We start from the raw sequence: 56,966 nt of genomic DNA, 5'->3' as shown, positions 1-56,966 counted from the left end.
TTCAGAGTTTATTAGGAAGATCCAGTGAGATCCTGTTTGCCACAGTACTTTGAAAAAGGAAATAGTGACAGAGGTATAAATAGCCGATATAGACACAGAGAAGCATTCAAGTTTACTGATAATAGTTTACAATTATTCTCACGATCACAATTTTGTAGTTATTTATAATAATTTTACAAATTAAAATAGATGGCTGGCAGTCCACAATCCTCCCCCTGCCACCCCCCCAAAAACCTGGCTGTCATTTTTCATTCATTAGGTAGGTTATCAAGGATCGAAGAAAATGGTAGACAAACACTTTGACAACCGAAATCCTGTTCAGTCTAACAAAAATAATAATAGCCACATCTCTTCTGGGCTTTTTTATGTTCCAGGCAGGTCTTAGAAGAGCTTCACATTTCTTAATTCATGTATTTCTCATGATGAGTATGTATTGGAATGCACACATATAACAATATACTATTATTATCCCCATGTTGTGGATAGAGGAACAGAGACACTGAGAAGTTAAGTGATTTGTCAAAGGTCACACAGCTAGTCAGAGCCCCAGTAAGTATTTCTTTTTTTTTTTTAAAGATTTTATTTATTTATTTATTTTAGAGGGGAAGGAGAGAGGGAGAGAAACATCATTGTATGGTTGCCTTTCGTGCATCCCCTGCTGGGAACTGGCCTGCAGGGAATCGGCCTGCAACCCAGATATGTGCCCTGACTGGGAATCGAACCGTGATCCTCTGGTTCGCAGGCCTGTGCTCAATCCACTGAGCTACACCAGCCAGGGCCCCAGAAAGTATTTCTGCCAGGATTCTAGATAGGACAATGGCCCATCCAAAGGAAACATGTTTAGTCCCACTGCTTTCATTCTTATGGGAACAAACCATGGATGCTAAGCAGACAGGGTGTAGCCCAGATGGACACACACACTATCAAAGTGTAAATTGTCACAACTTTTGGGAAATCAATTCTACATATCAAAAGCCTTAAAAAAGAGCACAACCCCACAAAAAGACAAATACTGCATGATCCCATTTATATGAGATGTCTAAAGTACTCAAACTCTTAGAAAGTAGAATGGTGATTGCCAGGAGCTAGTGGAGGGGGGAAAGGGGTTGTTCATTGGGCAGAGAGTTCTGGTTTTGCAAGATGAAAAAGTCCTGCAGATCTGTTGCACAACAGTGTGACTATAAAAATGAATAAGACAGTAAATCTGAAGTGCCCTTTTTACCAAATTAAAAAAAAAAGAGTATAGCCCTGCTGGATTGCTCAGCTGGTTGAAACATTGTCCTGTGTACCAAAGGGCTGCAGGTTCTGTCCCTGGTCAGAGCACATACCTAGGCTGTGTTTCCATCCCAGGTCAGGTTATGTTCAAGAGGCAACCAATAGATGTTTCTCTCTGATGTTGATGTTTCTCTCTCTCTCTCAAGTCACTAAATGTATCCTTGGATAAGGATTTAGAAAAAAAGAAAAAGGAAAAAAAGAGCATAACCTTTAATCAGCAATTCCATTTCCAAGTTAACCGAATTAAATAGTCAGATAGCACCATTCCTAAGAATAAAAACTGGAAACCATTGAAGTATTTACAATAGGGGTTGATTAAATAAATTATAGAATATCTATTCATGGGACCCTATGTGGCCATTAAAATGACATAGAAGAGGCCCTGGCTTTTGTGGTTCAGTGGACTGAGTGCCTGCCTGCAAACCAAAGGGTTGCTGGTTTGATTCCTAGTCAGGGCACATGCTTGAGTTGCAAGCCAGGTTTCTCAATAGGGTGTGCATGAGAGGTAATCACACATTGATGTTTCCCTCTCTCCCCCCCTTCCCCTCTTTCTAAAAATAAATGAGTGAAATCTTTTTAAAAATTACATGGAAAAATATTTATTGACATAATAAAATGCTTTTAGTATATTAAATGAAAACATTACAGAGGCATATATAATATAATCACAATATTTGTTTTGTTGTTTAAAAAAAGATCATATACGTGTGGAAAAGAGGCTGGATGAAAACAGAGCAAAATGTAAATCCAGATTATTATTTTTTTAAAGATTTTTATTTATTTATTTTTAGAGGGGAAGGGAAGGAGAAAGAAAGGGGGAGAAACATCATTGTGTGGTTGCCTCTGATGTGGCCCTCACTGGGGACCTGGCCTGCAACCCAGGCATGTGCCCTGACTGGGAATTGAACTGACGACACTTTGGTTTGCAGACCCGTGCTCAATCACTGAGCTACACCAGCCAGGGCCCAGGTTATTTTAAGAGTAAGATTATTTTTATTTCTTTGGTAACAGCAGAAAATTGTAATGGGAAATTATAACCCCATCATGCTTCTGACATTGTTTCCATAAGAGATGACTGTGACTAATATGTGGCTTAAAGATGAACAGCATGTTTTTATAAGAATGCTAGGAACTAATTTCAGAAGATACAGACCCCGACCTTCAGGCATCTCGGCTCTGGGAGATTTGCTGACCTTCAACCGTGGAGCCAGGATGACATGAAGCTGGGATGATGCGAACCCATGATAACTAAACCATGATAATGCACACCAGACCATCACTTGCCTTATCGGAATGGACTGTGCTAGTGTGCATGGAGAGAACTTTGCAACCCCCTCCCTTGATCTCTTTGTTCTGTCCCCCTCTCTCTCCTCTGCCTCCACTGAGGGGTGAAGATGGGTTTTGAGACGTAGGTCCCCCATCTTCCAGATGGCCAGCATCTGAATAAACCTCTTTCCTTAACATCAGCACCTGCCTCTTGAGTATCAGGTTTCCTAGTGGCAGGCAGCCAAACCTGTGTTCGGTTACAATACTTATCTACTTTCTTCTTTTAATCAGAAGCAAGTAGAATGTTATTTTTAAAATTGTACCAAAATGCTGATTGGATTACTATTATTAATAAAAGTAACTAAGCCACATCTATTTCAGAAATCTTGGTGTAGTAGGGGTATTTTATATTTATGTCAGATTGCGCAGTTTATAAAGTTCACATAAACTCTGGAGTAGATTACAGCTTGAGACAGGGCAGGGCTCTTTGGAAGGCTTCAAAAAGCAGACTAGACAGACTGGATATAGGGTAAGTAGGAGTGAAAAAGTCCATCTGGAAGACTGGAAAAATAGTGGAGCCACGGATAAAAGTGAAGGTTGATGAGGTTGATGAGTTGGCTTGGAGGAGGATGAGGAAAAGAATAAATTAGAGGTGGGTATGTGTGTGTGTGTGTGTGTGAGAGAGAGAGAGACTTATTGTACTTTACACTTATAGATGGTAGTAGGCAAGAGTTGTCCAGGGTGTGGGACTCCTGAAAGGCACAGATGTGGAGATAACGGTTTGGTATTCTTTATCCGGAAGGTGAAGGCTGGAGCCAGAAGACGGTGAAAGTCCCCTCCCTATTTCTCCTCCAGGAGTTTATGATCTCTGTCTCTCTCTCTTTTGTGACCATCGACATACCCTTGGTCAATCTGCAAAATCCCCTGGTTGGTTAGGTCATAGTTTACATTCATACAAGTACAGGATATTTTTGCTGTTCAGGTGTATATCATACTAAGATCACATTTACTTTAGTAAACAGCTTTTTTTTTTTCTGGAGTAAAATTTGCCTATTTTTAAACATTAGCCTAATTATTTATGCATCTCTTGTTATTTCCACAAACTCTCCATTAGAACTGTAAAACATCTCTTGATCTGGTCACATGAATTCAGTGATCTTTCTTTAAAAAAATTAATTTTAGAGAAAGGAAGGGAGGGAGAGAGAAAGAAAAACATCGATTTGTTGTTTTACTTATTTATGCGTTCATCGGTTGCTTCCTGTATGTGCCCTGACTGGAGACCGGAGATCTTACCCAGAAACCTTGGTGTATCAGGACAACACTCTGACCAATGGAGCTACCCAGTCAGGGCCGGTAATCATTCAATGTCTTTTTTGTTTCCTGAAGATTCCCTTCCTTAAGTCTATTCTCCTCTTCCTCTAAACTGTAGTCTTGGACTCATTGTCCATCTGTCTTTCTAGGACTCCCCCTAATTACATTCTGGGGATTCCCATCTCTTCTCTCCTGTGGCAAATCCCCTGTCTCCTGAAACTTTCTACTTGTGGTTTATTCCCTCATTTTGAAGAAGCACATTCCCTAGTAACTTCCCCAGAAGGAGTCCACAGCAGGTAAAATTTTGAAACCTTCCTTGTCTAAAAATGGCTTTGTTTTACCTTCACACTTGATTGACAGTTAGATGGGGTACAGACTTTAGATTGGAAACCATTTCCCTTCAGAATTTTAATGGCATCGGTCCATTGTTATCTAGTTTCTCGTGTGGCTGGACTCTTCAAAAGTTCAATGTGTTCTGGTTTCTGTTACTTCCTATTTGATTTTTTGTTTGTTCATGTGTTTCTGGAAACTTTAAAGACATATATTTTCCCTCCATCCTTGGTGTTCTGAACCTTCATAATAAGACTTTTTCATTCATTGTGCTAGGCACTCAGTGGCCTCTTTCAGTCAGGAAACATATACTCTTCAATTCTGGGAAACTTCTTCAATGACAGATTCCTTTGTTTTTTTTTAAAGATTTACTATTATCATTTATTTATCTTTAGAAAAGAAGGGAAGAAGAAAGGGAGAGAAATATCAATGTATGGTTTCCTCTCCTACGTCCCCTGCTAGGAACTGGCCTGCAACCCAGGCGTGTGCCCTGACTGGGAATCGAACTGCGATCCTTTGGTTCGCAGGCCCTGCTCAATGTTTTTTTTGTGTGTTTTTTTTAAATATTTCATTTATTTATTTTTAGAGAGAGGGAAAGGGAAGGAGAAAAAGTGGAAGAGAAACATTAGTGTGTGGTTACCTCTCACATGTTCCCCATTGGGGACCTGGCCTGCAACCCAGGCATGTGCCCTGACTGGGAATCGAACCAGTGACCCTTTGCTTCACAGGCCCGTGTTCAATCCACTGAGCCACACTGGCCAGGGCTGGGTTTTTTGTGTGTGTTTTTTTTTTTTAAGATTTTATTTATTTATCCTTACAGGGGAAGGGAAGGAGAGAAGGAGAGAAATATCAATGTATGGTTGCCTCTCGTGAGTACCCTGCTGGGAACTGGCCTGCAACTCAGGCATGTGCCCTGACTGGGAATCGAACCATGATCATGTGGTTTGCAGGCCCCCACTCAATCCACTGAGCTACACCAGCCAGGGCTGTTTTTGTTTGTAAGAATCTTTTCTCTCTCATTTTCATTTCTTGGTTTTATGTGTTCTACTTTCTAAAAGATTTTCCTGAACTTTATTTTCTAGTTCTTCTATTTTCGTTTTCATTTCTGCTATGGAAATTTAATTTCCAAGAGTTTTTCCTGGGTTCTTGACTTTCCTTTGGGTAGCATCTTGCTCTTTGTTGCAGATTTGGTTTATTCCCTAATTTCATATTTTTAAATATGTCAACTGTCATTTTCTGCCATTTTCTCCCATATCCTATATTGTTTTTGCTGTTAATTTTGGTCTCTGACTTTCGAGTTGGGGGCTTTTCCCAGATAATGATAACAACTACCATTTATCGTGTGTGAAGCACTGTTCTTAGTATTTTACAGGTTTTAGCTACTTTATTCTTATACTAACCCAGTGAGGTACCTACCGTACTTATCTTCAATTTACCAATAAGGAAAACAAGACACAGAAGGTTAAGGTTCTTGTCCAGCTCACACAGAATAGAAGTGAACCTGAATCTAATTAAACCTCTAGCTTTCCAGTTTATAGGAAATATGAGGGATAGAGAAATAAATGATACCACAAGAAAGCCCTCAGCTAAATCTGGAATGTGGGATATCGCACAAATTACCCAGTTTTACCAACACTCAAGGGTATAAGAAAAAAAATTTAAAGAAAGGCAGAAGGATTAGTATGAAATAAAAGGATTTTAAAAACTTAACTGAAAAATGCAATGTGTGCACTTTGCTTGGATTCGGATGTAAACAAACCATGTGCAAAAAGACCTTTGACCCTGTTGAAAACATGTAAACATAGACTGGTTATTAAATAATATCAAGGAGTTATTGTTAATTTTGATAGGGAAGGTAATGGTGTGATGTATATAGGTGTGTGTGTGCAGGGACCCTAACAATTATTGCTTTTGCAGCATCAATGAAAATGTCACATGACGAAAAGGGCAAATAATGGCTTAGTATTCTAATGAATGGAATGATCCTGGGGAACCTCCTAAAACGGTGTCAGGGACTCCCAGAATCCACAGACCACACATTGCGAACTGCTGCCCCAGGGAAATTCTTGCTCATGTGGACCAGGAAACACATATCGAGAATGTTCACAGCAGCACCGTTTGTGAAAGCAAAAGCTCAGAAACAACCCACATGTTTATCATTAAGGGAATGGACAACCTGTTGGTATATTCACGCAATGGTCTACCACACAGCAGTGAATGAGTGTCCTGCAGCTCTGTGGATCCGCCTGGATGAACTTTAGTGTCCTAACTTGTACTCCACCTGAAGCAGAGTGTGAGACAATCTTTCCAGGTTTAGGAGGGATCAGAAATGGGGGGGAGTGATAAGAAGGAAAGGAAGAAAAACCAATGAAATGTGCATCACTGAGCTACTGATGACTGTGGGCTACTGTGCTCAGTCCCACTGGGAACCCTCTGAGGGTCGTGACGAGTGCAGTGCAGAACTGCCTCTCTGAAGCTGCGAGGCCAGAGCATTTTCCACCAGCTCTGGTCGCTGCAGATCGATCCCCTGAGGCATTCACTTTCCTGAACTCCTGGGCTGCACACAGGCCAGTCAGCCATGCCAAGCGCTGTAGCTGTCGTGGCCTTTGGGGTGGCACGGGGGCAGCTTGCATGCAAGTGTCAACTACTTTGAAATTGAGTGGGTTGAGGGGACATAGTTTGGGCCACCACAGGAGACAGCTAGATTCAGGAAATAATGTTAAGTAGAAAAAGAAAATTAGAGAGAATTATGTACAATGTGCTCCATTTTTATGATGTTCAAAAATACATGAAACAAGATGGCAGCGTAGGCAGACATGGCTGTCCTCTTCGCACAAGCACATCAAGATTACAACTAAAATATAGAACAACCACCATTCAGAACTGTCAGAAATTGAACTTAATGGAAGTCTGACAACTACGGAATTAAAGAAACCACATCCGTCTAGACTGGTAGGAGGGGTGCAGGCACAGAACAGACTGATCTCACATCCATGTGTGGTGGATAAAATTTTTGGAGGGATACCCTGGTAGCAAGGAGTCCCAGCGCCACACCAGGACACCCAACCCAGGGTTCCAGTGCCAGGAAGATAAGTCCCCACAATTTCTGGCTACAAAAACAGCAGGGATTGAGTAGGTGGAAGAAACTGCTGGAACCCCAAGCAGTCCCTCTTAAAGAACCCACATATGGGCTCACCTACTCACTCCCTCTGAGCTCCCTCTGAGCTCCAGCACCAGGGTAGCAGCTTGAAAGGCACCAGTGGTGTGCAGGGAGGAAATAAAGTGTCTGGCATCAAGGTGAACAGAGGCCATTGTCCCTTTTCTAAACCCTTCTGCTACAGAGCCAGCAAGCTGATGCTGTAACTGACACTCCATCAACCTGGCTAACACTGTTTGATCTGCTTTGGAGATCCCCAGACATTCTGCCCCACCCAAATTATGGGCCCACCCAAGCTGCTTTCCCATATGAATGGCTGATATTGGCTCATGCTTCACAACTTCCTAAATCCCATCAAACAAGCAACTGCTGGCCTCAGTGAGTCCCAGGCCTGGCACTAGTAGCAGCCAGCCTAGATTCACCGTTTACTTTTGCCGGGGAAACTACAAGCCTAGCACAAGTAGCAGCCATCTGATACTGCTTTATAGCTCAGGCAGGGTGGCCCCAGGCAAAACACAAGTGGGGGCTGACGTTGGCCCGCAGGACCTTGAGAACAGCACCTAAGGGCCAGCACACCTAAGTGGATAGCTACAGACCATGTCAGAGCACCACCACCCTGGCCCTGCACAGCTGGGGGGCCATGGAGGGCCCCCCATGGAGGGCAGAGGCTGGTGTTAGTGGTCAGAGCCAATCCTTGCAGGAGACTGGCCTGGGTAAATCCCTCCCATTGATCTTCCAACAGCAACCAAGGCTGAACTACAAGAGGAGGGTGTACTCAGGCCACAAAAAGGGCTTACCTTGAGTACCCAGCACGAGTGATAGGGGAGGCTGTGCCACTGGACCCTACATGATATCTACATTAGGTCACTCTACAAAGACACGGATTCAAAGCAGCTCCACCTAATACATAGAAACAAATACAGGGAAGCTGCAAAAATGAGGAGACAAAGAAACACGGCCTAAATGAAAGAACAAATAAAACTTCAGAAAAAGAGCTAAACGAAATGGAGATAAGCAATCTCTCAGATGCAGAGTTCAAAACACTGGTTATAAGGATGTTCAAGAAACTTAGTGAAGACCTTAACAGCGTAAAAAAGATCTAGCCAGAAACAAAGACTACACTAATTGAAATAAAGAACAATTTCAGAGAAACAACAGTAGAGTGGATGAAGCTGAGAATTAAATCAATGATATGGAACATAAGGAAGCAAAAATGACCAATCAGAACAACAAGAAGAAATCAGAATATATGAGGATAGTGTAAGCAGCCTCTGGGACAACTTCAAGTGGTCCAACATTTGCATCATAGAAGTGCCAGAAGGAGAAGAGAAAGAGCAAGAAATTGGAAATCTATTGAACATATAACGAAAGAAAATTTCCCTTATTTGGAGAAGGAAATAGACACACAAGTCCAGGAAGCACAAAGAGTCCCAAAAAAGATGAATGCACAGAAGCCCACTCCAAGACACATCACAGTTAAAATGCCAAAGGTTAAAGAGAAAGAGAGAATCTTAAGAGCAGCAAGAGACAAGAAGTTAGTTACCTACAGGGGAGTTCCCATAAGACTGTCAGCCTATTTCTTAAGAAACTTTGCAGGCTAGAGGGGATTGGCAAGAAATATTGAAAGTCATGAAAAGCAGGGACCTACAGCCAAGATTGCTCTACCCAGCAAAGATATTACTTAGAATCAAAGGGCAGAAAAAGAGCTTCCCAGACAAGAAAAAACTAAAGGAGTTCATCATCAGCAAACCATTATTATATGAAATAGTAAAGGGACTTATTTAAGAAAAAGAAGAAGATCAAAACTATGTACAATAAAATGGCAAAAAATACATATCTATAAACAATTGAAGCTAAAATCAAACTAAGCAAACAAGAAGAACAGAGACAGAATCATGGATACAGAGAGTGTTTTGATGGTTGCCAGATGGGAGGGTGGGGGATTGGGTGTAGAGGTGAGAGGAATAAGAAATACGAATAGGTAGTTATAGAATAGCCATAGGGATATAAAGCACATTGCAGGAAATGGAGTAGGCAAAGAAGTTGTATGCGTGGACATGAACAACGGTGTGGAGATTGCCTGAGGGAGTTGGGGGTGCTGGCTGGAGGAGGGGCAAAGGGGGAAAATCAGGACAACTGTAGTAGCATAACCAATAAAACATAATTTAAAAAAATACATAACAGTGTATGCATTGGGGTTTCCCCTATACATATTTTACTATTTAAAAATAAGTAGTATGTACCCCTTGTAAAAACCATGAAGAGCAAAAATAAAATTTCTCTTCTGTCTCTCTCCTCTTATCAACTTCAATGCCTTTTCCAGAAATAACTGTTGTTTAAATTTATATTTTATTTCAGTAGAGCTGGTATACAACCTTACATTGGTTGCATTAGTCTCAGGTGAACAATATAGTGACTTGACATTTTTATACCTGACAATGTGATCACGCCCCACCCAACCCCCCGTTCTAGTTAGTGATCAACTGTCCCACGTCGGCTTCCCACCATATCACTGCCTATACTCCCCTTCGCCTTTCCACCTATCCTTTCTCTCACAGACCCCCTTCTGGCAACCATCCCTTTGGTCTCTGTTTCTACAAGTCTGTTTTTGTTTTGCTTGTTTTGTTTTCATAGTACATTGTCAAGGACACAATTATGGATGTTATGAATAAACGGTTGTGGATATATGGAGGCTGTCAAGGTCGGCAGGAAAGGGTTCATCACAGGTTGGTGGAAAGTGAGCGAGCGCTTGTCAGAAAGCACACATCAGGGTGTAGCTGGTGACAAAGAGAGCGAGTCAAAGAAGGTGGCTCATTGGCCACTGGCTTTGAAACCAGTCTACAATTTTGCTCAGATTTGGAGAGTAAATGGGAGCAAGCTTTGCAGAAAGGGTGATGTCTGGCCAAAGCGTCTGAGAGGGGATCGCTCTGCAGTTAGCTTGGGAGGGAAAGGGCGCTGAGGGTCAAGAGGCCTTCACGCCCAGTGGCACTTGGAGTTTCCCTCGTTTTTTTTTTTTTTTTAGGGAGGCTCCTCTCTGCTCTGTTCCTTTATCAGGGGCAGACAGGCAGGGTGTGGCTTGTTGGTGTACAGGGACAGCTAGAAGGGAGTGTGGGGGACAGACAGAGGGAGCCCCTGGCTGAGGGCTGTGGGCATTAGAATAAAAGATGAACTTTTCCCGGGCTCATTGCCAGAGCCCTTCCTGATCCTTCTGCCTAATGCCTGACCTCCCCACATGGACCGAGGGAGTGTCCACAGCTTGGAGACTCCAGCTCTGATGGACAAAGGGCCCCTGGTTCTTACAGTGGTAAGTCCCCCTTCCTCTCCTCTCTTCACTGTTTTCAGCCTTTTAACTTTCTCAGGGGGCTCAGGCTCATTGGAGAAACTATCCCCTTTCTCCTTACTCACGAGAACATTTTAAAGAACAAAATGAGGCGATGGGAAATGAGCCCAGAAGGGGGTGAGTGACAAGGGGACTGGATGCGTTTTTTCTAAAGACTCGTTTCGGTGTTATCGTCATCATTATTGATTATTACAGCTATCATTTATCCAGCCCTTACTGTTTTCCGGGACCTGGGCTTCGTGCTTTCAGACTCATCGCTTGCAGGTTCGCAGGGTTTTCTTAAGTTGCTTGGAGCTGTCAAGTGAACTTTTGTCGCAGTGTCTTGCTTCACTCCTAGAAGTAACCACTGTTTAAGAGCTACGTTCTTGCCTTTTTCTAAGCATCTGCTCCCTAAATTGTATCATACTGTCCAGAGCTTTTTAAAGGTATTGTTTGGATTACAGTGCACATTTCCCATTGCTCTTAAAGATGGTTCTATCGTGTGACTATGAAATGCTACATAGTATTTCATTACAAGAATGTGTAATTAGTTAATCATTCCCATTTTAATAAACTTTTAGGTTGTTTCCAATTTTCCCTTTTTGTAAATTATTTTGTGATGAGCATCCTCACCATCAAATCCTTGTGCACATCCTTATTTGTTTCATAAGATTCTTTTCTGGAAGTAAAATTGCTGGACTAAAACTTTTGCATATTTGTAAATCGTTTGATGCTTATTCCTCAATTACCCTTGTGAAGGTTGTTCAGCGATGGGCAGGAGAGCCATTTTGCCCACATGTATGATAACTCTGGGTATTATTTTTTCTAATATTTGATAATATGAAGGAAGACAGAATCATATCTGACTGCATTTCTCTGATGACTAGTGAGCAAAAGTCCTCTTTCTGATGTCATCGTCTCCCGGGTTGGTGTGCTCCTACGGCTGCTTACCATCAGTCGGTGACTTGATAACGAGCTCCAGGGAGACTCCTCTGCTAAAGCCACCTCACTTGCCCTCAATGGAAGCACCTCATTTACCTTATTATTCTTAGAACCTGGCACAAACCACTTCACATGTATTTTCTATGCATCCTGGCTGTAGCCCGACTCACGATGGAGGTGCTGTTACTGAGTTCATTTCATGTGTGAAGGAGAGGAGGCTGGAAGGAGTAAACTAGACCGTCTAAGGTTGCACAGACAGGCAATGGCAGAGCCGGGGCTTGGCCCCAGGCTGACTTTAGATCCCGTCCTCTTGAAGAGTTAATCAACAAGTTGAATTTAGGAAGACAGGGCCATGGTCGGGGGGAGGGCTCCTCTCATTCGATTTCAGGCAGCCCCAGTTCAGTTTGGAGCTGTGTGTCATTCTGGCCATGCCTACCCAGGGCGTGTTACAGGATCACCTTTTAACTGAGGGTCTGGAGGACTGGGGTAACTCCAGGGGATCCTGAGCCCTGCCTACTCTCACCTACAAAGAAAAGACAGATTTCTCATTTACCTAGTTTCTCCTCTTCAGTTTCTGAGTAGCTGGCAATCTGCAGAAAAATGGATAGAATCAAGGCAAAAAAAAAAAGTCCTAACAGTAACCCTAACCACACTGTGTCCTAGTGTTATGGTGCCATTGCAACATCAGGGGATTAGAGGAGTGAACCAAATGCATCAGGATTAAAAACCAAAAACCACCCCAAACCAGCGTGCTGTTGGCCACAGGAAAAACAGCCCTGGAAACGTGTCAAAGCCTAAGTCCATCTTCAGTTTCTCAACCTCTTGTGGACAGACACACCTCCTCCAACTCCCACCTTTGCCCTGTTCCAAGACCTTTAAGGACCCGGCCTGATAACTTTTACAAAGACCCCCTTCTTTGGAAAAGATTTGCCGTCTTGGAGAGAATTTAGGAGACGATCTCTCCCTTGTGTGTTTTTACATTTAAACTTCTTCCTAATGGTGGCATGAAAGGTTGGTTTCTTGCTGTGGGAATTTCAGGCAGTCGGGTGGGTGGGGAATCATTCAGGGCCTCAGGGCCCCATGCCTCTCAGGGGCCGCAGCTCATTTACTGAGCACGTGTTCGGCCAGACATTGGTGGCAAGTGCTTCACATGCCTTTGAATCCTCTTTTTAAAACAAATATGTTATTTATTCATTTTTAGAGAGAAGGGGAGAGAAGGGGATTCAAAGAGAGGGGATTCCTCTCTTTAGAGGGAGAGAAACATCAATGTGTGGTTGCCTCTCACATGCCCCTTACTGGGGACCTGGCCTGCAACTCAGGCATGTGCCTTGACTGGGAATCGAACTGGTGATCCTTTGGTTCGCAGCCCTCGCTCAATCCACTGAGCCACACCAGCCAGGGCTGAACCGTCTTTGAACCCTCACAGCCCCTGTGAAGACAGTTCCCCATTTATAGACCTGGAGGCCCCCTCCAGGGATTTATACAACTTTCCAGGGACACAGGTGCTAGTGTAGCACCTGGGTGAGCTGACACTTGAACCCAGGTCTTTCTAACTCTAGACCCTGAGTTTGTAGGATCAGTACCTTCAGGATGAAATGAAGGGACCTTGCTGCCTTGGTTTGCTCTTTCTCCAGGGTCAAACTGAAAAGGCAGTCAGGGAAGAGCTCCAGCCCCCACTGTGGGTGGATGATTGGCTCCTAGCATTTCCCAAACCTGGCCTGGGGCATTAAATGCAAAAAGAGGCCAGTACTCCCGAGTTAACCAGGTTAGTTCCAGGTATAAGTTCTCAGCCTTCCAGACCCTTGTCTGAGCCTTCTAGGGCACACTCAGTGTCTCCCCCTCAGTCCGCACCCACCTCCTCCGCATGAGTTCACAGGCCCAACCATGAAGCCAGCCTCTGTGTTCAGCACGTCCCTCCTTCAATGCTCACAAAAACCCTGCAGGGAGGCACACTGCTGACCATTTTAAAGATGAAAAGATAGAGTCTCTGGGAAACTGAGTCACAATGTTACACTGAGTAAGTAGCAGAGTTGGGATTTGGACACCGGGCTGTGTGATTCCTGAGCGCCCGCTCCGCAGCCTCCGCCACACCTCCCAGGCTGTATACCTCCCCACGTCCAGCTCACCGGCCCTCTCTGGCGTCTCCCTGTCTGTCCTCCTAGTTCAAATGGAGACGGCAAGTTCCTCTGGCTCTCGGCTCTCCGGCTGCCTCCTCGCACTCGTCTTCCTCCAGTTGCCCGTACACCTGTCAGGTAGGAGTCCCTGGCTCTCTTTCCCTGCCAGGGGCGTCGGAGCAAGGAGTCCCAAGGGTCAGAAGGCCTGGCGACAGGCTTGCTTTCTTCTGGGGTTCGGCTCTAACCCCAGCGCTTTCCAACGACCTTCTCAGGCTCTCTCCTTCCCCAAGATACCCCCTACATCCTCGGCCGAGCTCTCGCTCTCCCATCCCTCCCAGACTGCGTTGTCCCTTTTCTGTCTTCACTGCACAGGGGACTCCGACCAGCTCCACCTGGCCCCGCGAGGGGGCACAGCCAGGCTGCCCTGTCCCCTCACCCTGTGGTCGTTCAAGGACATCACCGAGGTGCGCTGGCTGCGGCCCCCGACTCCCGGGCCCGCTCAGGTCGTTCACGTGTTCCGGGACGCGGAGGACCGCCAGGAAGATGTGGTGGCGGAGTACAAGGGGAGGACGGCGCTCTTGAGAGACGGCGACGAGGGAAACGTTGCCTTGGAGATCCGCGACGTCCGGCTGGAGGACCGAGGGCCGTACCGATGTCGGGTCCAGATTGGAAACTTGAGTCGAGAAGGCACCGTGAATCTGCAGGTTGCAGGTTAGTCATTTTTCGGAGGGGAGTGGATTTGGGGGTGCCGTTGCTGGTAGAGGTGGATTTAGAAAGGTCCTAGGTTGCCGTCAGAGCCTGCCTCGTGCTTTGGGAGGCGCAGGGCGGGGTGGGGAGAGGGCAAGCATTCAAGTGCATTGAACAGCCGCTCCCCCCTTCCCCCCTCCCCCCCCCGCTCCCCCCGGGCGTCTGTGGCACCGAGGAGAGGGCGCTGGCCAGGACCAGGCTCTTGCCTAGGCGCTGCCAGGCAGCTTTCCTTTCCAGTTCTAGGCTCCGACCCTTACATCCATGTGAAGGGCTACGACGCTGGATGGATCCAGCTGGTGTGCAGGTCGGCGGGATGGTTTCCCAGGCCTTGGGCCGAGTGGAGAGACCCTCAAGGCAAGGTGCTTCCACTCGAGACCCAGACTTCTTCCCTGGACAAAGCCGGGCTCTTCGAAACAGCGATATCCAGCAAAGTCAAAGACAGCACCGTAGGCAGTGTGTCCTGTGCCATCCGCAACGTGGCCCTTGGCCAAGAGAAGACCGCAGCCATGGTCATGGCAGGTAAAGGCTGGGGCAGAAAACAGGTTTGAAGGCCCTGGTGGTTCCAGAGAAAACTCTGACCATAGTGGAAACTTTATAAAGAACTATTGAGTTTTTTAAGTACTAAGAATAACACGTTTACTGCAGAAAACTTTAAAAATACAGGCTATTTTAAAGAAACAACAAAAAGGCCTCTTATAAACTGGAGAGACCTACTGCTAACAGGTGAGGCATGTCTTTTAGGAATTTCTTTCATGCGAGTTTTTCTGAGTGCATTGTTCCGTATACGTATTCTTTTGCTTAGGGTGGTTTCCCCCTCCACTTACAAGGCTGTGAGCATTTTTGCCCATGTCCTTCAGTAGTTCTCTGCAACACGATCTTTAAGGGCTGCATAGTAGTTCATTGTGTGGGTCTAGCCTAATAAAATTAATTAAAGCCCTGTGTTTTTTAAAAGATTTTATTTATTTTTAGAGAGAGGGGAAGGGAGGGACAAAGAGAGGGGGAGAAACATCGACGTGACAGAGAAAAACCAATCAGTTGCTTCTCGAGTGCCCCGCCCCCCCCCCACCAGGGACCGAACCCACTACCCAGGCACAAACCCGCGACCTTTCACTTCCCCAGCCGACGCCCCACCAATGGAGCCGCACCAGCCAAGGCTCAAAGCCCCGTTTCCTGACATCGGGACAGTTTCAGTTTTTCCTCTAACAGTGCAGTGAGCATCACTGCACGTAATTTGGGAAATGGTTCGGATTTTCTCAGAATATGTTTCCAGAAGTATAATTAATGGGTCAAAGGGTTATAAGCCCTTGAAAGGCCCTTGAAATGGAGCCACGTGGCAGAGAAGGCTGGTTTCAGAGCCGAGAAGAACCGCGTGGCTTGGGGTCCCCGGTGAGGGGCCTGGGGTCCCCCGGAGGAGTGATCGTGGACCTCTGCGAGTCCCTTTCTTCCTTTCGCTCTCTGTCCCCTCCCCGCTCTTCCTACCGCCACTGCCTTTCACTAGTGCTAATCACTTCACATCCTCCTCTCTTTGCGTCTCCCAGCAACCCAGCGGGACTGGGGCCATTATCGTCCCGTTTCACAGATGATGTGGAGAGACTTGCTCTCCTGCCTGCGGTCCCGTGGTGGGTGAGTGGGGACTCACACCCAGCATAGGCTCTGTGTCGCCTGTCATAGTTCCTCCTCTGATCTTTTTTTCTTCTCTAGTTCTTTGCTTTCTCCTGCCTAGGGCTTTTTTAAAATTTTATTTTATTTAAAAAAATTTTTTTATGGAGCACCGTAAGTTTTAATTTTTTCAAATTTATTTATTTAGCTGTTGTTCAAGTGCAGTTTTCTGACTTTTACTCCCATCCCAGCACACACCCCCTGCAGTGCTCCCCACCTCCCTGCCATTTCCACCCCCCGACTTAGTTATTGTCCATGTGTCTTTTATACTAGTTCCTGTCAATCCTTCCCCTTCCCCCCCTGAAATTCCCTCCCTTCTCCCCTCTGGTCACTGTCCGTCTGTTCTCTATTTCAGTGTCTTTGGTCATATTTTGCTTGCTTGTTTGTTTTGTTGATTAGGTTCCTGTTAAAGGTGAGATCATATGGTAAAAAATATGGAGCGCTTCACGAATTTGCGTGTCATCCTTACGCAGGGGCCATGCTAATCTTCTCCGTATCGTTCCAATTTTAGTATATGTGCTGCCGAAGTGAGCCCTCCTGCCTAGGCTCTAGGCCTGTAGCTGTGGGCCCACGAAATTGCGTTGCCCCGCCCATGTGGCTCAGGGCAAAGGGGTCACAGATTGCAGAGCCACAGCAGAGTGAGGGTTCGAAACACCAGCAGGAGGCGCTCATGAGGAGACTGCGGCTGATGGCTGTGGAAGCACCTCCAGTTCTTCAAAGGACTTGGATAACTCTTCCACTGAGTTGCAGAGCGGGCTGAGGTTGTGATTGGGGAGCTGAGTTTAACCCACTGTCTTTAGGCAGGACCGTGGAAACCACTCCTGAGAGATGAACGCGTCACTTGAAAGTCATCCCTGAGTTATCCAGGGTTTGAGTTACGGAGAGAAGCCAAGAGCCTCACCAGCCTTGGCTGGAAGTCTCTCCCTGGAGGCGACAGAGACAGTTGGGACATGCCTAAGCCATCTTCCATATGAGGAGCCCTGAGGCATCTGGTGAGGGTGGTCATTGGTGGTCTCATTCCAGCCCCGTCTCCAGGGAGAATCTCCTCCTCAGAAGTGGCTCTCGCTGTGATTCTGCCTGTCCTGGGACTTCTCATTGCGGTGGGCATTTGCTTCATCTGGAAGCAAAGAAGATCCAAAGGTAACTGAGTGGTCAGGGAGTGCGGGCAGCAGGAAGTGGGATTGTGGCTTCTCTGGGAAAAGGCTGGGAGGGGGAGACACAGACGGGATGATGCAGGTTGGAGAGCGACTGGGAGGAAACCGGTGGAACAACGCTCTGGGGCTCACACTGCGGAGAAGGGCGCAGAATCTGCAGGAAGCTCCTGGGAAGGGCTGTGAGTTCTCACCTTCTGAGAAATTAAAAATAGCCGATCATGCCAGCTTTCTAGTTAATTAAAAAATCCAATTCTATCCATTGGGTGAAACCCTCATAAATATGATTGCATTTCACAGGATCTCAGGGTTGTATGGCACCTTAAAAGACACATAATCCAACACCCCTTTTCCTACCTAATGGTTGAAAGACCCTTTCCAATGGTCACACATCAGCAGTGGCAAGGAGCAAAGTCCTCCTCAGGCAGTCTGTTGTCCTTGGACAACGCTGCCTGTTAGAAGAAGCCCTTCCTTAAGCTGAGCTGACCTCTCTGTCTCTCCCCTTCCAGAGAAGCTTCTCTATGAACAGGCGATGGAGGTAGGTAAGTGTCCTGGAAGAGGGGGGAATGTTTCTGCGTTCTACTCATTTTTGTGCCTCCAGTGCCCACTAATCTAAACCGTGTACCTGAAAATCCCGACGTCCGCTATTTTGGGGGGCAGTAGTGATGCGGCTTCTACACCCGTCCTCTCCAGGCTTTGCTGACTCTGACTTGTCATAGCTTGCCTTTCAGTGTGTTTGATGGTTATTGTCTGTGGACTTATTGCTTGATCTTATTCTGTGGGAGTCATGTAGGTTGAACATGGGGGAGGCTTTTATTCATTCAACAAATAATTGATAATTGTGTACTGAAGTGCCCTAGACTGCACTAAATGCCGGGGGTGCAAGATGAGTGAAAGCAGACAGTCTTTGCTCCCCTGGGGCCTGCAGTCCAGCCAGGGAGGTACACGTGACTTAAACAACTGCACAGGTGAAGGCGAAAGTACCACGGTACAAACGCCACGAACGGAAGTTCTGGGAGCTGTGAGGATTATGAGCAGGAGGCGCCAACCAAGCTTCAGAGACAGAAGAGGAGTCCACAGAGGAAGTGATGTTTGACATGGAGGACAGACGGGCAGGAGGAAGAGGGGGCAGAACGCTATTCACAGCAGAAAGAACAGCTTGAGAAAGAAGCACAGGGCAGAAGGGAGGAGAAAGGTGACCGGACGAGGCTGCGCAGTTAGACAGGGGCCCGGCGGCCTGAGGCCTGGTGGGCCATGTGAAGGACTTCCTCTTTCTCTCAGGGCAGTCGTAAAGGAGTGAGTGGGATGGATGTCTCTGTTAGAATTGTGCTTTGAGACGCTCTCTCTGGCTGCAGAAGGCACCAGAAGTAGCGAGACAGGATTGGGGCAGTTCGGGCTACTAGTTCTGCCACCCAGACGAGCGATGATGAGGGCCCAGATCGGGGAGGCAGAAGTGGACAGGTTCAAGAGCAGGTAAAAATTGGTAGGAATCAGGGATCTTCAAGGTAATGGCATAGAATCTCATCTTTTCTTAAACTTCTCTCCCTCTAGAAAATCTTCTCTCAGACCATGCCAGAGAAAAAGGTAATTACATGTATAGAACAAGGGGTAGGGAATAAGCCCCATTCATTCTCCTTTTGTACAAGTGCGGATAGTCTAGTATTACACATACATTACACAGGTACGCACACATATCCTCCGTTCATGATTGGAATTTACCTTCCAATCGGAACGGGTTGCAGGGTTGATGGCCGTGGGTGAGGAGGTGCTCGAGGTAAAAATTCACAGGTCTGAATTATCACGAGCTCCCTTTATCAGCCTTCCCACCAATCGTTTAAAAAGGAAGAACTATATTCTATTTAAAAATATGTGCATATGTCCATCTGGGATGTTTGAGCATCTCAAGCATCTCAAGGATCTATACAACCTTTGCATTCAGAAAGGTGGTGTGATACGGTGGGAGCGTCACAGGCTCCGGGGTCAGCGACACCTGGTCAGCTCACTGCCTGGTCCGCCTTGGATGTGTGGCTTCACTGCTGTGAGCTCTAGTTTCCTCACCCATAAAATGGGGATAATGAATCCCCTCACCCAATTTTTTTCAGGATTAAAAGAGACAACTTAACAAAACCTCTTCTATCACAGTGCCTGGAACTCTGTTGCCTTATTGCCATTTCATCTTCGTGAATCGCACATCTGCTCTGGGCCACTGAGGGTAGACGCCTAAGGCACAAAAAATAGGCAGGGTCCCTGCCCTGTGAAAATGTAGCTGAGAGACAGGTCACGGGCTCAGAAATGGCTCCACGGGCAGTGATTTGGGCCTCTCCTCTCCTCTTCCCTTACCTCTCCTCCCAGCGGGGGAGAGTGTGGGCGTGCACCCCGCAGGGACTCTGCGGCTGGCTGTTCTGTCCAAGGGCAGAGGCGCAGTGTGTGCTGTGCAGTGGGGAAGGCCTCCGACTGGGAGCCCACGGCCTCGCACTTGGGCCCGAATCCTGCCTTCTTGGCCACTTACTAACAGCATGGCCTGGGCAAATTTCCCTGTGCCCCTGAGCCTGAGACCACCACTCTGGAGAAGGGGAATAACTATTACACGCACCTCCCATTGTCGAGAGGATTCAGTGGCTACCTCAGTATGAGAATAAGACACAATAAATGGAGGCTATGAGTAGTGGAAATACGTCTGTATCATCTATAAATAATATACACATAACATTATAGAACTATAATAGTATTGATATTAATAACATAAACCATGAACTCCTCAGGGGCCATGTCACGTTTAGCTTCACTGCCCCAACGCCTAACATGCCCAGCCCTTAGCGTGGGGCCTGGCAGTGGGTTCAAATGCATAACTTCAGTTCTCTGCCAGGGGCAACGCTAGGGAAAATGTGGACAGGATGGCCCCTCTGGGGAAGCCACAAGTACTCCCCTGGAGCATGCAAAGCCTTCACACATGTCCCCAAACCATCTGGAACCTCCCAGTCTGTGAATCTCTCCACGGGACTTCAGGGGAGTTCCTGTAGAGAATAGTAAAGCCGTGTCCACAAGTCAGTGCGAGGCCTCCACGGTGGACATGGTAAACAGGAGGCAATTAAAGGGCAGCAAGGCGCGCACTCGTGTACACATGGTTACAGACACACGGAAACACTCGTGTGGACAGCGGAAGCAGAAGCAGACGGAAAGGAAGGGCAGAGGTGTGCCCGCTGCAGCAGCTGGTGGGACATCGTCCTTTCCCGGTGGGGGACGGAGGGCTGCGCCTCCCTGGGCTCGGGGATGAAGCAGAGCCTCTGCTGACTCGGGCCTTTTTCTGTTTGTTTTTTCCAGGAAGGCTCCATAAAGCCCTCAGTAAGTTCTCAGCGGCAGCACAGACCTACTTCCAGCATCTTTGCTTCAGGATGGGTGTCTCAGTTTTCCTTCCCGAGGCAGAGGAGCGGGGGTGGGGGCGGGGTGGGGGCGTGTAGTCCAAGCCGGAGGGTTGGAGATGTCTTGGCTCTCAGTGATCTCTTTTCTCAGATATTCCCTGCTTCCCTTTTCTGCACAACAGTTACCTAGTCTCTAAATGGGAAACGTTTAACCGAGAAGAGATGTAGCTCCCCGAGGGGAAGCCGCCCGGAGACCCTTTAATCACCCACCAGGCGTGACATTCCCTCGGGTGAGATCCAAGGTGGATGGATCCTCACTAAACTGAATGTGGGGCAGGGTTTCTCCACCATCTGGCGCAAGAGACCCTCTTTATTGCAAAAAAAAAAAAAAGTTCAGACATGGGGTGTCTGTTTATTTTACCTTAATAAAAAAATACATAAGAAAATCTCATTGAAGCCCTGGCTGGTGTAGCTCAGTGGATTGAGCGCAGGCCTGTGAACCAGACAATCACAGTTCGATTCCCAGTCAGGGCACATTCCTGGGTTGCAGGCCAGTTCCCAGCAGGGGATACACGAGAAAGCAACCATACATTGATGTTTCTCTTCCTCTCTCCTTCCTTTCCCCTCTAAAGATAAATGAATAAAATATTAAAAAAAAAGAAAGAAAATCTCATTGAAACCCAGTGATAGTTTTGAATGAACTTACATTCTTCTCTCTCAGCATCTACATACATGCACACCGCCGTTCCCGGCCGTGTGAGATGTGGTATTTAACGGGTCGCAGTCAGGTCTGGCGCAGTTAGTGGTTTGCCGACCCTGCGCAGTGTCTCTGGGCACTCCCGGTGCATGGCCGGGAGCCGCTGCACTTGCAGGCAGGGTCACTCAGGGCACGGGGATGGACATTCAGGGGACCGCCTGAATGAGAGGGTCTGGTCGGGGGAGGTGGTTGGGATGCGACGCGACTTTGTGCAAAGATGGAAGCACTCATTCTGATCTGTCCAACTGTTTTTACTCTTTAGAAAAACTCCGGAGTGAACTGAGTAAGTTTTCCGTGTTCTTAACACTTTCGAACCGACTTCTCTCCTGTTGACTCTCTATTCTCAGCGACCGCTCACCCCTCTCGTTTCTGTTTTCACAGAGTTGAAAAGAGCTGCCGCCAACTCAGGTGGGTGCACTGCCCCCTCGCTTGACTCGCGCCCTCTGGGGTTCTCTGTTTCTCCACCGCGTTCATTCACAGTCGCTTTTCGTCTTTCAGGCTGGAGGAGGGCCCGTCTGCACTTCGGTGAGTCCAGTGGGATCCATCCGCACTGCAGAGCGCCTTTGGGGGCAGACTGGCTGTTTTTAAAAAAAATCAGACCTGTTTATCTACTTATCAAAATTGTTAAAATCTTTGTGACTTTGGGGGAGGATCACAGTTAGACTTAGAAATTTGTCGGTTATTTGTATGCCTTCTTGGTGACTTGTCTGCTCTTCTGTCTATTCTGGCTCCTTTTTGGTTTGTGAGGATTCTTTCTATAGAAAGTGTAGAAACTTTTTGTTCTGTTTGTCACAAATTGTGTTTCTGAGTTTTTCATTTGTGTTTTAATTTCCTTATATTACTTTTTTGATGCATGAGTGTCTTATTTTTAGGTAACCAAAATTTTTAAAAAGATTTTATTTATTTATTTTTAGAGAGAGGGGAAGGGAGGGAGAAAGAGAGGAAGAGAAACATCAAAGTGTGGTTGCCTCTCCTGGGGCCCCAAGTGGGGACCTGGCCCTCAACCCAGGCATGTGCCCTGACTGGGAATCGAACTGGCGATCCTTTGTTTTGCAGCCTGTGCTCAATCCACTGAGCTATACCAGCCAGGGCTAGGTAGTCAAATTTAAAAAAATTTTCCTGTGTCGTGTCTCCTGTGGTTTTAGGTTTTGGAAGCCCTTCTTACCCCACAACTGGGCAAACAGCCAGCGCTCCCTTCCCTTCTACTCGTCTGCCGTGTTCTTCCCGCTCTGCAGATCAGTCTTCCTGGGGGTTGGCGATGGAGATTCTCAGAGCAGGGAGTGGCTTGGGCACGTGCCCCCACATTGTAGACTCCAAAAGTTTTCATAGTTTTATTCTAAAAGATTTGCACATCTCTCTTTTAATTTATTCCTAAATATTTGCTTTTTTGTTTTGGCTGTTGTGTCAATGAGTCGTTAGTTTCACTGCCCGGGTCCTTGTCGGTTTTCCAGGCTGTTCATCTCCCCTTTGTTCACACCACCTTCCTTCGGGCAGGTACAGTAGAGCTGGTGAGGGGCCACCTGAGAGCCCGCCAGGTCACGTGGGTTGACATTCTGGGAACACACAAACCCTTCTCCCACTCAAGGCCTGGCTTATTCCCACCACCTCGGCAGCGTCCGTGCTTCAGGGATTTAACTCTCCAAGAAGAGCCTGTTTTCTGTACTGGGGGTAGGAGGGGAACTCACCATGACCTCCCACAATTCTTCTTTTAAGGAAGAATCCTGTCTGTATTAACATTTAAAAGTAGTAATTATACGCAATAATTTAGTTGACAAAACGAGCATTATACCCTCACGGTGTGAAGGAGGTAGTATCTCGTGCGTCAGCTCATCAGATGTGCAGGACAGCGCTACAGCATAGGTGCTGCCGTCCCCCCACTTTACAGATGGAGAAACCAAGGTCTGGAGATGAATAACGCACCCAAGGCCACATGACGAGCACGTGGCAGAAGGGGGACTCCGACCTCCAGTGTGGCTTCTGGGTCTCACATCAGGGCCGATGTTTATGATCATACGGCAGTTTCCATCGGACCATCAAAGACAAAGGCAGTATTTCCTAAGGATGAAGGGTCTACACAGACAGAGGAAAAACAGTCTCTTCTTTTACTTAATGGAAGTAAAAGCGCCTCGACCAGGAGGCCCTGGAGACTGGAAGGCGCTTTTCTTTGGTTCCAGGACACATGGGGTAGAGGGAATCAGGAACTAAAATGGGTCAGTGACAGGGGGTGCAGACCTAGGGAGTATTCGTCCCTCCAAAACTACCCGAAGATCCTGTAAGACCTAGCCTTCCCAAACCTCACCTCTCTGTGCCTCTCTGCAGTGGCCGTGACCCTGGACCCCGACACAGCGCATCCCAAACTCATCCTGTCTGAGGACCGCAGATGCGTGAAGCTGGGAGACAGAAGGCAGCCTGTGCCTGATAACCCCCAGAGGTTTGATTTCGTCGTCAGTGTTCTGGGCTCCGAGTGCTTCGTAGCGGGTTGTCACTACTGGGAGGTGTACGTCGGAGACAAGACCAAATGGATCCTGGGGGTGTGCAGCGAGTCGGTGAGCAGGAAGGGGAAGGTCACGGCCTCGCCGGCCAACGGACACTGGCTTATGCGGCAGAGTCGTGGGAACCAGTATGAAGCTCTCACATCTCCACAGACCTCCTTCCGCCTGAAGGAGCCACCACGCTGCGTGGGGATTTTCCTGGACTACGAAGCAGGAATCATCTCCTTCTACAATGTGACCGACAAATCCCACATTTTCACTTTCACCCACGCATTCTCTGGCCCCCTCCGCCCTTTCTTTGAACCTTGCCTTCACGATGAAGGGAAAAACACGGCTCCTCTAATCGTCTGTTCAGAACTCCAGAAATCAGAGGAGTCAATCGTCCCCAAGCCAGATGGAAAAGGCCATGCTAATGGAGATGTGGCCCTGAGGGTGGACTCTTCCCTACTGCCCCCTCAGGAACCAGAGCTTCCCCGACACAGGGACACGACCCTGCCTTGGGCCCCTGACGCTGGCCCCGCCCTCCAGGGGCTCAAGGTTCCTTATTTTTAAGAAGGTGCCTCATTGCCTGCTCCCCTGCCCATCCAGCCCCGTGCTCTGGCCCAACGTTGGATTCTGGAACGGCGCATCTTCTCTCCCGGAATTCAGACCCTTTTGTGGTTTCTATTCATGCCACTTGTCTCCCGGTTCTAAACCCCGTCTCTTTCTGTGGACTCGAAGTTCCCACTGCCCTGGGAGAATCCTTGAAAACCAAATGAGCAATCAGATTAGGTGTAGGGGGTGATGTTGAAGGTGCGCCACTGAGATCTGGGGTTCTCCATCCAAAGCGCTCTTTAGGACTTCATCTTACCTCATCCTGCACTCCGGCTTTTAGTCGTGAGATTACCAGGCCCAGTCCCTGGCTTATTTCGACAAGAATTGCTTTTCTCTCTCTCTTTCTCTTTTTTACTAGTTCAGGCCCTGAGCCCTCAAAGCCAGTTTTTAACAAGTAAACATATTTTGGGTTAGACATTCTTTCTTCATCCTTCTGGACTAAAGGGTGAGGAGGGCAGGAGACAAAACATACTATCCTTTTCCATTTCCTTGGTGCTGTTTACAACATAGTTCGATGATAACCAGAGCTAATTCACATGTTTCCAAAGCCAATGTACTTATTAGTGATAACCAGGTACAGGGACTTTATTTACTATATTTTATTTTTAATTTTCATCCAAGGATATGTGTATTGATTTTAGAGAGAGAGAGAGCGACATCAATGTGAGAGAGAAACATTCATCAGTTGCCTCCCGTAAGTGCCCCAACCAGGGATTGAACCCACTACCTATGTATGTGCCCTGACTGGGAATTGAACTTGCAGCCTTTTGGTGTACAGAATGATGTTCCAATCAACTGAGCCACCCAGCCAGGGAAGGCGCAGGGACTTTAAGTGTGGTAGCTGGAATCCCAGAAGACCTTGGGAGCAGTCAGGGAGCTGGGACGCACAACTTCAAAGAGCAGGCCAGCTGTGTGTGGCCTTGAAAAGACAGCTGTGGATGAGTCAGTCTGTTGCCATGGCCATTTTGCGTATCCTTCTGAGATTCAGAGAGGCCTGGCTAGAAAAAGTGGCAGTTTTAACTACCAATGTGGCCTTTTCCCCCATAAGACATTAAACTGGAAGACTTGACTGTTTGCGTAGCACACTCTTCCCCTAGGTTGGAGAGTAACGATTTTAAATATTTTAAATAGGAATTTGATAGACCAGGTGTGAGGATAAAATAATGGATCTAATTTTGTGGTGTGGATTGCAGAAAGAAGTCTAGTCTCTTTCAAGTCATACCATATATGTGGTCTGGCCTCTTTTGGGGGAGACTGGCTCTCAGCTTGCAGATGGGTACTCAGTTCTGCCCAACCAAAACTGAATCTTTCTGTCAGAAGTTCTCTGGTAGTCTATTAGTGCCTGCATTGGTCAGCATTCTTTGTTCTTCATAGAATATATATGTATATATATATATATATATATATATATATACACACATACATACACATAGAATATATATATATATATATTCTATATATATATATTTACAGAGAGAGAGAGATTATAAGAAATTGGCTCATGTGATTATGGAGGCTGGCGAGTCCCAGGATCTGAGGGTTAGTCAGCAGGTTGGAGAGATCCAGGGGAGCCAACGATCTAGCTCCTGCCGAAGTCTGGAGGCCCAAGACCCAGGAGAGCCTACAGCATAATTCCAGTGTGAAGGCTGAGTGGCTTGAGACTCAGGGAGAACTGACGTTTCAGTTTGAGCCTGAACGTAGGAAAAAGCGGGTGTCCAGTCTGAAGGCTGTCTGGCAGGAGGAATTTCACTAGGGTGAGGGTCAGCTTTCTGGTTCTATTCAGGCCTTTAACCAACTGGACGAGGCCCGCCCATGTTTAGGGAGGGAGGGTCAATCTACTTTACTCAAGCTAATGATTTAAATGTTAATCTTCTCATCCAAAAGTACCCTTATAGAAACACCTAGAATATTTGACCAAATATCTGGGTACCCTGTGGCCTAGTCAAGTTGATACACAAAATTAAACACCATAGTGCTTGAGTAGAATTTTTCATTTGCTTTTGTATAGTTCTTAAATAAAAGTTTGGTATCCATTGTTATTATTTACGTTGTGAATGAGAAGTTGAAGAAAAAGGCTTTGGATTGATAAGAGAAAAACACATCATGGGTTTGGTTTCCAAACAGCCTTGAATCCACCTGAGCAAGCTTTAATCACAGTTAAAAATAAAGCCACAGTTTTATTTCTGAGCCTACCTTCTTAGCATTTTATTTAAACCAATTTATAAAGTAATAATGTATAGGGGGGTATTTATATTTCATTCATCCACATTCAGTTTCAAACCTACTTTCCTGAATATCCCAATCTTAAAACTCACATTGTTCACACTGGCTTCACCCAAGAGAATTTACCAGCAGGAAAGAAACCTGTCATTTGTGGAGGCAGAAGCTTGATATATCCTTACAACAATTCTGCCAGGAATTTCACAGCAGAGGAAAATTGTGCTCCCAAATAGCTGGGTGTAGAACTGGGATTCTAAATCTGGTTTATCTAGCTCTGAAGACAATAGTCTTTGTAATGAAATACCGTGCAGATATGAGAAGCCTGCTCATTTAAGCTACCTATTCATTTAGGCTTTTTTCTTTTATAAGTGAAGCCTAAAAAAAAAAAAATCCTAATCCCTTGTTCCGTCAGGACCGATGAGGAACAATCAGGTTTCACTACATAGGACTCGGAAAACCCCCCGTGCCAGGGTGTTAGGAGATCCGGAGGTGGCTCTTCGGACAGGGAACCTTTAGCTTCTCTGACAAGTGGATTGGGCTAGTTAATCTTTAAACTCCCTTCCAGTTCTACAATCCTTTGATTTCCAATTATGAACCTCGACGGAGGCTTGGGAACTCCAAGCTTGGTGGGACGTCTACGGGACCGGCAACACTCACCAACTCATGGAGTAGTGGCAGTTCTTACATAGTCTACCACTTCCCAGGCCAGTGGCCCGGCACATTGGGCTTTTAACGCCGAAGCGCAGAAGGAAATTTGACAACCTTAGGAGGAAACCCAGTGTCCACGGCTGGGCTCAAAACTTGGAAAATTTCTTCATCGAGTCCACGATTTTCCTCAGGACTACAACTCCCAGCAGGCCACACCAGAGTCCAAAGCTTATTGGCGGTCCCACTCGCGTTTCTCGCCGTGTGGCAGCTACTACAGCCAATGGGAAAGAAAGATAGTTTCCAGAACCCAATCCTGGAAAGGCAGGGTGAGTCCTTTCTGGGTTCCGGCTCCGGCCCCTCCCCCGGCCCACCGAGGCATCGCTGTCCGTGACCGAGCGGCGGGAGCGAGGTGCGTTCAGGTTGGGCCCGGGGACACGGGGGAGGTGGATATGTTTTCGTGGGGACGCTGAGCTTGGCTCCTTCCATCTCTCCGGGGAGCCAGAGGTTGTGGCTTTGCTCCCCGGACCCAGTGAGGGCAAATGGGGCCCTGAGATCCCAACCCCTGTCCTCCATCCCCAGCCAGCGCGCCAGACTTCTGGCCCCAGTCCTTAACCCCTGTCCCTTCTGTTGGCCTTCTGAGTACGCCAGCCCCCCACCACTGACCATACCTTTGGGGTCAGCCCCTCTCCTCCCACCCCTCCGACCCAAGCCCGCTAGCAGCTCCGAACCCAGCCCCTGTCCTCCAGAACGCCCGATTCCTCAGGCTTCGCCCTGGGCTTCTTCCCTGCCCACAGTACACAGCCCAGCTTCTTGGGTTCGGTTCCCTGGCACCTCTGACTGCAGCGTTTGCGCCCTCTGTCCTGACCACCTTCTCTGACCCTCTGACTCTTTTGATTCCCCCCCCCCCCACCTCCCCTACCATCTTTGACTTGTTATCCAGGTACCCTGCACAGTTCCCTCTTCTTCTTTGGCCTTTCCAAGCTCCTCTACCCCTTCCTCCCCCCAGTTCTTGACTTGACCCTAGAGAACCCAAACTTTGGCCCTTCAGACCACCTTCCAGCTTGGCCTCTTCCCTCCGGTCTAGGCCTTTGGCCTGCAGCATCTGACCAGCCTCATCTTCTTGGCTCTTACTGTGTAGACCTGACTCCTCCTCCACTGCCAGAATCCCTTCCACTCTTGGTCTTCCTTGTACCTGTGAGCCTCCAGCTGGATGGGCCCCTTTCTCCCCCAAGATCTCTGAAATGTGATGGGAAAGAGTCTCTCTGTACCTCACCTACTACTGTCTTTTCAGTAGATAGGGGGTTCCCCATCTCTGTGAGTCCTGATCTTACTCACCCATTCTGCAAGTCCTAGCTGGAATACCACCTTTACTACGAAGCTGGCCATCCGAGATCTCTTCAGGGAGAGATGCCCATGCGGTCTGAAATCCTATGGCACTGTTTTTTCTTCTCTCTTCCCTCCCTCCCTTCTACCTTTTTTCCCCTCCCTTCCTCCCTTTCTCCCTTCTCCCCCCTTTCTCCCTTCCCTCCCTCCCTCCCTCTCCCTCTCTCTCTTTCCCCCCTTCTCTCTTTCATTTCCTTCTCCCCTCTCTCTCCCTCAACACTGGTGTGGTGCATAAAAGCACTGGCTTTGGAGTGATGGACATAGATCCCAGTCCTGCCAGTCCTGTGTGTCCTTGGGGAAGTTACAATTACTCTGTGCCTCAGTTTCCTCATCTCTAACCTAAGTTGTGACAATGAAATGAGATGATCCACATGTAGTGCTTAGCCCAGGGCTTAGCACTTGGTATGAGCTTTAAAATGTTAACTATCATTATTGTTGGTTCCTGGGTCGTGTGTCGGCTGCTGCACGAGGCACTGAGGAGTGGGTACAAAAGTGACCAAGGCACAGTCCCTGTGCTCTTGCAACTTAACCTTTTATTGTACAAGGGTTTCTGGAGTTCACAGCTTGTTTCACTGCACTGTACTGTGAACTGTTTGAGGGTAGAAACCACAGCCCTGAATCTTTCTGCTTTTACTTTGACCCAGCATTCAGACCTAGGAAGAATCAGCTTGGTAAAGGGTAGGTTCTCAGAGTAGCAGGATTGGAAGTGAGTCGAGGCTGGGTAGCCCACTGCATGGAGCCCTAAGTGGGGTGGGCAGGGGCAGGGAGTGAGTCAAGATTATATTCACTCACACGTTTAAAAACATTTGAGTAGTGGGCCTTGTGCTGGGGAGAGATTACCAAAATGACCTAGTCCCTACCCTCAAGCTGCTTACGAACTACTAGGGGAAACAGACCTGTAAATGGCTAATTGCAAATCACAGTAAAAGCAATTACAGGATTCTGTGGGGGTTTAAAGGAGGAACCGGGCAGAACTCCAGAGATTGCCAAGGAGCAGTGGGTGAGAATGTTCACAAGCACGACACGGGTTCTGGAGTAGCCCTGATTTGTCCCACTCATGCACAAATATTTATCAGGGATCTACTCTATCTGGCCGCCATTACTGTAGGAACTGAAGTTACATTAGTGAATAAAACAAACACCCTGGCCCTCACTGACTTATATTGTAGGGGCGAGGGGGTGGGGGGGTGGGGAGGAGACAGATAATAAATGAGAGACACATAAATCAATGCAGTGCTAGAAGGGGAGAAGTGCTGTGGCGGGCGGTGGGGACTGGGGGTGTGGGAGGGGTTGTGATGTTTAAAAGGACGGTCAGGAAACAGTGCATAAGCGTCAAGGAATAAACTGCTCTTTAGCTGCACATTTGAAAGTGAAGCAGGCCTCTTTGAACACTGCTTAGCTAGATTCCTTAAGAAACACTTTCTAACAGAGATTGGTAAGCTATAGCTTGCCTCCTTTTGTTTCATATAAAGTTTTATTGGGACAGCCACATTTGTTTACGTATTGTCCATGGCTGCTTTTATGATACAACAGAGCTGAGTAACTGCAACAGAGCTGCTGTGGCCCCGAACAGTTACTAAACATTTACTCTCTGGCCCTTTACCGAAAAAGTTTTCTGACCCCACTTCTTAAAGACTTGAGGCCCTGTCCATATTTTGCAATTTAGATTATATATGGTCTTGTACCTTTTTTTAATCAAAAACAGTTTTTTTCCTAACAAGATCACTGAAGGGGGTCTTTTTCATCCTTGTATTCTTCGCAGGTCTAGGAAATAGTGTCTTCAAAGACTGTAGTAGCAGTGGTTGTTGGCCGAATGCCTAGTAAGGGCCGCACACGACACTGAGCACTCACGGGTGTTGTCTCTCACGTGGAGTCCTGCAGCGTAGGTGGGTTATCACGGGTTAGAGCTGTGGGAACGGAGGCTCGGAGTGGCTGAGAGAGTTGCAGTGTTGTAAACGTGGTGTGTCACCGCCGGGCTTCGGCCCTACATGCAGTCAGTGCCCCGGCTATCACTTCATGCTGCTGTTTCCCCCCAATAGGCGCTGACTTGAAGGAAGTATCAGTCTTTCCTTGTCAGTCATCAGCGTCCCGCCAGTCTGTGCTTCCCGCCCTCACCCCTTCCTTCACGTCTCTGTGCAGCGTCTTCCGCAGCCCACCCAGCCTTTCGCAGTGGTGTTTCTTCATGGCCCAGAGGCAACACCGGACTCCCTCTATCAGAAGCACTTTTGTCTTCTCATTCCCCGTCCCTGGCTATAGGGCCTCCGAGCAACTTAGCAAGCAAAGTGTGCAGCTTAGCAAGCACTTACCGAGGTCTGCACCGTGGGCCCTGTGCTCGGTGCTGTGTGTGTGTAGCTGTGTGGGGGAGTGTGGTTTGTGTATCGGTGGCATGTGTGTGGCTGTGTGGTGTGAGTATAGATGTGTGTATGGTGTACGACTGTGTAGCCGTGTGTGGCTGTATGTGTGGGAGGGTTGTGTACGCTGTCTTTGATATGCATCTGTGTGGCGTGTGCTGTGAGAGTGTGGTATGAGTGTGTGTCTGTGACTGTGACTGTGGTATGTATGTGTGCTGTGAGAATGTGGCTGAATGTATCTCGTGTGAGGATGGCTGTGCATGTGGTGTGTACCCACACGAACATGTGCTATATATGGTGTATGAGAGGGGACGCGTGTACCGACCAATCAGAACAGATACGGGTGCCCCACAGTGGGTCTGGAGGTCTCAGATGTTAACTCTTCAGTTGCTGGGTTATGGTGAGATCCTAGGGAAGGAAGGGGAGGGTGGCAGAACCCGCATGAGGACTCAAAGCCAGGCCTTATACACGAGGAGGAGAGTCTCAGAAATCAGAGGTTCTGCTATGATCATTTTCAAAAGCAGGCGCATGGAGGGATGCTGTCCAGGAAGGTTTTTCTTAAAAAAGATTAAAAAGTAAAAGGAATTTTAGTTAACTCACAGTTTAGTTAACTCACTTTTTCATTCTGAAAAGCTGAAAAACCAATTGTTCTGCAATGGACGCTCCTTTACTTGCACATAAGGTATAGTCCAGACCATTATTAGGTAGTGGTATCAAGAAAAGTGGTATTATTAAAATTTCACAGATATTTGTTGGTGTTAGACAAAGCTGTGTCTTCTTTTTGTTCTGGTTTGGTAGCTCTAAATATCTGGAAGTGTGTTCGCTTGAAAGGAAGTAAAGGCATTCTCTGCAGTTATTTCCATTCATTGAGGTGACTTCTGATGGCTGGTTCGTGGGGAAGGTGTATATCCCTCCAGGCAGAAGAGATGCTTCCCTGTGGCCTGGCCCAACCCTGGGAATAAAGGTGTTGGCCGCTTGTGTTCATTCTCAGGGCTCGGAGATGGGCAGTGAGAAGGAGCAGGACCCAGAGCAGCACCTGCCCGAGGAAGGGGAGCGGGGCAAGCCTTGGAGAGTGGATGACTCAGAGGGTTTTCGGATCCCAGCTGGGGAGAAAGAGCGTGGGCAAGAGAGCCAGTCGGTGGGGCCACACAGGGTCCATCCAAAACGGCCATGGCAGAAAGTCAATGTCCCCGCTGGAGAGCCAGGGGACCCCATTGCTCAGCCGAGGCCTGAGGCCGAGGAGAAGCCCTTTATATGTGCCCAGTGTGGCAAAACCTTCAATAATACCTCCAACCTGAGAACACACCAGCGGATCCACACGGGTGAGAAACCTTACAAGTGCTCTGAATGTGGCAAGAGCTTCTCAAGAAGCTCCAACCGCATCCGGCATGAGCGGATCCACCTGGAAGAGAAGCACTACAAATGCCCCAAGTGTCAGGAGAGCTTTCGGCGGCGCTCAGATCTCACCACGCACCAGCAAGATCACCTGGGCAAGCGGCCGTACCGCTGTGACATCTGCGGTAAGAGCTTCAGCCAGAGCGCCACGCTGGCTGTGCATCATCGGACCCATCTCGAGCCTGCGCCCTACATCTGCTGTGAGTGCGGAAAGAGCTTCAGCAACAGCTCCAGCTTCGGGGTGCACCACCGCACCCACACAGGCGAGAGGCCTTATGAGTGTGCCGAGTGTGGGCGGACCTTCAGCGATATCTCCAACTTCGGAGCCCACCAGAGGACCCACAGAGGGGAGAAGCCCTACCGGTGCACCCTGTGTGGGAAACACTTCTCCCGGAGCTCCAATCTCATCCGCCATCAGAAAACGCACATGGGAGAGCAGGCTGGGAAGGACTCCACCTGAAGGAGCATGAGGGAGAGAGAGAGAGAGACCCACTGGGAGTATAGAAAGCTCTTTAGGATCTGCTGCTGCCTCCTTGACCTCAACCTCTTCACCCCACTTTGGAGCATGGTTTCCTGTGAAGCCAGGGTCTCCAGGATGCCTTGAGGAGGGACTCCAATAAAAATGTTTGCCCCCTTCCAATCCAATTTCTTGCATTGGGAAGTCAGAAGATCTGGTCCTGGCTTCATCTCCTTGGGGTGAAAGAGAAATAGGATAGGTTTAGTACATGCTCATTTCATTAGGGCCCCCGTCCCTGGCCTTTGAGGAAGTACCTATGCGGTGGGCATCACTGAAGATCCTCCAAACCATGTATGAACTGCTCAGGACACAGTGCAGTGGCCTGCTAGTTCCCATCCGCTGTGCCCCAGCTGGGCTGTGGGGAGCAGTCTGCCCGATGGAAGGGGCCTCCTTTGGCCTGGAGAAGAGGCCTGAGGTCCTGCTTAGAAATGAAAGGGAAGCTGTTAGGGAGCTGTGATCCAGGGACCGTCACACTGCCCCCTGTGTGTGACTTGTTATCCCCACCCCAACCTGCCTCTGTTCCCCTAGTGATTAGCAGTAAAACCCTTCAATGCAAAGGACCTGTGTACTTATTTGGGGCATTAAAGAAGTGGGCTGCTGGGGGTGTGGTCTCTGCAACTACTCTGGGAGAAAGTGGAATTTCAAGGGAGACACGGCGGGTGGTTGCTCTGAAAAGTAAAGGGAGACCGAGTCGCTGGGCCTCCAAGGAGGGAGGAGAAAGGGAAGGAAGTCACAGTAACCGAGCATCCACTGTATGCCATAGATTCCACCGGTCACATTCACATCCTTTATTTCGTGTAGTTGTCGAAGCAACCCCCAAGGGAATATGATGAGGAAACAAGGGAGGAAAGGTGAAGTCAAACGGCAGCGAGTGATAGAGGCGGAGTTCACACCTGGGCCTCCCTTGATTCCGAGGTGACACCCTTCACTACACTCGCCGGCTCTGAAGCAGCAGCTACTTAGGGGGCTTACCTGGGACCAAGTGATTGCCTCCAGGTGGGACCTAGTGTGGCCTCCTCACGGGGCCCTGGACTATTTGCTCTGTAGGAAGTTAGTGCCAGCCTTTTCAACTTTAGATTGATTGAGAACTTACTCTGTATCTAGGAGAAATGACAGCGGCAAGGAGTAGGACGTGAGGGGTGGGGTAAGATGAACCCATAATGAGAGTCTTTGACCTTAGTAACAATGATTTAGTGCTCGCGTCTGCTTCAGCTTAGCAGCGATCATTCCCAGCTCCTTGCCCTGGTTTAGGTCTGGTTCCACAGTGCAGATTTCAGTGTTTTCGGTTTCGTGTTCACCCAAATTTCCTATAAATACCAAGACCCCCCTCTACTTGCCGGTCTGTGGCCCTGCTCCTCTGGCGTGAGGGCCTCCTTCATTTGTAGCCAGGTGGCAGAATGTGACTGTGGCACCTGGTTTGGGACTGACCCCCCCATAACCTGACCTGTCACAGGGGACCCTGCCCCCCACCCAGGAAGGGATGTGCCCGGGAACTTTGCACACTTGATCCTCTGGAATTCTCAACGACCCTGCGGAGTTAGGGTTCTGCACCTGCGACAGTTGCAGAAACAGGCTGACGGAACGGGACGTATCCTAGGCTGCATGAAGTAAATGGCAGGGTCAGAAACGGACCCGGGCTTCTGCCCGAATCCAAAACCGGAATTTTCCCAGCTCTAAAAGAAGACTTCCCAAATAATTCCCTAACAGGTGCAGGACACTTCACAGTTTATGAACTTTTAGTTCACCTACATTTTTCTACTTGAAAATCTCCATACAAGATATTTTGAATGTAGAGTCACCCAAACTGGCATGTATGAATTCTCACAATCCCAAATAATAAAAATTGCTATCTCCCAAACATCTGCTGAGCACCTACTACCTTTGATCTCCATAATGTCACCAAATGGACCCGGGGGACAAAATACTATTACCGAATGTCCCCCTTCTCCTGGGGTTCCCCTGTACTAGGTTTGCCTTGCCTGCCACCAGGGAATTACAGCTCTCAAGGCCAGACGTTGGTGAAAAGGAAAGGAACTCTTTATTCAAAAAGTTATGCAGACTTAAGAGTAATGACTTAATGTCTCCATTAAAATCCCAAAGTCCCTTAAATCAACCTCCCATCCACACACAGTCCTTACTTCCCCCCTTTGTCTGTTCCGGGGTACCACATCTCAGGAAAAGAAATAGAAGTCTGGCTCAGGTAGCCCCCGGCTCTTCCCTGTAATCCGTGCCCAGCCGGCAGGCCTCCCTTGATCCCCAGCACCACCAGCTGTGTCACCAGGATCTCCAGTTCTTAATCCAGACCCACATTGCAACCTCTCCCGGCCCACCAGCAAGAGTCCTTTCACCCTTTTCCTTCCTGTAGCGTCTCAACTGCATTCTTCAGAGATGCTAAGAGAGAGAGCTCTGCCTTGCTGCTACATCTTGCTTTCTGGCTTCCTAAGCTGCATGGTTGTACCCCTCACAAAGCTGTAAGGCTCCCCCCACTTGGCTGCCACTCCTCCGTTTAAATCCCAGCATCAATCTTCCTCTGCATTTCATTTTCGACTCCTCCCACAATCAGTTACACCTGCCAGCATGCCTGTATTTTTCCAGCTTTTCTGGGCATGGCCACATGGCGTGGAGCCAATCATCTCCAAGCTCTCACGCTGGCTCTGTTACCAGGGCAGTTGCCTCCCAGGTACATCCTGGGTGGAAGTCACTCCCATCTCCCTGGCCCAAAAGCCACAGCCATTTAACATACCCATGAAACCAGTCAAAAGTTGTAAGTATATTAAATGACCATTCTAGAGGTTATCTGCAAAACTGTTGGTGTGCTAAGTAACTCAGTGGCCCTGCTCCACGTGTCCCGTCCCCCAACTCAGACTTGTGGGGGTGAGGCCATCCTACGTTTTTATTATTTCCTGGGTTCCCTGAGGTCTGGACCCCATCACAAATCCCTCTTTGTGTTTGTGGGTGCTTGCTGTACCCTGTTACAATAATATCCTGCAAGGTAGCAGTACCCACATTTTCAAGATACACAAGTTTGGAGAGGTTAAATGACTTGAACTAATGACTGAGCTGGGATTCAAATCAGATGATTCCAAGACCAAGCTCTTTATGACCAAGCCAGGGCTGCTCGTCTCTTTTCAGTCTGGGAGCTCGGTATCATTATCCTTTAAACCTGCAGCCTTAGTGGAAGCTACTGTGGCTTTTTGGGAGTCTTTGCTGCCAGTAAGACCTGGGACCAATGTACCAGGCCCCTACTTTGATCATGGGACATAATTTGCTGACCAATCTCATTTGTCCTTTTAAAAATATATATTTTATTTACTTTTTTTAGGGATAGGGGAAAGGAAGGAGAGAGAGGGGGAGAAACATCCATGTGCAAGAGAAAGATTGATCGGTTGCTTCTCACATGCCTCCAAATGCAGACCTGGCCCACAACCCAGGCATGTGCCCTGATTAGGAATCGAACTTGCGACCTTTTGGTTTGAAGGCTGGCATTCAACCCACTGAGCTACACCAGCCAGGGCTTATTTGCCCTTTTTGGATAAAATTCATGGACTAGGGTTTCTGTGTTATCCAGACTATGGAGTCTTAATAATTTAGTCCCTCTGTCTTCCCTTTTTGTTTGCTTCCTCCATTTTCTCCATTCTCTTTTCCTCTCCCCCTTTCTCATTTCCCCTCCTCTTTTCTCCTCTCCCTCCCTCCTCTCTTACCTACTGGGAGCACAGACAACGAAGAAGACATAGCTCCTGTTTCCTCTGCAGCAGGTTGGCACATAAACCCCAAGTTCCAATGCAGGGCAATAGCTGTGGTTACAGTTGTTCCCAGGGCCCCATAGAAGCCCAGAGGAAGGCCTGAACTTGGCCTGTATTGGACATTTGGGCCCAGAAGTTAATAATACCTAGTCCTTCCAGGAATCCAGGAGAAAAATTTCCCTCTGAACAAGGTGTTGGCCAACACGGGTGGGAAGGGCTAACTTCTCTTTGCAAGAGAGAACACTGAGACAATGATTGGTCTTGAGAATGAATGGGCCTTTACTAGGTAAAGAAGAGGACAGGAAGGCTTAGCATTTTAGGGAATGGGGAAATGTTTGATGTAGTTGAGGGTGTCCTGTGAGCAGCGAATGGAGCTGACAAGGAAGATGGAGGCCAGATCACAAAGGGTGTTGGATTTCAGGATAAAAAATGTGGACGATGATGATTTCAGCAGGGGGACGTTGCGATCACATCACCCTTCAGGGAGAGCACCCAAGTCCGTGCGGAGGGTGGACGTAAGAGGGTCAGGTTGGCGGGTGCCAGCCAGGGCTCTCCTAACCCGAGAGAGCTCTGTGTTGTTGTCTCGGAGCCAATCCCACAGGAGGGGAGATTCCAACCCTCCGCACAATTTCTCCGGATTCCTGGGACGTATGGGTTTACCGTCTCCTCTTGCCAGAGGTCCTTGCCAAAGGTTCTGGTGGTCTATAAAGCCTTCTCTGTTTTGTGCCCCTTAGCCTTACCACAGAATTAAGAACCCTCATCAACTTCCCTGAGAAATCGTCATACTGGGAATTCTGTAAATTCAGAATCCCTTTGCAAGAATGGGAATCTCGGGGAGGGGCGTACCTCATGGCGTGCCACTAGCTTGCTGTGCTCCTTCCTCCCGTCACTGCCCTTCCCCCCACCCCCCAGACTGTCCTAGAAACTCCAGGTTGTTTTACTCCATTGCAAAAAGCTCTTCAGCTTTTCTGAGCCCCAATGCCCGTTTGCATAAACAAACACATGAAGGAGCTCAGCACAGCCAAGTCCTCACTATTTAACAGCGTGTTAAATAGAGCAGTTGCAAAATAAATAGGAGACTTGCAAAGCAGGTAGTGTTGAAGGTTTAAGGCAATAGTCTGAGCACAAGTGATTGTCTCCCCCTCCTTCTGAGACCCTCCCCCAGACAACGGAAAAGGGTGGGAACAGGTAACAGCCAAGAGAATGGCAGGGAAGAGGGGTGTTGGGTGCAAAGACAAGTTTCTAGCAGTAGGTGATGCACAGCGATGGCTTAACCGAGGGAAGGAAGCCACAGCCCAGACGTGGGCGGGGGAGTGAGAGCCAGTCTCCCTGGCAAAATCCCAGAGAGGCTCCGAGTCGTAATTAGCAGACACTGAGGAGGACAGATAAAAGCGGACCTAAAAGCGAGGGGGGTTGTGGGTCTGTCCCTGCAGAAGCTTGCACCAGTCATCACCCCCTCTTATCTCCAGAATGGAGCATGACGGGCCCTTCCCTTCAGACAAGCAGCATACATATGTGCACACATGTGCACGTGCACATGCGGCAAACCCCCAGAAGGTTCACTCTCTGGAAACCCAATACATGTCTAGGAGAAATTTAGCGTGTTTAGTGTGGTGCCGGCATACCAGAATAAAGCCTTTGTCATTCTGAGATGTATCAACCCTCCCCCATCTCTCCAACAACCACCTGCCCACTGACCCTACAGTCAAGCCTGCCAGAAAACCTCACCCACCCTCCTGTTCAAGAGGGCGACTGCATCCGTCAGGGAGCAGATAAGCAACAGAGAAAGCCAACTCAGTCACTGGAATTAATCAACTTGGTCTGTCATTTTTTTAATCCTCACCCAAAGATATGTTTATTGATTTGAGAGAGAGAGAGAGAGAGACTGGTGAGAGAGAAACCTCCTCCCATGTGTACACCCTGACCAGGGATTGAACCCACAACCTAGGTATGTGGTCTGACTGGGGATCAAACTCACAACCTTTTGGTGTATGGGATGACGCTCCAACCAACTGAACCACCTGGCCAGGGCTGGTCTGTTATTTTATAACAGGCAACCAGGAGCGCCAAAATTATGAAGACAGCTAGAAGCATGAGAGAGAGAAGAAGGGAGGGAGAGAGAGAGAGGAAATAATACGTGATTCTAGAAAACGGAAAGTTATAATGGTACAGCAAAATCTTTAAAAATTCTAATTATATCCTTAAAAAGATCTGAGAAGATACTACCTCAGTAAAACATGAAAGTTGCTAGTGGAAAGGAATAATTAAAAAATAAGAAAAAGCTTTTGAAAATTAAACATAATGATAGCTAAAATAAGATATTCAAGAGATCACTGGGAAGATAAAATCAAGAAAATCTAAAACATAGAGCAAAAACACAAAGATGTGAAAAGAAGAAATAAATGATATAGAAGATCAATCCAGGAGGTTCTTATAATAAAGACTGCTGGTTGTCCCCTAAAATCTGTTCACCCAGTTCTTGAGGGGGGCACTTAACTAACCAATATTTCCCAGTCCCCTTTGCAGTTGGGTCTAATCATGTGATTTAAGTTCTTGCCAATGGAAAATGAGCAGAAATGGTATGTGACATTGCTGGACCTTGACCTCAGGAAAGCAGGTATGCCTTCACCTCATTTCCTTTCCCCTGTCACCTGCTGTGATCTGTCAGAATCCAGCGTTCATGGTTGCAGACTCTACAACATCCTACTGGAGTCCTGCCACATAAAACACGAGACTCCCAGTTAAACTTGAATTTCAGGTGAACATGGAATCATTTTGGGTGTAAGCGTGGCACAGATATTGCACCCCAGTGATGGCAGGGTGGCAGGGTGAAAGGAACTGGGTTCTTGAATTTAGCGTGTAACAGCTCTACCCCACGCACTTGGATGCTCACCTCACAGCTGTTAGCGAGAGAGAAACACTTCTTTTTGTACGCAAGCCACTGATTGGTTGGGTCTCTTTTTTCACAGCGCCCTAACCTTTCGCCCTGGTACATAGAAGTGAGTTTCTGTCATAATAAGACTGGCACATCTTATTACTGTCATCGGTCATTTTCCCCTACAATCTAACATACCCCAAACTGGGATGTGTTCAATAATAGATGCTGTTTTATTTTTTTAAGGTTTTATTTATTTATGAATGCGAGGGAGAGAAACATCAATATGAGCAAGAAACATTGATTGGTTGCTCCTCGTAGGCACCCCTACTGGGGACAGAACCTGCAACCCAGGCATGTACCCTGACCGGGAATTGAACCAGCAGCCTTGGGCTTCCTGGAACTACCTATGCCCAACTAACTGAACCACACTGGGCAGGGCAATTGATACTGTTTTAGACACAGTGAAATATTATGTTACAAGATGAGGCAGAATAGGAAATCTCAGCCTTCACTGTCCAACAGAAACACTGCCTTAACAACAATATATGGACCAAAATACCTTTAAGAGAATTCCACCAATCTGCAAGCCAGCACAGCTCAGCTCAGGTTGTTCTTGGGCTGGTGGCAGGGGGGTGGGTGGGGGTGGGGGTGGAGAAGAGTGGAACGTGTGTCCAACGTTCTGGCTTTTCAGAAGGCTGCTTGAGAGATTGGTTTCTGTCTCACCTGATGTGGGGTACTAATGGGGAGCCAAAACTCTCTGGAAGCCAGTGACTGAGCACAACATCCTGGTACTTTTAGATGCTGCTGAGTGGAATTGCTTGGGGCTGTTAACACCAGCAAGTCTGAAATACCACAAATAGACACCAGAGGGAGCAAGAGACTGGAAAAAGAAAGCAGCAACCTCTATTTGGGAGAGTAGCCTCACCGGCTGGGAGAAGTCATCAGCACCAGAAACGCGTTGTGAGGTCTCCAGAATCTCTAGCCAGACTGATTATTAAAGGCCTCCCCCTGCCTGAGGCCCATACATTACGCTATGGGACCACCATGGTGCATGTGGTCATTGTTGACCAAAGCACTGCGATGTGGTGTGTGACTGTGCTGTGACACTGTAATGATGCTGCAAAAATCGCTTTAATTTCAGTGTGCAATTTCAAAGACAAAAGCATAAAACTAAATATAACCATAAAACTATTTTCATGAATACAATTTATATAAAGATGTAATTTGTGACATCAATTACATCAAGTGGGGTGGGGAGATGCAAACCAGTAGGGTTTTTGTATACAATTGAAGTTAAATTGTTATTGGCTTAAGGCAGATGATTATAAGCTGTTTTGCATAAGCCCTATGGTAACCACAGGGTGGGGGAAATACCTATAGAAGATACTCAATAGAAAATGAGAAAGGAATCAAAGAATATCAATATGAAAAAATCAACAACTCGCAGAAGGAGAGGAAAAGAGGACAAAGTAGCTATAAGACAGACAGAAAACAATGAACAAAGTGGCAACAGAAAGTCTTTCCCTTTTAATAATTGCTACAGATGTAAATGGATAAGCTCCTCAATCAAAAGACATAGAGCGACTGAAATGGAATAAAAACACGCTATACCCAAGTATATGCTGTCTACAGGAGAGTCATCTGTTATATAAAGACACACATGGGCTGAAAGTAACAAGAAGGAAAAAGATTCCAGGCAAATAGTAACTGAAAGACAGTAGAAATGGCCATGTTTTTATCAGACAAAATAGACTTTAAGGCAAAAGGTTGCATTAGAGACAAAGAAGCACATTATATAATGATAAAAGGGTCAATTCATCAGGCAGATATAACAATTATAAAAATGTGAGGTCTGTTTGGAAAGAGTCCAGCCTTTGTTAATGTAACAAGAACATTTTGCTCAATATCAGTGTAACCTGGCGGCTGAGGAGAGTGGATTGTAATGTGCATGTGTGAACAGTGACAACTTCACTGTACTGATCAGTGGGGGTGGTAGACACCATCGAGTGAGCATGTGTACTGTGTGGCTGTTGCATTCAAAATGACTGAGTGAGGAGGGCAACAGATCTGCATCAGATTTTGCATTAGGCTTGAACATTCCTCTGCAGAAACTATTCAGATGATTCAGAAGGTTTTGGGGGACAATGAAATGAATGCAGTGCAAATAAAAGTGTGGTGCAGACACTTCAAAAATGGTTGAGAATCTGTTGAAAGTGATCCACATTCTGGAAGGCCTGCAACGAGCAGAACACCTGAGAGTGTTGAACATGTATGGAATGTAATCAACAAAAATCGGTGACTGACAGTGAGAGAACTAGAAGCTGATCTGGGGATTCCAAAACGACTGAATCTGGATTTTGATTCAGGATCTTGGCATGAAATGAGTTGTGGCAAAATTCATTCTGTGGCTTCTGCTACCAGAGCAGAAGGAACATCATGCCACAGTTGCTAATGACTTGACTCAAACCACTACCAATGAACCAGATTTCCTCCAGAAGGTCATCATGGGAGATGAATCGTGGGTTCACAGCTGTGATCTGGAAACTGAGACCCAGTTGTCCTGATGGAAGTCGCCTGGTTCTCCACAACCACAGAAGGTGTGGCAAAGTCTCAGCAAGATCAAGACCATAGTAACTGTTTTTGGACCAGGAAGCTCTTGTCCATCATGAGTGCGCCCCCCCCAGGCCAAACAATTAGTAGCAGCACCAGCTCAGTGCTCCTCATCAGCCGAGAGGTGCAGCACAACAGAAGAGGCCGCAGCTACCGGCCACTGGCAACTGGCGGCTTCGGCACCCCAACAGGCCCGCTCACACATCCTGTCTTGTGCAGAGTTTTTTTCAGGAAACATCAAATCACCCAGGTGACTAAGCCCCCTAACAGCCCAGATTTGGGACCCTGCGACTTCTGGCTTTTCCCCAAACTAAAATCACTTTGAAAGGGAAGAGATTTCAGAACATGATGGGGCAGTTGATGGCAATTCCAACACGGGATTTTGCAGAGTGTTTCAAACAGTGGAAGAGACGCTGGGAGAACTGTGTGAGGTCCCAAAGTGCCTACTCTGTACAGTGTTTCTTATGTCTAGTATCGTCTTCAATACATGCGTCTGTTTTTCATAGCACATGGCTGGATACTTTCTGGACAGACCTCATATCTGCACTTAACATCACAGCACTGAACTATATGAACCAAATATTGTCATACCTGAAGGGAAAAAGACAGTAATGCAAAATAATAGGATATTCCAGGACCCTACTTTCAACAACGAATAGAACAGCCAGACAGAAAATCAGTAAGGAAACAGGGGACCTGAACAACACGGTAAACAAATAGATTCTAAAATATATAGAGAGAACACTCCCCAACCATCAGCAGAATACATATTCTCTTTTAAATTAACTTTATTGGGGTGACATTGGTTAATAAAATTACATAGGTTTCAAGTGTACAGTTTTATGACCCATCATCTGTATATTGCATTGTGTGTTCACCACTGAAAGTCCAGTCTTCTCTGTCATCAGCTGCTTGAAGAACACACATTCTCAAGCACACACGGACCATCCACCAGAACAGACCACATGTTCGTCCACAAAACAAGTCCTAATGAAAATTAAAGAAAACTAAATTTGTACCAAGTTTCTTTTCTGACTACAGTGGAATGAAATTAGAAATTAGAAAATTGGAAAATTTACAAATATATGAAAATTCAATAAAACACTCTTAACAACCAATGGACCAAGGAAGAAATCACAAGGAAAATCAGAAAGTGTTTTGAGACAATGAAAATGAAAACATAACACACTAAAATGTATGGGATGCCAACAAGCAGAACTAAGAGGAAACTTTATAGCTACATTTTAATAACAAAGAGCCCTGGCTGGTGTAGCTCAGTGGGTTGAGCACAGGCTGTGAACCAGTGGTGTTGCCGGTTTGATTCCCAGTAGGGGCACATGCCTGGGTTGAAGGCCAGGTCCCCAGTAGGGGGTGCTCAAGAGGCAACCACACATTGATGTTTCCCTCCCTCTCTTTCTCCCTCCCTTCCCCTCTCTCTAAAAATAAATAAATAAAATCTTTAAAAAAATAAATCTTTAATGGATTGTTTGTTTTTGACAGTTTCATTGAGGTATAATTGGCATACAATAAACTACCCATGTTTAAAGTGTACAGCTTGCAGTTTTGACACATGTATGCACCTATAAAACCATCACCACAATCGACATAATGAACACATCCATCAGCTCCCAAATTTCCTCATGTCCTTTGTAATCCCTCCCTCTCTGCACTCTCCACTTGGTTCCAGGTGACCACTGAATCTACTTCGGTAATTGTAAATTTGCTTGCATTTTCTGGAGTTTCATATGGATGGAATCATACAGCATGTACTCTTACTTGTTTTTTCACGCAGCATAATAATTGTTTTGAGATTCATGCATGCTGCGGTGTTCATAAACATTTCATCCATTTTATTGTTGAGTTGCGTTCCGTTGTATGGCCGTACATTTATGTTTATCCATTCATCTGTTGGTGAAATAATTTGATTGTTCCCAGTTGAGACCACTGAAAATAAAGCTGCTATGGATAGTCCTGTAGAAGTCTTTGGATACACGCTTTTATTTCTCCTGGGTGAGTTCTTAAGAATGGCTGGATCGCAGGGTAGGTTTATGTTTACCTTTTAAAGAAACCGTGGATCTATTTTACAAAAGAGTATCGTTGTAGTTTTAATTTTTACTTTTACAATGACTAATGATATTGAAGATCTTTTTATGAGCTTATTTGTCATCCATATATCATCCCGATGAAGTGTCTGTTCAAATATTTGCCCATTTTTTAGTGGGCTGTTTGTTTTCTTTTTCAACTCAAAACCTCTGATCTTTGAACGACACTGTTAAGAGAATGAGAAGATGAGGGGGTTGGGTGTTATCATAAAGAGTAGCACGAGGGCCCTGGCTGCTGTGGCTCAGTGGGTAGAATGCTGGTGAACCTAAAGGTCACTGGTTCGATTCCCTGTCAGGGCACATGCCTGGTTGCAGGACAGGTCTCAGGTTGGGGGTGAGCAAGAGGCAACCAATTGATGTTTCTCTTGCACATTGATGTTTCTCTCCTCTTTCTCTCTCCCTTCCCCTCTCCTGCAAATAAAATTAATTTTTTTGAAAAGTAGTGACAGAACAGTTCTGTATCTTGATTGTGGTGATGATGGCTACACCAATATGCACATGTGATAATATAACACAGAACTATTTACATACATTGTACCAATGTCATAGTCCTGGTTTTGGTAGTGTGTCATGATTATGTAACTGTGAGGTAACTGTGAGGTAATAGAAAAATAAATATTAGTCTCTGCCCCTGGTTTCTGCCTCAGAGTTCCTAAAACCCTTATCATTTTTTAAATGATAAGAGAACTAAGGGTGTCTTTTGTTCGAATATGTGTCTTTGACTCTGGTTCCTGGCATAGTGTACTGAATCTCTTGGAGTGTCCTGGGTGAGAGAAGTGTCTTTGTTCTAATGAAGCGACTTCCAGTGGGCTCCTGGATGAGTCCTGGGTGGGGGCTGGTCACCAGAAAGACCAAGTCATGATTAGAAGTTTGGAATTCAGTAGCCCTGCACTGTCTAGAGAGGAGAGAGGGGCTGGAAATGGAGTTAATAACGGATGGTGCCTGCACAAGGAAGCCTGAGTCAAGTCCCAGTGGCCTGGGGCTCAGGGAGCTTGCAGGTAGGGGAACACGCCACATACCAGGAGGGGAACACGCCACATACCAGGAGGGGGACACGCCACATACCAGGAGGGGGATGCACCCGACTCCCCGGGACGGAAGCTCCTGTGCTCAGGCCCCTCCCAGAACCTCCCCTGGCGGTTCAGCTGTGTCCTTGATCACGTTCTTCCGTGAACCGCCAACGTAAGTACGAGCTTCCCTGAGCTCTGTGAGCTGCTCTAGAAAATGACTGAGTGCAAGGGCAAGGAAGACATGGGAGGAGCTGATTTGTAGCCAAGTTGGACAGAAGTTATGTTGTAGACCGCTCTGCCTGGTTTTAGGAATTGTATCTGTACCCCTTGTGGCTAAGGGCAAGGGACGACCTTTGGAATGCCAGCTGCAGGAGACAAAGCTTGTCTCTGGTAGCAAATGCTGCCTCAGTTTCCTCTCCCTGCCCCCAAAGCTTGGTCGCAAGTCAATGACGGGTAAGACCCCTCACAGCTGGGGGCAACCTTAGCCAGACTCGATCACTTGGGAGGCCTTCAAGGAAGGACTCAGGAGGCTGCAACAAAGAGCAATGGACTCTCGCCCCCCCCCCACCCTTTGACATAGCCTGAGCCCCCGTGCCCTCTGGGAGAAGCACTTCCTGGCTCTAATCCCCTTAAGCCTGAATACCTGATGGGGAAGGGTGCAGCTCGTTGCCTTGCTAGAGGTGTCCTGGGGGAAAATCTGGCATCACAAACACTTGCTGATAAACCTGTGAAATCTCATTCATATGATCAGGGTCCGAGAGGAAATGAGTATGTCTCCCAAAGTTTCTGCAACCCTCTTCCTGACAGACACTGACTCAGACTCTGAAGCCCTCAGATTTCTTTGAAATGTTATCTACTGTTTGATCCTGGCTGCCCTGTATTCCTGTGTATTACAACCCAATAAAAGGCTATGGAGAAAGGCGCTTGGGGACTTGTTCTCGGAGAGACTGGCCGCTGCTGGCCTTTGTCTCCTGAGAAACTGGCCACAGCCCACTCCTCCTCCCCAAACAGATCTCAGCATGTCTCGGCATTATTCACTTTCATCCGTGGCACTCCATGGGGGGGGGACTCGAGAGAGAAGTCGCCCCCACAAAGTTATAGCTAACCTGTGGACCTACCACTTGTGATTGGTGTCTAAGGGGACAGTGGGGCATGGTCTCGTGGGGCTGTTAAACGAACAAGGGTCCGAGAGGGGGACAATACTTGGCCCACCGAGGGATGCCAAAAACTGCTACAGAAAACAGGGGCCCCTCCCAAGGACGATACACTAAGATCTATAGGGCTCTTCTGTCCGCCGCCAATTGGAAACACATCTCTGAATGCCAGAGATTTGTGAAAAGGAAACAAAATGTTTATTTAATGCTATTCAGGCCTAATGCCTTCCTTAAAATATTAAAGTCTTTAAGGGTATACACCCACACACACACACAGCGCTCCCTTCTCCCACTGTCCCAACTCCGGGTACCGTAAATCAGGAAAAGAGCACACGTCCGTTTTTCGGGTCGCTGGCACTGTGAGCTGTGTCGTCCGTCTGTCCAGGCAGGATCTCCAATTAATCCAAAGTCATGTGGCACCTTTCACTGGCAAGAGTTCTTTGTACCAAATCCTAGTCAAAGTCTCTCCTGGTTTCCAGGCCACTCAGCCAAAGGGAGCACGCCAAAGCTGCGTGGGCCTCTTCTACCAAAGCCGCACTTCACCCAGAAGAAAGTGCGTCTTTCTTCTTCACCTGGCCGCAGGGATCTCCATTCCGGCAAAGCTGCGTGGTCTTCCCTTTCACCTGGCCAAGAGGGGGTCTGCACTCTGCTGAAACCGCATGGCTCTCCCTCCTAATGGCTACAGGGGTCTACATCTTTCCAAAACAGCGTGGCTCTCCCCCTCACCTGGCCAAGAGGGGGTCCTCACTCTGCTAAAGCCACATGGCTCTCAAGCAGGCACTCTCTCTGAGAAGCAGCCCCAGTTCCAGCCTGGTAAGCTACTCCCTTCTCCCTGGCCCAAAAACTTGGCCACAGCTCTTTAACATATCTATGAAACCAGTTAAAGGTTATAGATATGTTAAATGACCATTCCAGAGGTTAGCTGCAAAACTGTTGCTATGCAAAACAGCTCTCAATGGCCCTGCTCCATTCATCCCTTCCCCCAACTGACACCTTGGAGGGGGTGGTGAGGACATCTTAATATTTCCTCCAATATTCCTGTACACTTTGAGTTCTGGACACCATTCCAAATCTTTTCTGGGCCCCCCCTTGGCTGCACCCTGTATCAGGGCTGAGCCCTTCACCTGTGGGGTTGGGCGCTGTCTCCAGGTAGATTGTGTCAGAACCGAGTGAAGTTGCAGAACACCCAGCTGGTGTTGCGGTGCATTGCTTGTAGGGGGGGGGGGAAGCCACACACGTCTGGTATCAGAAGTGTTGAGTGTGGCTGTGGTGTGAGAGCGAAGAAGAAACACGGGGAAAACAAATCTTCTAACTCAGTAACCACTGGGGAAAGTGGGTGAAGGGTAAGAGGGCCTACGTACCATCCTGGCAACTGCTCGTGAACCTAAAATTATTTCAAAAGAAAACATTAAGAAGAAAAAGACACAGATTTCCTAAAATAAATGGTATTTGGTCGATTGATTATCTACTAGGGAGAAAACAAAATTGGATCTTTATCTTACAATATAACAGTCTATTGCTAGAGTATTAAAGACCTTAATATGAGTAGAAAGTTATAGAAAAGACAATACGATAGATTACCTTTGTGACTGCAAGATAGGGAGATATTTCTTAATTTGGTCAAAAAAGAACTAAAAGGAAGAAAGTTAATATGTCTCTAGAGCCAGAGAAGGCATCGCTGTGGTTCTCAGCCTCGGCTGCACAGTAGAACCACATGGGCAGCTTCAGAAAATCCTGACACCCAGGCTGCACCCACACCAATTACATCAGACTCTTGGGAGAAGGCTGAAAAGCTCTCAGTAGTTTTGAAAGAACCATGGCATTGAAATATCTTCAGAGAGCTTAAGAATCCACTCAAATTGTGTGATAGAAATTTTCTTCCTTGCACCCTGGGTGAGCTTGCAAACTTTGGTCAGATGAGTTGCAGAAAGGCGTCATCTGAACCCCGGAGAAGGATACGAACTAGCTGACCAGCAGTCTCCGGTTGCCATGGTGACTGTAACATGGACTCACAGTCTCCACATGTGGCTCGGGTGGAATCCTCCTGGAAGCCAGCCGTGTTCCGGTCCTGCTGCCCAGTGTCAAATTCCAGACTGATGATGACCTTACTGGTTAATAAACTGTCACCCCAGTAGCCTCCACTTTTTCAAAATGTCAACCTCAGGCTTCCTGAGCAGGTAACTATGTAGCACAGCTGCGAATTGTTAAGCCCCTCACCTCCACGCGGCCCCCCTGGATGGTAACTCTATCGTGGTTGTGAAGGGCTGACCCAGTAACCTGAACTCACTGGCGCTGCTAGAACGTCTCTCTCAGGGAGTAAGTGGCTTTTCAAACCGGAAAAGGCTTAGAATGAAACATAGAGATGATAAAGAAAACCTATCATATCAATCCTTTCGGGTTTAAAGTAAGTGTGTGTATGGCACTTAGAGTGTAATTTTGCAATAATGCGATTATGGAAGAATTTGGTAGATCAGCCCAATTTGATGAGTTAGACGTGGAGGTGTAAGGAAATTTAAGTTGTAAGTCTAATTCGACAACCAGTTATGCCAGATTTATATGTTTTACATGTATGACAAATTTTCGTCAAGTACCTGGAAAGGATGTATTCATCTGGGGTGAGAATCTACTGATTAGGCAAATGAAGGGTGTACAATAAAAAGAGGATATATGAAATTTACAAATTCAGTTTAAAATACTTAACAGAATTCCATTTTATAAGTTTAAAAATGGGATTGTTCAACAGAGGTTAGTTTGTCCTACCTGCATTGCTACCTGAATGATAATAAAAGATCCTCTTACATCTAATTATTATTTTCATGTAAATGTAAGCAATTCAGAAATAAAAGAGCATACTGGAAATCGAACTTCTAAGTCTTGAATAAAACCAAGGTTTTGAGTGTGTAGATGAAAGATTTAATATTAACTTAAAACCCAAGATGCTGTAAATAGTCTTTTGTGCTCACAAAATCTGCTACCAGGTAAGAAAAAAATCACAGGGACACTGTTAGTGTCTGCATTTAAGGGATAAATAAGACGAAGCTCAGAAAGGTGGAGAAACCAGCAATCAGCTCCAAGCGTCCAGCCTGCGCGCTTCTTAGCCGGAGTGTGCATGGTTCCCCGCAGGGCCAGCCCCCCGAAAAGTCAAGCGATTTCAGAACAATTGCATACAATGCCTTGGAGTGACCTGCCCCCTGGAAGCCAATATGTGTTCTAGGTTGATTTTATAGCTAGGCAGTCCGTTTCAGCTTGAGGAAAGAGACTTCAGTGACTCATGTAACGAAAATGCCTGGCTGCGGACAAGATCGCAGGACCTCAACCCTGCTTCTCTCTGTCCCCCGTCCACGATGGCTCCACTCACACAGGCTGTCTTTTCCCTTGTGGTACAAGATGACTGCAGCTCTCTCTCTGGGCTCAAGACAGCTAAAATGTGTGGCTGACTCTCTCCCAACTGTCCCCATTAAAATCACTGCATCTCATCAATCTAATGAACTCATGGGTCTATTCTGGAACTGACCACTGTGACTAGAGTAATGTGATGTTTTATCTGGCCATGCCTAGGGCCACAGGCTGACCCCTAGAGTTCAAACTGAAATCAACTACACCACAAATATGGGCTGACAGTAAGGAAGAAGCAGTCCTCCTTGAGAAGACTGGATGACAGGCTGCAAAAACAAAGTCCACTGCAGTGAGCAAACTTACCTCTCCTAGCTGAAGTTCACTGGGGACCTGGCCCACAACCCAGGCATGTGCCCTAGACTGGGAATTGAACCAGTGACCCTTTGATTTGCAGGCTGGTGCTCAATCCACCGAGCTACACCAGCCAGGGCCCATTTATGTTTCTTATTCCCTGTACCTTTTCCCTCATTCTCCCTCCTTTCCCTCCCTGCTGATAACCCTCCATGTGATCTCTATTTCTGTGATTCTGTTCCTGTTCTAATTTTGTTTAGTTTATTTTTTGTTGTTTTTTTTTTAGGTTCACTTGTTGATAGTCATGAATTTGTTGTTGTTTTACTCTTCATAATTTTGATCATCTTCTTTTTCTTAAATAAGTCCCTTTAACATTTCCTATAATAAAGGCTTGGTGATGATGAACTCCCTTAACTTGACCTTATCTGGGAAGCACTTTATCTGTCCTTCCATTCTAAATAATAGCTTTGCTGAATAGAGCAATCTTGGGTGTAGGTCCTTGCCTTTCATGAGTTGGAATACTTCTTTCCAGCCCCTTCTTGCCTGTAAGATTTTTTTTGAGAAGTCAGCTAATAGTCTTATGGGAACTCCTTTGTAAGTAACTGTCTCCTTTCCTTTTGTTGCTTCTAAGATTCTCTCCTTATCTCTAATCTTAGTTAACTTAATGATGATGTGCCTTGGTGTGTTCCTCTTTGGGTCCAATTTCTTTGGGACTTGGAGCTTCCTGGACTTCCTGGAAGTCTATTTCCTTTGCCAGGTTGGGGAAGTTCTCTTTCATTGTTTGTCGAAATAAGTTTTCAATTTCTTGCTCTTCTTCTTCTCCTTCTGGCACCCCTAGGATTAGGATGTTGGCATGTTTAAAATCGTCCCAGAGGTTTCTAAGCTTCTCCTCATTTAAAAAAAATTCTTGTTTCTTCATTCTCTTCTGGTTGAATGTTTATTTCTTTCTTCTGCTCCAAATCATTGAGTTGAGTCCCTGTTTAAGGTTTTTAGTTTCCATTTATTGAACACCCCCATCAGGTTCCTGATAGCCAAGGCCTGGGGCGTGGGGATAGGCAGATCAAAAGGCTCCCCAAATAGGCGCAGGTCCTGGCTCATTGTTAGGCCCATACACTTCTAACAGTGTGAAGAACCTAGCCACAAATAGACCCAGATACCTACCAAACCACATAGTGGGCAGACCAGGACAAAGCAGACACCCATCCTGCCAGACACCCAGTGATCCGGAGACACTCATTGTCCCAGAGACATTGTGGCCACGAGTGTGGAAGGGGTACTGCTCAGCTCCACAGGGAAGGTGGCTGGGGAGCCTGGGCTGGAGAATCTGCGAAGTAGGATTGCTTACACTTTTCACTTGGGCAGGGCAGAGGAAGGAAGGATGTCTCTAACAAACTGCACCCATTCTGAGAACCTGACTGCGGTCACTCAGAAGCCAAGGCTTCCTTCGGAAGTGTGGGGAAATAGGAGCAGAGCTGCAGAAAGAGCCGTTCAATGGGGATGGAGGAGACGCAGTTTAGGGAAGTGCCACCTTGACAGCGGATCGGGGGCAGAGTCGGAAACCAAAACTTCACGTCCAGAGGGATACTAATCTGGACTCTCTGGAAAAGTGGTCTTTGTACTGGGTATGCATGCTCCTGGGGGTCCGCAAAAACTTTCCAAGGGGTATATGAGCCTAGTTGGCTCACAGGGAATCAATGTGGAGAGTCTCAGCTTCCATGTGTACTATTTATAGACATCAGTCTGCCTGAGAGACGTGATGTCAGCAAGAGAGTGGAATTGGAAGCCCTAGACTCTCTTCCCCTACAGAGACACTGACTTAACAACAATAGACAGTCTGAAAAGCCTTGTTGAGAATTCCAGAAGCCAGCTGAGAAGTCACAGCACACAGGCAAGCTAAAACCCCAGTGCAGGTGCCCATTATTTCATCTCACCCACCAAAGCCCTCTCCCAAGCTGACACAGCCCAGTGCGCTCAGGAGCAGAGCAGAAGTCATGCAGACCACATGGAACCAAACTGGAAATCCACATCACAAAGAGAGCAGGATAATTCCACCACGTATTGAAGTATTAAATGAACTTCAAGTTACTCAAAACTTCTAAACAACCCACGGGCCAAAAGAAGAAATCTCTAGAGAAATTTCAAAATATTTTGAAGTAAATGAAAATAAAAACACAACTAATCAAAGTTTGTGAGATGTTTTTAGGGAAATTTGTAGCACTGAATGTATATATTAGAAAAGAGGCAAGATCTAAAATGAGTAACTCCTAGGCCACAAGCATCCATGGCACTTTATGAGAAACTCCAAGTAAAGCCTGTCGGCACGAGTGCTTTTGTAAAATGCAAAACACCAGGAAATCCTGTACCCTCTGATTAGAAAGAAAGAAGGTGGGAAAATATCTACCCACCAGTTTTTGTAAAATGTAGGTTAAATCCATACCTATTCTTTACAGTTCGCGTATTTCCAGCTCAGAGAGCAACTGAATTTCTGAGAGTTCTTTCCATTCAGGAAAGACAACAAAATTCCTCTAACGGTCAGAAGTTTATTTTCCTCATTTTCTTCCGTGGGTTGCTGCAGCCTTACAGTTGTATTTTCACCGTAGAAAACGAAGTTGCAACGTGGGAATTGTGTCGGTCCCCTGAAAGTCGATTGAATTTGCTCATTAACCCCATGATAACTAACCTGCTGAGTATAGCTACTTAGTATACTTGGAGATAACACAAATTAAGTATCAGAACTATAAAGTTTCTTCTTACATTAAAACAGAAAAGCCGAAATCCTCATCTGATCTTCAAGGCCCCACATGGGCTAGTGTGACCTCATCTACCTGTCACCTGGCCCGGCTGCCCAGGCCTCCTTGCTGGTCCTCCAACACACCAAACATGGTCCTTTCTTTGTACTTTTGAGCTTTTTGGTTTCCTTGGCTTCAAAACACCTTTCCCCCAGATACGTGCATGATTTGCTTCCTTGCTTCCTTCAAGTCTGTGTTCAAGTATTACTCTCTTCAAATGATATCATCTAACATTGACCCACCCACCGTCTCTGCCCTTGCAAACCATCACCCTCCGTCCTTCAGCCCCTTTTCCCACTAACACAAACCATTGTCTGACACTTTATTCTACATTTGTTGATTGCTTACTGGGGTTTCCCCACCAGAGTGTGAGCTCCTGAAGGCAAATCTTTGTTGAATCCTGAAGGAAAAGACCGGAGTTCCACGGCAGGAAACAGCTTGCACTGGGAGACCTGTACCAGGTGGTTTAGGGGATGCCAACTATCAGAGCCAGAGATGACCTTGAAGACGGAAGGTCCCTCTTTGCCTTCTAGAGATTACATTAGACAAGTAATTTTTATATTAGCCAGAATCAAGGCGAGAAAGGAGAAAAAGCAAAACACTCAAAAACAAGACCTAAATTAAAGAAAAAATAAGAGCCTAGGTAGGTAGCAATGCAGATAGATTTTTTTTTGAAATCCACCTATTTCTATTTCTATTTTAGAAATCCAACTAAATTTTAAAAGAGTGTTTCTAGGTATAGTTTTACTTTATTATGCTGGCAAAACAAAGCAAAACAAAAAACAAACCTTATAAAGCACTTTGAAAACATGGCTGTAGGAGCCCTGGCCAGGTAGCTCAGTTGGTTAAAATTCCGTCCCAATACGCCAAGGTTGCAGCTTCGATCCCGGGTCAGGGCACATGCAAGAATCAACCAGTGATGCATCAATAACCAGAACAGCAGATCGATGTCTCTGTCTCTGTCCCTCTCTCCCTCCCTAAAAAAAGTTTAATAAAAAATGAATAAATAAAACCGAGTAGACTAAAAAAAACATACAACTCTCAGCAAGATAACAAGGTATGAGCTGGGCAATCTCAAAACTTCCCAGCCCTGGGGCCTCCGGCGTTTGACTTGCATCTGCCTCCTGTAGAATTAAAGCCTTTAGGTGCCTCTCTAAGCACAAGACAGCTGGTGCGTAATTTTGCAATAAATGCACAATAACTTTTATGTACTTTTATTTACATGGGGTGAGAAAAGAGAAGACAAGATGCAATGACTCAAAAACAGGTCTGAATAGAGCCCTTTCATGGAATACGACCCGTACTTATCTTATGCAAAATATAAGTGCATAGATAAGGAATAGCAGATATTGAGACAGCTAATAGTTATTCCATTTATACTGTATTATTTTTCTACATAATAAACCAGTTTGTTACATAAGCAGGCACAATAGATAAGATTTCCATTTTCTACATGAGCAAGTTGGAGCTTTATACTCATTTAACCTAAACAAGTCCACCTGGAAAAATGTCAAAGATACAGTGTTGAATTAATAAACTTATTTTTTTGCAGAAAAATAAAAAAAAGAAGAAGAAAAGAAAAGAAAATGAAAGAGATCTCTGGGAATTCACAGAAATCTTGGCAGTAACAACCAGACTTTCTGAAAGGGCAGGAGGGAGAATATATGGAGTTACTCCAGCTGACACATGCATTACTAATATATTGTCTTATTTCATCTTAATATCACAAGTAGCAGAGCAGGAATCTGAAATCAGCTCTCCCTGACTCTAGAAATTGTGTTTTTTCCAAGATACCATGTAGCTCAGGAGAAAGAATGTATGCTTGGTATAACGTAACAGTTCAAGGAATAAACAAACATTTCATAGAGAACATGACATTTAATTTGGTTCTTTTGAGAAACCAAAGGCAGGACAAAGAAGAGCTTGAACAAAAGGTTTTAGGATCACATGTTTAGGAGCTGCCCAGGGAACACTGAGTACATCAGCTTGGCTGGATCTTAGGCTATTGAAGGAGCAGATTAGGAGATAAGGTCTCCAAGGATCTGAATGTGAAACATCCTATCTGCTAGATTAAAGAATTTGAGCTTCACTGTGAGGCAGCGGGGAGCATTAAGTGGTAGAATAATATGGTCGTACTTTGATGATTTAGGATAGTCGTTCTGGGGTTCAGGGTCACCAAATGGATTTATTGTAAAAATCCCAGTGAAGGGTTATCTCCAAAGCAGCCTCTTTCTCTCTGAACCCCTGAGAGGTTGAGGTTAAACCATCCCTGACCTAAATGTTCACACAACAGCCACTAGCTGGCAGCAATGTCCCAAGAAATGGATGAGCCAGAACTCCAACTAGCAGCTTCCCCACCCAACTCCTGGGGCTTTGAGAGGATATGGTCACCTGGTGGACAGTAGGAGTAGGTGGGAGGGCAATCTGTGTGGAAGGAACCCCAAAGGCCCATAGGGGAAGGGGTATGGGGAGGTCAAAGGACAGAGTGATCCATGCCTGGACACGGGTGGGGTGTGTGTGGAGAGCAGTGGTGAGGGACAAGGCTGCATCTGAGAGTTAGAAATTGATCGTGGATGGCCTTGAATTTCCAGGTTAAGGAATTTGGATATTATCCTGAGAGAACTGGAGACCCAGGGAAGGTTTTAAGAAGGAGAGAGGCATGACTACGTTTGCATTTTAGAAAGATAATCGAGATTGTAGTATGGAGAATCACAGGAATAGACAGAAAGCAGGGAGGTGGTGCTTCAGTGATGCCAGAAGAGATGATGAATGGTGTGCACTAGGGCCAACAATTGCAATGGATAGAAGGAGTCGGATTTTGGGGAGACTTAAGAAACAAAAATCAGAATGAGAAAGGGGGCACTAAAATGTTATGACAAAAGAGAATTAATATTCTTTCCTTGTTGTTAAGTTGTTAAATTCTCAATTGTTGGATTTTCTGCCTAAAACTGCACTGGAAAAACACTCAGATTGTGGAACGTCACTGAATCCAAATTCTAGTTGGTTCATTCAACAGTCCTGACCAGAATCTGTGGTGGGAACTGGGGACAAAGGGATGACTTAGCAGTTGCCTCCCCAGTCTGGTGGAAGGGCAGTGAACTCCTGTACAGTGCGGAGAGCGCTTTGATGGAGGAATTGCGGGGTTCCATGGGGTCCAGTGGGGAAACCCGATCCAGGTTTCCAGGGAGAGACTTTTGGGCCCAGGATATCAGAGAAAAGGTCTCACAAAACTGTTAGTGACCTTAACTAAGCACTGGAAAAGAAAGGGGCCTGCGAGCAGTTCCATAACCTATTTACTCTTTTGTCCGAAAACGTAGACGAGAGCTACTTTCCCCAGGATGCCCAAGCTAAACCAGCCACCAGCGCTCACTCGTGGAGCAAACGGAACTCCCGCCAGAGCGACGTGCAGTATCCCGCAGAAGCTCCTGGACCGCCCGGGGTAGCCAGGCTGTGATTGGTGGGGGTCCTGGGCTTCCACTCTGATTGGTGGAGACACTACACAGTCCCGCCCCTCTCCGTCGCCAGGCGACGTGAGGAAGCCAAAGGTGTGGATGTGTGGCTGCCGAGTGGGGCTTGAAGCACAGCTGTTGCGGTCGAGGGTGTGCTCCAAATTTATACCAGCGATACACTGCGATCCCTAGGGAAAGGCGTCAAGGGACTGGAAGCTGTGCCTCCCGGAGCATTGTGGGCCATGGCTGGGTCCCGGGGTTCGGGCCTCCGGCGCCTGCGCGCACCTCGCTTCTTGGGGAATGGCTGGCGTTCGGTCTATTGGTGTAAACACGTTGCGGGAGGGAACCTGGGGTGGTTTCTTGGGCCTTTTCAGACCCGGATTTGGGGCCTAGAGCCGGGGCGAGGATGCTGCTGGGCTCTGCCGAGCTTCTGGGGCTGGCAAGCGAGGGCGCCAAGGTGCTGCACGGGCTATGAGCGCCATCTGTTTTACATCCTCAAGCTCAACACTCTAGCGCGCCCCTCCCACTCTAGGTCAGTTTTCTTTCCATCCTTTGGT

At 46.8% G+C, this 56,966-nt stretch overlaps 2 protein-coding genes and 1 non-coding gene across 5 annotated transcripts; 2 read left to right on the top strand and 1 right to left on the bottom strand.

Moving 5' to 3' along the window:
• Positions 1–10,443: 10,443 nt before the first annotated feature.
• ERMAP (erythroblast membrane associated protein (Scianna blood group)) lies at positions 10,444–25,135 on the top strand. 2 transcript variants are annotated; one of them, XM_037032635.1, is made up of 12 exons: positions 10,444–10,643; positions 13,763–13,852; positions 14,087–14,425; positions 14,699–14,980; positions 17,144–17,260; positions 17,781–17,813; positions 18,823–18,855; positions 20,593–20,613; positions 21,650–21,670; positions 21,769–21,795; positions 21,886–21,912; positions 23,707–25,135. In XM_037032635.1, exons 2-12 carry the CDS (start codon positions 13,768–13,770, stop codon positions 24,429–24,431), a joined length of 1,710 nt encoding a protein of 569 aa, XP_036888530.1. In that variant the 5' UTR covers positions 10,444–10,643; positions 13,763–13,767; the 3' UTR covers positions 24,432–25,135. The 2 variants fall into 2 exon arrangements, with proteins under 2 accessions (XP_036888530.1, XP_036888531.1); XM_037032636.1 differs by lacking the exon at positions 21,650–21,670.
• LOC118977688 (U6 spliceosomal RNA) lies at positions 16,549–16,655 on the bottom strand. The gene has a single exon (XR_005064582.1). It is a non-coding gene; the product is annotated as a U6 spliceosomal RNA (small nuclear RNA).
• Positions 25,136–27,502: 2,367 nt separating the features above from the next.
• Positions 27,503–33,544, top strand: ZNF691 (zinc finger protein 691). 2 transcript variants are annotated; one of them, XM_037032579.1, is made up of 2 exons: positions 27,503–27,667; positions 32,067–33,544. In XM_037032579.1, exon 2 carries the CDS (start codon positions 32,076–32,078, stop codon positions 32,928–32,930), a length of 855 nt encoding a protein of 284 aa, XP_036888474.1. In that variant the 5' UTR covers positions 27,503–27,667; positions 32,067–32,075; the 3' UTR covers positions 32,931–33,544. The 2 variants fall into 2 exon arrangements, with proteins under 2 accessions (XP_036888474.1, XP_036888473.1); XM_037032578.1 differs by lacking the exon at positions 27,503–27,667 and adding an exon at positions 27,688–27,750.
• Positions 33,545–56,966: the final 23,422 nt, after the last annotated feature.

This window comes from Sturnira hondurensis, unplaced genomic scaffold (assembly GCF_014824575.4).
Source record: "Sturnira hondurensis isolate 20B ecotype Veracruz unplaced genomic scaffold, ASM1482457v3 Scaffold0021490, whole genome shotgun sequence".
Classification (NCBI taxonomy): Eukaryota; Metazoa; Chordata; class Mammalia; order Chiroptera; family Phyllostomidae; genus Sturnira; species Sturnira hondurensis.
This window is presented reverse-complemented; position numbering and strand designations above follow the sequence as displayed.

Coding starts and splice junctions, on each gene's coding strand:
- ZNF691 (XM_037032579.1), top strand. CDS start 32,076: ATGGGCAGTGAGAAGGAGCAGGACCCAGAGCAGCACCTGCCCGAGGAA.
- ERMAP (XM_037032635.1), top strand. CDS start 13,768: ATGGAGACGGCAAGTTCCTCTGGCTCTCGGCTCTCCGGCTGCCTCCTC. Junction 14,426..14,698: donor CGTGAATCTGCAGGTTGCAG/GTTAGTCATTTT, acceptor TTTCCTTTCCAG/TTCTAGGCTCCGACCCTTAC. Junction 18,856..20,592: donor AGACCATGCCAGAGAAAAAG/GTAATTACATGT, acceptor TGTTTTTTCCAG/GAAGGCTCCATAAAGCCCTC.